This window comes from Symphalangus syndactylus, chromosome 8, assembly GCF_028878055.3.
Source record: "Symphalangus syndactylus isolate Jambi chromosome 8, NHGRI_mSymSyn1-v2.1_pri, whole genome shotgun sequence".
In the NCBI taxonomy this organism is placed as follows: domain Eukaryota; kingdom Metazoa; phylum Chordata; class Mammalia; order Primates; family Hylobatidae; genus Symphalangus; species Symphalangus syndactylus.
Genome location: NC_072430.2, coordinates 128,984,433 through 129,056,521, shown reverse-complemented (window position 1 = coordinate 129,056,521; position 72,089 = coordinate 128,984,433). Strand labels below are relative to the sequence as shown.

The 72,089-nt window shown below is 42.4% G+C and overlaps 1 protein-coding gene across 2 annotated transcripts; it reads left to right on the top strand.

The window, feature by feature from the left end:
• The first annotated feature begins 27,162 nt into the window (after nt 1–27,162).
• Nucleotides 27,163–50,848, top strand: FAM124B (family with sequence similarity 124 member B). 2 transcript variants are annotated; one of them, XM_055290794.2, is made up of 2 exons: nt 27,163–28,225; nt 49,337–50,848. In XM_055290794.2, the coding sequence occupies exons 1-2, from the start codon at nt 27,494–27,496 to the stop codon at nt 49,970–49,972; spliced, it is 1,368 nt and encodes a 455-aa protein (XP_055146769.1). In that variant the 5' UTR covers nt 27,163–27,493; the 3' UTR covers nt 49,973–50,848. The 2 variants fall into 2 exon arrangements, with proteins under 2 accessions (XP_055146769.1, XP_055146770.1); XM_055290795.2 differs by lacking the exon at nt 49,337–50,848 and adding an exon at nt 28,758–29,348.
• The last annotated feature ends 21,241 nt before the right edge of the window (nt 50,849–72,089 follow it).

Sequence of the window (72,089 nt, the reverse complement as noted above, 5' to 3'; positions counted from 1 at the left end):
AAACTCAAGCAGAAGCCAAAGGGCAAGAGGCCAGTCTCAGGGCACAGACCAGGGAGGAGAAGGGTGCAGAGTGATCGGGAAGAACAGGTGGAAGCCTCCAGCACAGTCAGGGCAAGGTAGTGGGGCGAGAGAAGTGGGGCAAAAAGGCCATGCTGGGGCCAGGGTCAGGCAAACTTAGCTGCACCTCTGGCTGTGAACTGGAATGAGACACTAGGAGCCCCCCAGGAGATCCAGCCCAGGGCATCACCGTGGCACTACAAAGCACTTTAGGCATCTTTGCCCAGTTCCAGGGCCCAGAGGACTGACAGTGACTAATGCCACACTTGGCACATCAAGAGCTTCCTCTCCCAAAACCTCAACCTGCCCTACACGGTATTTCATGACACTTGTTAAGGAAATTCTGTCAGATTTTTCCAGGGCATTCCCAGCAGTCTAGGACATGTCAACAATGTGAAACTGGGCTTTGACCTGGAGACCACTTAGAAGGGCTCCATCTGCTTTCTCCAGGGTAAAAGGGAAGTGTGTATGTGCCTGTGTGTGTTTTGTGTGTGTGTGTGGGGGGGGGGGGTATGTGTATGTGCCTGTTTGTGCTGTGTGTATGTGTGTGTGAGAGTGTGACTATGTATAGGCATTGTGTATAAAGAGAGAGAATGGGGCTGGGTGCCGTGGCTCACGCCTGTAATCCCAGCACTTTGGGAGGAGATCACGAGGTCAGGAGATCAAGATCATCCTGGTTATCACAGTGAAACCCTGTCTCTACTAAAAAAAATACAAAATTTAACCGGGCACAGTGGCGGGCGCCTGTAGTCCCAGCTACTCGGGAGGCTGAGGCAGGAGAACCCGGGAGGCGGAGCTTGCAGTGAGCTGAGGTCGCGCCACTGCACTCCAGCCTGGGCAACACAGTGAGACTCCATCTCAAAAAAAAAAAAAAAAAGAGAGAGAGTGAATGAATGAATACCTGAATGAATGTGCTGGAAGTGAGATAGGATAAAACAGCCATCAGAGCCGGACTGCACTCCTACGCAAAGTGCCCACACAGCAAGCTTCTTATCAGCACCTAATTCCTCCCCAGATCCTTACATTATGACTTGGTCTTAGATAGCTGGCTGAGAGCAGGACAGTTTGATCAACTCGCTACAGAATTAGAGCAAAATTAGAGTGTGGAGATAGGTGGCTAGGTTCCCAAATTCACCATAGATCCTGATGATAGTGACCAGTGGTGATCTTTGTGTAATCTTTTATATGGTGCCTTTGGGTGGTTTTAGTATGCTTCCTGCCTCCTAAGAACACCCAAAAGAGTATTGTTTTCAAATTCTGATTTGGGTAGCTCTGAAATCCCATTCATTCATTTGTAAAAATTAATATGAGGAAAAAGCATTTATTCAGGTCTTACAATGAACAGGAAGCTAAGTTAGATGAAAGTGGAAAATGATCATACAGACATTCTCTGGGGGAATGGGATCTGTGGGGAATAGTTTTCATTTGCTGACCACCAGCTGTGGCTTTGCTGGCCCTGCACAGATCACACATGACACATGTCACCTAAGTCCCCAGATTGGTTCTAGGATGGTCAATCTCGTTCTCACTTCCTTAAGTTTTCCTTGGCCATCAAGAGGCTCAACAGAAATGACTGTGTTAGTTCTTCCGCCTTGAACATGTTTCCACATTTTCCGGCTTTTGGTTTCTCCTTTTATTCCATGTCATCATTATTTCAATTTATAACTTTTATAGTAAGGATGTTGCAAATCTGTTTGGAAGGAGGTAGAGGATAAATTATTATAAGAGAATAGAATGGAGAATGTAAGATGTAAATAACACATCGGTTTTTTTTTTCTCTCCAAGTCAGACTTAGTTGCTGTGACATTACCTGTCAAATAGCCATAAAACTAAAACACCAGAAAGTAGTTATTAAAGACCATTGCAGTAAGTGGTGGTCCAGGGTTTATCTGGCTTACTAATTGTATTAGTCTCTCCAGGCTGCCATAACAAATTACAACAGAGTGGGTGGCTGAAACAACAGAAATGTATTTTCTTACACACAGTTCTGAAGGCTGGAAGTCCAACATCAGGGTGCCAGCATGGTGGGACTCAGGTGAGACTCTCTTCCTGGCTTGCAGAGGGCTGCCTTCTTGCTGTATGCTTATATGATAAACAGAGTGACAGAGAGCTCTCTGTTTTTTCTTTTTATAAGGACATGAATCCTACTAGATCAGGGGCTCACCCTTATGACCTTTATATTGATCTTTTCTCACACTGCTATAAAGAACTACCTGAGACTGGATAAATTATGAAGAAAAGAGGTTTAGTTGATTCACGGTTCTGCAGGCTGTACAGAAAGCATGGCTGGGAGGCCTCAGGAAACTTACAGTCATGGCGTAAGGCAAAGGGGAAGCAAGCATGTGTTACCATGGCAGAGCAGGAAAGAGAGAAAGAGAAGGGGGAAGTACTATATACTTTTAAACCATGAGATCGTGTGAGAACTCACTATCACGAGAACAGCAAGGGGGAGATCCACCCCTGTGATCCAGTCGCCTCCCACCAGGCCCCTCCTCCAACACATAGGGATTACAATTTGAGGTGAGATTTGGGTAGGGACACAAAACCAAACCATATCAACCTCATTTAACCATAATTACTTCCTTAGAGGCCCCATCTCCAAATACAACCACATTGAGGATCAGGGCTCCAACATACGATTTTGATGGGGAGGGGAGACATGGACTCCCCTGGTCCACAGGACTAACCAAAATGATTTGAATGCTAGATCCCATAAAGCATGGGTTATGCTTTGGCGCTGGTCTTTAGCACCATCACAACTGTATGTCTCTGTTCTGCATTCAGATTTTATTCCTGAATTCCTTCATGAGATGCGTTTTGTTTATTTTCTGAGTACCCCACTAGAATGGGGAGAAAACAAGGATTTTTGTTTTTGTGTCTCCAGAACCATGCCTGGCACATAATAGGACCCAATAACTAGTCACTGAATGAAAACATAAAATTATGGTATTGATTTGTAAGTTAGAAAAAAGAATTAAATGCAATTACAGATATTTTGAAAAGGGACAAAAATTCTGAATTCTCTGAAGAGTGAGAAGTTTCTCTAGGCCATCCATCCAACAAAAGGTTTTTCAGGTCCATAGTAAGGAGCCACTCACACCACCCTCATGCCTTCTCACTGTGTATTCGGTTTCAAGCTAAAGCACCCATCACAAAGTCCATGCTGTCAGACAGAAGAGTCAAAGGGCACTCTATGAAATATAAAATATATTTTTCTTGTTTTTGATATATTAGATACTTTCTCACAATGGTGATATTTGAAACCAATGTATTAGTCTGTTTTCATGCTGCTGATAAAGACACACCCAAGACTGGGCAATTTACAAAAGAGGTTTAATGGACTTACAGTTCCATGTGGCTGGGGAGGCCTCACAATCATGGTGGAAGGCAAGGAGGAGCAAGTCATATTGTACATGGATGGGAGCAGGCAAAGAGAGAGAGAGAGAGAGAGAGCTTGTGCAGGGAAACTCCTGTTTTTAAAACCATCAGTTCTCATGAGACTTATTCACTATCACAAGAACAGCATGGGAAAGACCTGCCCCCCCCATTCAGTTACTTCCCACAGGGTCTCTCCCACAACACGTGGGAATTCAAGATGAGATTTGGGTGGGGACAAAGCCAAACCATATCACCCAACATGCTAGCAATTGTTTCCATAGCAACTGAAATATTTGATTAATCAATAAGCTGTTTTGCCATTATCATTTAGGAATTATAGTATACCCACCACAGCCTGCATTTAATAGTTTCCAAAAACTCTCAAAAGTATTTAATAAACAACTGTTATTTTGGCATATGATAATTCTAGGAAATTTGTACTTTCTTCCCCCAAACATCAAAATTTCCATTTGTTCAGCAATGTCATTAAATATGAAAAAAAAAAAAAAAAAATGAAAAAATAAAATGAGGAATATTACTCTTAAGATTATGACTTTTTTTCATAAAAATACATATTTTTATGAAGAAAATGTGATTAAATTAAATTAATTAATTTATTTTTGAGATGGAGTCTCACTCTGTCACCCATGCTGGAGTGCAGTGGTGCAATCTTGGCTCACTGCAACCTCCCCCTCCTGGGTTCAAGTGATTCTCCTGCCTCAGCCTCCTGAGTAGCTGGAACTACAGGTGCATGCCACCATGCCCGGGTAATTTTTTGTGTGTTTTTAGTAAAGATGGGGTTTTGCCATGCTGGCCAGGCTGGTCTTGAACTCCTGATCTCAGGTGATCCGCCTGCCTCGGCCTTCCAAAGTGCTGGGATTTCAGGCATGAGCCACCATACCTGGCCAAAAATGTGATTTTAATAATTGTGTTCTTTTTTCCTTTTATTTTTAGTTGGCACATAATAATTGTACATATTTATGTGATAGAGTAATATTTCAGTACATATATACAATGTGTAATGATCAAATAAAGATAATTAGCATATGCATCACCTCTAACATTTATCATTTGTGTTGTGGGCATTCAAATTCTTGTCTTTTAGCTTTTTGAAAATATATAGTAAATTATTGTTAATCATATTCACCCTACAGTGCTACAGAACACTAGAACATATTTTTCCCATCAGGCTGTAACTTTGCATCCATTAACCAACCTCTTTCTACCCTCCCATTCCTCCATCCTTCTCAGTCTCAAATAACCACAATTCTACTCTTTACTTCTATGAGTTCAATTTTTTTCAGCTCCCACATAGTGAGAACATGTGGTATTTATCTTTCTGTGCCTGACTTATTTCACTTAACATAATATCCTCCAGGTTTATTGATATTGCTGAAGATGACAGGATTTTTTCTTTTTTATCGCGGACTAGTATTCTGTTGTGTATATATACCACGTTCTCTTTACCCACTCATCTGTTGATGGACATTTAGGTTGATTCCATCTTTTGACAATTGTGAATAGAGCTGCAAAAACATGGGGGTGTGGATTTATCTTTTATATACTGATTTCCTTTCCTTTGGATAAATACCCAGTAGTGGGATTGCTGGATAGTACGGTAGTTCTATTCTTAGTTTTTTTTTTTTTTTTTTTTTTTGGAGAAATCTCCATACTGTTTTCCATAATGGCTGTACTAATTTACATTCCCACCAACAGTGTATAAGAGTTCCCTTTTCTCCATATCCTTTCCAGGATTTGTTATTTTTTGTCTTTTTGATGATAGCCAGTCTAACTGGGGTAAGATGATATCTCATTGTGGTTTTGATTTGCATTTCTTTGATGATTAGTGATGTTGAGCATTGTTTTATATACCTGTTGGCCATTGGTCTTCCTTCTTTTGAGAAACGTCTGTTCAGATCCTTTGCCCACTTAAAAATAGGATTATTTGTGTTTTTTGCTGCTGAGTTGAGTTCCTTGTATATTCTGAATGTTAGTTACTTGTCAGACGAATAGTTTGCACAACTTTTCTCCCATCCAGCAGGTTGTCTCTTTACTCTGTTGATTCTCGTCTTTGTTGTGCAGAATATTTTTAGTTTGATATAGTCCTATTTGTTTATTTTTGTTTTTGTTGCCTGTGCTTTTGAAGTCTGACCCATAAAATCTTTGCCTAAGCCAATGTCCTAAAGTGTTTTCTTCTAGTAGTTTTACAGTTTTGGGTTTTACACTTAAGTCTTTAATCCATGTTGAGTCCATTTTTAAATATGATGGGAGATAGGGATCTAATTTCATTCTTCTGCCTATGAATATCCAGTTTCCTAGCACCTTTTATTGAAGAGACTGCCCTTTCCCCAGTGTTTGTTCTTGATGCTTTTGTTGAAAATCATTTGGCTGTAAATATGTGGACTTATTCTTGAGTTCTCTATTCTGTTCCGTTGGTCTCTGTATCTGTTTTTATACCAATACCATACTGCGTTGCTTACTACAGCTTTGTATTATTAATATATTTTGAAGTCAGATAGTGTGATGTCTTCAGCTTTGTCTTTTTGCTCAGTATTGTTTTGACTCTTCATGGTCTTTTCTAGTTTCATAGAAATCTTAGGGTTTTTTTCTATTTCTGTGAAAAATGTCATTGGAATTTTGATAGGAATTGTATTGAATGTTTAGATTGCTTTAGTTATTATGGTCATTTTAATAATATTAATTCTTCTGATTTATGGATCAGAAGAATTAATGCTGGAATTAATGCATGGAATGTCTCTCCATTTTTTGTATGTCCTCCTCAATAAGATATTAAGACTTTAAAAAACACTGTTAGAGGTGGCTGGTGTCAGTATTGAGAAGAAAATATGAAATATTTTAAATTAACATCTTTTGTTTTGTTTTGAGATAGAGTCTTGCTCTGTCACTCAGGCTGGAGTGCAGTGGCGTGATCATGGCTCACTGCAGCCTCGACCTCCTGGGCTCAAGTGATCCTTTCACCTCAGCCTCCCAAGTTCCCAAGTAGCTGGGGACCACAAATGTGTGGCACCATGCCCAGCTAATTTTTGGGGGGTGGGGGGGATGGAGTCTTGCTCTGTCACTCAGGCTGGAGTACAGTGGCATGATCTTGGCTCACTGCAACCTCCACCTCCCAGGTTCAAGTGATTCTCATGCCTCAGCCTCTTGAGTAGCTGGGATTACAAGCATGCACCACCACACCTGACTAATTTTTGTATTTTTAGTAGAGATGGGTTTTCACCATGTTGGCAAGGCTGGTCTCAAACTCCTAGCCTCAAGTGATCCATCCACCTCGGCCTCCTGAAGTGCTGGGATTATAGGTATGAGCCACTATGCCCAGCCCCAGCTAATTTTTAAAAATATTTTTTGTAGAGATGGAGTCTCGTTGTACTGCCCAGGCTGGTCTCAAACTCCTAGGCTCAAGGAATCCTCCCACTTGGGCCTCCCGAAGTGCTGGTGTGACAGGCATTAGCTACTGTGCCTGGCCTGATATCCTTTTTGTACAGTCAAATCAATATCAGAAGAGAGGAAAATGTCTAATCTGACTACATTCACTTCATTATTTTAATACAGGTGGAAGTTGGGAGTAACTGTTGAACCAATTAACCAAGGGCTTTCTTTGTCTCCCTAGTGCAATTGGTCATGATTAGCAAATATTTACTGAATGGAAGTGAATTCATTGAGCATTCCTCATGTGCACAGAACCATGCCAGGCATTGTCAAGAATAGAGCAGGATTATAAGGCAGGATCTCTGCAGCTTGAGGTTGATAGTCTCTCTAAGGAGATTATTGATGCAATGACAAGCAAATGATAGGCCAGAAAAGCATGTGCTATTTACGGTATTCAGTTGCTCAGCACTTTACTCTGGCTCATCTCCTCTCTTTATACTTACCCCATTGGTGACCTTGCACAAGGCCTTTTATTGGCTTTGAATAGTGTCTTTATGCTGTTGACTCTCAAATGTGTATCTTCCATCCAATGTTCTTTCATCTGCATCTCAAATTTATACGTTCAAGACACCCTCCACCAAACCTTCTCCTTGACGAAGTAGCATCCTCCCAGTAAACATCACCACCCACCTGGCTGTTTAAGCTGTTCAAGCCAGAAACCTGTGAGTATTTTCATTTCTTCCCTTCTCTCATCTCTCACGTCAAGTTTACCCCAAGCCTTGTGGGCCCCACCTCTTCTACCTCCCAATAATTCCATTTATTTTCACCATCTCTGCTGCCTCAATGCTGGATTGAACCACTATTGGTCCTCACTGCATTAAAGTAGCAGCCTCTTAACTGGTCTTCTGACACAACCCATTCTCCTCTTAGCAGTTGATGTCAAAAACATAAATCAGATTATATCACTCATTTAGAATCCTTTGCTAGAATCCATACAAGGGATAAAATTGCATAAAACGATATACGTGTATACAAATGAATGAATGCATGTAAACATTGATAAAAGCTGAATGAGACCTGTATCTAGTTAATAGTATTGCACCAATGCCAATCTCCTGATTTTGATATTGTAATATATATATATATATATATATATATATATATATATATATATATGTAAGATGACACCACTGGGGGAAGCTGGATGAAGGGTACACAGAAATCTGTGTACTAACTTGGCAACTTCCTGTGAATCTATATTTAGTTAAAAACAAAATGTTTTTTAAACACTTACAATCATCCATTGGCTTCTGCTGCAGCAAATCCAACCCTTTACCACAGCCTGCAGAAGCCATTCCCTGCTGTGACTCCTGCCAACCTCCTTTGTAACCCCACCCACCCCATATCATTCTCCTACCAGTTACCCTGCCTCAGCTACACTGTATTCCTAGCAGTTCCCAAAACACAGCAAATGCCTTTCTGTCCCAGGACATTTGTGTATGCTGCCCCAGCTGCCTAGAATGCTATTCCTATGGCTGGTTCTTCCTCATCTTTCAGAGAAGTCTTTATCGACATCTCATGTATACCGGAGCCCCACTAGGTTCTTTTCCTTAACAGAGCTGTTGTGAGTTGTAATGAGTACTAGCTTAGTAGTATTCATTGATACTTATATTCTAGTGAGAGCAAGAGAAAACGCAGAGATCATATCTGCTTTATTTGTTAATGTATACCTGTTCACTAGTATAGTGCTTGGCCTATAATCAGTGTTCAATATGTAATTATTGATAAAAAGAAAGAAAGAAAAATGAATATGCTTTAGGGTCCCAGAAAATAGGGATATCAGTTTTGAAGGGAGCTTTCAAAAAGTTGCTTGCAAGAGCTTGCTAAAATTCAAATTAACACATGGTATTGTGTTTGGTAAAATGTTGCTGGTGTGTGTGTGTGTGTGTGTGTGTGTGTATACACATGTACAGTTAAGATTCTGCCTTTGAAATGTAAATGTATATCATGGATATGTACAGTTCTATTTTATGTTTTATTTGCTTTGAAATTTTTCAATCTATTATAAAACAAATGCACAAACTACTGCAAAATCTAAACATTTTGTTTTCACCAATGAACTTTGAACTCATTTGGACTCATTTTACCTGACATTTTTGTGCAGGATAAAGGAAGGAGTTACTGCACTTAGGCTATTTTATTTTTTTATTTTTAAATTTTTTGTAGAGATGGGGTCTCACTTTTTGCTCAGGCTGGATTCGAACTCCTAGGCTCAAGCGATCCTCCTGCCTCAGCTGCCTGAGTAGCTGGAACTACAGGTGCACCTTACCATGCCCAGCTTAGACAACTTTATTTTTTAAAAAATTTATTGTTTTATTTTTATAGAAGTTCTAAATGTACATTTCAGATAATTTGGAAAATACAAAAAGATAAAAATGAAAAACATCATAGTTATTCCATAATTCAGAGATTCACGTTTTTTTCCTAACTGTTCTTCCTATAAAGATTTCTTTAGCAAAATTAGAAATATGCTATGCATGAAATATTATATCCTTACTTTTTTTTTTTTTTCTTTTTGAGACAGAGTCTAGCTCTGTTGCCCAGGCTGGAGTGCAAGTGGTGCGAACTTGGCTCACTGCAAGCTCCACCTCCCGGGTTCATGCCATTCTCCTGCCTCAGCCTCCCGTAGCTGGAATTACACCACGCCCAGCTAATTTTTTGTATTTTTAGTAGAGACGGGGTTTCACCATGTTAGCCAAGATGGTTTTGATCTCCTGACCTCATGATCCACCTGCCTCGGCCTCCCAAAGTGCTGGGATTATAGGCGTGAGCCACCGCACCTGGCCTATATCCTTACTTTTAAAATTTAACATTAACATAAGCAGTTTTACATCAGTCGGTAGCATTAGAAAGCAGCTTCTAAAATGATAATGTTGGCTGGGAGAAGTGGCTCACATTGGTAATCCCAGCACTTCGGAAAGCTGAGGCGGGCAGATCACTTGAGGTCAGGAGTTTGAGACCAGCCTGGCCAACATGGCAAAATCTTGTCTCTACTAAAAATAAAAAATTAGCTGGGTGTGGTGGCGCACTCCAGTAATCCCAGCTACTTGGGAGGCTGAGGCAGGAGAATCCCTTGAACCCAGGAGGGGGAGGTTACAGTGAGCAGAGATTGCGCCACTGTACTCCAACCTGGGCGACAGAGTGAGAATCTCTTTCCTGCACCCTCCCTACACACACACACACACAAAATGCCACAATTTATTTCACTATTCTCCTAGTGTATGGCTGCATTCTAACTTATTATTATCCTATTTGAAATTTAGGCATTTTTTTTTCTACTTTTACAGATTCTCAATGTGACAATATTATCCTAAGCTTCCTGCACGTTTATTTCCTTATTTTTTCTGGAGAGAAATGTTAGTATTTGTTTCTGGTTTCCTGAGCTTTAAGCTGGAGAGAAAAGTGGAGGCAGTAGGTTAACTTAAATTTCCAGAGCATTCCTTTGCATCAGTGCAAAGTTAAAATTTTTGAATAGATACCTGTATTTTGCTGGTCCCATGGTGCCGGAGGAATTCAGGGCATGATTAAAAGAGATGAAAGGAAACAGTGTCAAGACCTAGAAAATCTAGTGTGTTGAGCCTGAAAACAGGATTTCAAGCTTAGCGAATTCCACATTTCATGGCTGCACATCCTTCAGATTTAGGCCACTGGGTAAGCATCTATGGAAGATATCATTGACATTTAAGAGAGAGAGATATATATACATATATATATATGTGTGTGTGGATATATATATATATATATATATATTTTTTTTTTTTTTTTTGAGACAGAGTTTTGCTCTTGTTGCCCAGGCTGGAGTGCAATGGCGCGATCTTGGCTCATTGCGACCTCTGCCTCCTGGGTTCAAGTGATTCTCCTGCCTCAGCCTCCCGACTAGCTGGGATTACAGGCATGCGCCACCACACCCAGCTAATTTTGTACTTTTAGTAGAGATGGGGTTTCTCCATGTTGGCCAGGCTGGTCTCAAACTCCCAACCTCAGGTGATCCGCCTGCCTCGGCCTCCCAAAGTGCTGGGATTATAGGGATAAGCCACTGTGCTCGGCATAAGACATATATTTTTCAACCTGAAAGCAAATGAACAATTAAAATTACATAGGCTGATAGGTTTTCTGGAAAAGTAGTCATTTTTATTTTTAATGAGGTAGATGATAACTACGATGGATCAAATAAGTATTTTTGGCTCTTCCATCTATGTCTTAAAGTATTTAATTTCAAAATTATGTTGACCAAACACAGGGAGGAATTTTTCAACGGTTTGATTGCGGTGAAATACAGTGCATTAATAACAAGGTAAACAATGTCAGAGCCAAGCGTGGTGGCTCATGCCTGTAATCCTAGCACTTTGGGAAGCTGAGGTGGGAAGAGTGCTTGAGCCCAGGAGTTCCAGACCAGACTGGGTAACATAGTGGGACCCCGTCTCTACAAAAGATTTCTTAAAAAATTAGCCTGGTGTGGTGGTGGACTTGAGGTCCCAGTTCTCGGGAGGCTGAGATGGGAGGATCACTTGAGCCTGAGAGGTCAAGGCTACAGTGAGCCATGATTGCACCACTGTACTCCAGCCTGGGTGACAGAGTGAGACCCTATCTCAAAAAAAACAAGCAAGCAAGCAAACAAACAGACAAACACCAATGTCCTGGGTGTGTGTGTGTGTGTGTGTTTATAGACAGAAAGCTTTAGTGTAGAATTATATATTCTGCAGATCATGGAATCCAATATATCCCTGTAGGTTGGAAGTTTCTTCTTAGACCTCTTAAGAGCCTGTGTGGTGACTGGGGACAAATCAGTAACTTCAGAACAACAAAGCCTGGCATAAATATTCCTATCTTCAAAGCTGCAGTTCCAGTAGAGTTAAATTCCTTTAACACTGTATTTCCTGTTGTTCAGGAGCCTGCATTGATCACGGAGATAGGAATCTCACAGTGCTTGTGTCATGCTTTCCTTTGAAGGCATGCTTGGGTGTTAACTAATTACTAGGCAAATGGACTATTGTTTCCAAGATTTTTTTTAAAAGCATGTTTGTTGATATTATGATTAGGACATTTATAGAAATCTTTTAAAGACATTTTCTGAGTATCTCTCTGTAAAATCAGAGATAAAATTAATATAGATGGTAGAGTGGAGAGCAGTGGTGTTAGCTCGTTTGACAAGAATGTGGTGCTAATGAGGGCACCATTCCCTGAAGCCCAGAAAAACAATTCCATCCATGCCAAGTGTATAATTCTCCCAACCTTTACCAGCTTTCTCAAAACTTGAGGCTGTTTGTCATGAGAGGAGCAGGGTCAAGAGGAGAAAATGGTGCAGCCCAAACTTACCATCCCCCTGGCTCTCCTCCTGGCGATGAGTTGTCATCATGACCGTTTTTGAGTATGATGACTTTCTTTTTAGTTAACAGAGAGTTGAAAATATGCCTCATAAATTAACCCTGGCTTTACCTTGCAAATGCCAGGTATCAGCTGTCAAAGCTAATACTTCAGGTTAACACAAAGAGGACAAAGTCTGTGCTCACAGAGGGAGGACCTGCAAGGTGTTGAGTGCCTGCAGGAAGCCCTGGGGGTGGCAGTTGCAAAGCCGCCTCTTGTCCAATAGTCAGTGGCTTGCTTTGGCCATGGCTCTCACTGCATCATTGCAAGCAGTCAGAAAATGTTCATTGATGAGATCAGGAACAATGATGCCTGCCCTGTCAAAACCACATTGACTGTCTCTCTCTACCTTCCAGCCCACCCAGAGGAGAATCCATAGCTGGCGTAACCTACGAGTGGAGAAAAGGAAGCTAAGAAAGGATTTGCTGGTCATGTCTTTAACACTTTGAAAAGTATATTGTCTAATTTATTGGGAGAACCTAACTGTGGCTTTTTTTTTCCTCCATGCTTTCTCCCATCATGTTTACTATTACTGCTTTATTGCTTGAAACTATCCCACAGCCAAAACCAAGTGTCATTGGAGACATTTTTTTCATTTTCATTTTCTTTTTTTTTTTTTTTTTTTTTGAGACGGAGTCATGCTCTGTCACCTGGGATGGAGTGCAGTGGTGCAATCTCGTCTCACTGCAACCTTCACCTCCCAGGTTCAAGTGATTCTCCTGCCTCAGCCTCCCAAGTAGCTGGGACTACAGGTGTGCACCACCACACATGGCTAATTTTTGTATTTTTAGTAGAGATGAACTTTCACCATATTGGCCAGGCTGGTCTTGAACTCCTCACCTTGTGATCCATCCGCCGCAGCCTCCCAAATTGCTGGGATTACAGGCGTGAGCCACCGCGCCCGTCTGGAGGCATTTTAAAAATTAAAAACAATGCTATAAAAATATACATTTATGAAATTAGTAGTCTCTACTTTCAAATGATCCTAATACCCAAATGTAAAGTGTTTCATTTCTTTTAAGAAATATAGCTTCCATGGTACTGGAGAGTTTTACCGTTTACTATAAGAGTAAATGGACATGGTAAGCCAATTCAAGGGATGTCAAATAATGGCTGCTCTTTTCCTTAATGAAATCTCAAGGTCTGTTTGCTTTGGATGGCCAATGAGCATAGCAGATTCTAATTAGCTAATTTATTTAATCTACTATTTTTCTTAAAGTTATCATAGACATCATGGTATTTCTCCCATAAGTACTAACTATGCATCACTGAAAAGTAAGAACATTTTCCTACCCACCTGCAATACCATTATCACATCTAACAAAATTAGTAGTAATTCCTCAGTAGCATTTAATACTCATTTTTTTTCAAGTTTCTCCAATTGTCCCTAAATGTCATTTACAGTTGGCTTATTTGAACAAGATCCAGTCAAGGTCCACATATTGTGTTTGGTTATTATAGCTCTTAAGTCTCTTTTAACCTAGACTACGCCCTTCCCTCTCTCTCCACGTCATTGACTTAACAAGGAAATCTGGCTAGCTATTCTGTAACACTTAGCCTTATTTTATTAACTGTTAACCATGAAGGCAACAATGGGCACACTAGTCTTGCCATCTCAATAAAAGTTAGTATCTTTATTACATAATTGATCACTTAAACCTAGGGTTTATTGAAACCCAAACTCAAGAGCAGAGAAAACGTAAAACAAAATAAAAACCCTGGCCGGGCACAGTGGTTCACATGTGTAATCCCAGCAGTTTGGGAGGCCGAGGCAGGCGTATCACCTGAGGTCAGGAGTTTGAGACCAGCATGGCTAACATGGCGAAAACCCATTTCTACTAAAAATACAAAAATTAGCCAGGTGTGGTGGCACGTGCCTGTAGTGTTGGCTACTTGAGAGGCTGAGGTAGGAGAATTGCTCGAACCTGGGAGGCGGAGGTTGCAGTGAGCTGAGATTACATCACTGCACTCCAGCCTGGGTGACAGAGGGAGACTCTGTCTCAAAATAAAATAAACAAAGCCCTGACCTTGACTTGAGTATAGTTCTACATGTAGTTGTTCTATAGCAAACTCCCTTTGATTATTCCATGAATCTGAGTCAATGGGCACTTTTCACTGATTCGGTGCCCAGTTCCTTTGAATGCCCACCGTGATTTCCTTCTACCTGTTCTTCATTCTCAGTTCACTTTTCAGACAGCCAGCAATCTTTACACCCTGGTTGCTTTTAGGTATGCAATTCCCTCCCAGCTCTGTAAGTTATCTCCCTGGTAAGAAGAGTGTATTAAGTGGGAAGATGTTTCCTGAATTTACCTTTCAGTGGGTTATATCTGGTCTGTTTTTTTTACCGTATTCTCATATGGAAAAGAAAGCCCCCATGACAGAATGACAAATTAGTACTAGTATTCTCTCCAATAACTTTAAATTTTCTAGGGCGCATGCACTGGGGATGTGGGGCAAGCGTTCTTCATTCATAATGACAGAAAATTGCCCTTTAAAAAATGTGGCCAGGTGTGGTGGCTCATGCCTGTAATCCCAGCAATTTGGGAGGCTGAGGTGGGAGGATAGCCAGAGTTCAGGAGTTTGAGACCAGTCTGGGCAAAAAAGCAAGACCCTATTTCTATAAAAACTAAAACTAAAAAAAAAATTAGCTGAGCATGGTAGCACCTGCCTGTAGTCCTAGCTACTTTGGAGGCAGAGGCGGGAGGATGGCTTGAGTCCAAGAAATCAAAGCTGCAGTGAGTTATGATTACGCCAATGCACTCAGCCTGGGCAACAGAGCGGGACTCTGTCTTTCTCACTGTATATATGACTCCTACATGAAATATTTAGAAAATGATACCCACTGGTTAACTAGTATGGGTTAAGTATTATTATTATATTTTTACATCTGTAGACTAAAGTGCTTCCATTAGACTGCTTTCTAGTTGCAGTTAAAACCATATTAAACTTGGGTGTGCTGAGGCAATCTATTTTCTTTAGTCTTATACTCTCAATCTAAAAGGTCAGGAAATTGGACTAGACTTGTTTTTTTGTTTGTTTGTTTGTTGTGTTATTTTTGCAGGGGGTGGGAGGTTTGTTTTTTTTTTGAGACAGGGTCTTACTCTCTTGCCCAGGTTGGAGTGCAGTGGCACGATCTCAGCTCACTGCAACCTTCGCCTCCTGGGTTCAAGCTATCCCCCCACCTCGGCCTCCTGAGTAGCTGGGATTACAGTTGCATGCCACCATGCCTGGCTAATTTTTGTAATTTTTAGAGACAGGGTTTCACCATGTTGCCCAGGATGGTCTCAACTCCTGAGCTTAAGTGATCCGCCTACCTTGGCCTCCCAAAGTGCTAGGATTACAGGTATGTGTCACTGCGCCTGGCCCTGGACTAGACTTCTAAGGTGCCATATAGCTGTTGAGCTTGATGACTTAAGACATTAATAGCAACTACAATTTTTTCATTTTTTCTCTTCCCTCCTCCCATTAGTAGCCTCTTCTGACAGGCTCTTGCCTTTCCGTGTGTAGAGAGCCTCCGTAATGGTTAAGGAGCCATGAGTCAAGAAGTCCCTGCCTGTTCTTGGCCAGGTGCGGTGGCTCATGCCTATATTCCCAGCATTTTGGGAGGCTGAAGTGGGTGAATCACCTGAGGTCAGGAGTTTGAGACCAGCCTAGCCAACACAGTGAAACCCCATCTCTACGAAAAATACAAAAATTAGCCAGGCATGGTGGTGTACACCAGTAATCCCAGCTGCTGGGGAGGCTGAGGCAGGAGAATCACTTGAACCCAGGAGGCAGAGGTTGTAGTGAGCTGAGATCACGCCACTGAACTCCAACCTGGGTGACAGAGGGAGACTCCATCCTTCCCACGCCCCCGCACCAAAAAAAGTCCCTGTTCTTAATCTTCAAGTAGGACTTTGCTGAACAGATAATTTCTATCCTATAGGCTTTAGATTTCCCTTATATAGAAACCACTCAGCTTTCTACTTAAGAACAGTAAATTCAAATGCATTTATGTTAAAATGTGTGTTCTCATAAAGTCGCTTAGAACTGCTTGGATTAAAAATATGGAGCAAGCACATAGAGTAGTACCGAATGAAATCACTGAAATTCAGTACACACATTGCCTACGCTAAAGAAAGGAAAGCATTATCGGGCACAGATCCTGTGCCAGGGACATGCAAGCTCATTATCTCACTAATCGCCATGAGCTGGCTGGCCTGTTTTGGGAATGAGCAAAGCCACTTGGCCTTGTGCATAACACAGTGAGGATTCCAGCTTGGGTCCTCTTCCCACCCAGACCAGTTCTCTTCCCACTGTTCAAACTCAGCTTTTAAAGTTGTGTATTTGAGCAATATTATTGTTTATATTTAGACTGTGTGTAATTCAAGAGCTGCCCCTATTTTTCTCATGTATTATGCCACAGAATAGATACCACAGATAACTTTAGAAAGCTTTTCAAAATGATTCATATTTGGAGGAAAACTCAGCCACAAGATATTTGTACCAGGCAGCCATAGAAACCACAGTCTCAGTTTGTGTCTTATAAAAATTCTTTCATGAAGCTGAATAGACCAAAATTCCTGTTTCAGGCTTTAAAAATGGATTGGTTATTAATGTGAATGGTTATTTCCTCCTCTTCTATTTTTGCTGTCTGGTCGGCATAGCCGTGGCCTTTTCAAGCAGCTGGGATATAAATATAAAGTGGGAATGGAGGCCCATTAGGAGTAGAAGAAGAACAGCTGACGGAGCACAGCAAAGCCCCGGGCTCTGCAGGGCCAACCGACCCGTCCAGGCACGCTAGTTTCGGTCGGATTGACTAGTCAGCTTTACGTGGAACAGGCTTTAATGATTTACCGGTTGGCATAAGAAGCCTTGTTTCTTGCCATGAGACTGTCCATCTCTATTTGTAATCTACATGGTAATTAAAGTCAGACTTTTTGACGGAGCATTATCTTTGGCAAATAGTGAGGTGTTGTATTAGCCCCTTTCTAGCTTATTTTTAAAGGTGCACCTTAAGTGTTTAAAATTTGTTTATGGTTTGAAGTCAGTTGGCGTCATCCTTACCAATTTATAGATGTGTCACTTCATAAATGCAAGTCCTTAATTTAGAAAGGCACTTGTCTAAAAGCAAAGTGAACATTTATAACAACATTTGTAATTTCTCTTGCAAACCCTCAGAAAGATTTTTGTTTTTGTTATTTTGTTTTGTTTGTTTCAGGAGGGATCATTTCTTAAACTTCTCATGAAGGAAGATTGCTATTGCTGATTAATGATGGTTGACTTATGACTCAAATTGTGGACAAAGAGCTAACATTTTTCTGTTGGGGACTAGAGGTCATGTAATGCATCAAGTAGAAAATTCACCATATATATTCAGCTTCCACCTTACGGTTGCACACATTTGTGAAGTGCCCACTAGGTGCCAGGCATTGTGCCAATGGTTGGTTGTACAGATGTGAGCTTAGCCCTCCAGGAGCACACAGCTATTTTTCCCAGTTCAATGAATCCCATTTTTTTGGTAAAATTTTAAAAAAGGATATATTTTTTAATATATATTCATTCATTTTTCTACTACAATAATTAGAGATTCTTTTGGCATTACATAGCTAGATGTCATATGATGAAAACTTCTATTCTCCTGTTTTTCCACTTGTTTCTCAGTTTTCTCATCTGTAAAATGGGCATAATGATAGTACTTACCTCATAAGGTTGTGGTGAGGATTAAATTAGTTAGTATGTATCAGTGTTTAAAACAATACCTGGTACAAAGTTAAGTGTTCAATAAGTATTAGCAACTATTCTTATTGTCTGTCCAATAATTATCTGGATTTGCTGCTTCTCTGAGTTACTGGGAGCATTCTGAATCACATGGCATTTTTCCAGAGGCTCCTCCAACAAAAGCCTTCTTGCCAACACCCTAGCCAAACTTGTTCTTGAAGAAATTCCTATCTTAGCACATGGTACCATCAGTTACATAAACCAGCCCTTCATTCTACCAGGCTCCCACCTGCCGTGGGGCCTTTGCATAGGCCGATTTTGGCCCACTTCTCCCAGTTAACTCCTGCTCCTCTTCAAAGATCACAGCTCAAGCTTCTTCTGCTAAGGTGGTTTCTGACCTCCATGAATAGGTCAAATCCTGTGTAACTTGTCTAGCATTTAATATAGGTGCCATGTTACTTTAAGGATAGTTGAAGTATTTGATTAATATCTGACTTTCCCACCAGAATATAAGCACCACGAGAACCAGGGCTGTATCAATTTTTATTAATCATGATATCTGCTGCATCTAGCCCAGTTCCTGAACTACATAGTAGTTGTTAAGAAACATTAGAACTGAGATTCGAAGGCTATAGTTCATGTGTTATTCAAATTGGCTCATGTATTATTTATTATTTAATTACACATCTAATACATGGTGTTTATTAGATGTGTAATTTATCTGTGATAATAATGCAGAAATATAGGAAGTAAGAAATGAACTTGCTTTTGGACCCTATGATTTTATCTCCCAGAGGTATTCACTATTGATATACTATGAATACAAATTTGGGTGATATTCTTCCAGGCTTTTTTTCTATGTTTACCAATCATACACACATGTACATATGCACATATATAGTTCTTATAGGAAAAAGATCATATCCTATATGTGCTTTTGTTTCATTTAACACTGTGATGAAGCCATCTTTTGAGGTGTGTGCATAACAAAGAGGTCTAAAAGATCATACAATGAGTATTTCTGTACTTACTACCCAGCTTAATAAAGAAGTATTATCAATGCGCTTATCTTATTCCCCTACACACACCTGAGGCAACCCTCAACTTGAATTTGCTGTTTCTCATCCCCAGGATTTTCTCTTTTCTTTGATTACTGAGGTTTATATCTATAATCACTGGAGAGTTTTTTCATATTTCCAAATTTTATATCAATGGTATAATTCTGTATGCACTCTCTGCAACTTACTTATTTCACTCAACATTATGTTTGCAAGTTTCATTCAAACTAAAATGGGGAGCACTTATTTTCCTTAACATAAATATGTTACTATAAGTATGTAATAAAATTGATGATCTATTCTTCTACTGGTGTACATTAAATTTTTAATTTTTTAATTTTAATTTTTTTTTGAGACAGGATCTTGCTCTGTGGCCCAGGCTTCAGTGCAGTGGCATGATCATAACTCAATGCAGCCTTGACCTCCTGGGCCTGGGCTCAGGTGATTCTCCCACCTCAGTCTCCCAGGTAGCTGGGACTACAGGCACGCACCACCACGCCCGGCTAATTTTTTGTATTTTTTTTTTTTTTGGAGAGGCAGGGTTTTGCCATGTTGTCCAGGCTGGTTTCAAACTCCTGGGCTTAAGTGAGCCTCTTGCCCTGACCTCCCAAAGTGCTGGGATTACAGATGTGAGCCACTGTGCCTTGTCTAGTATGCCTTTAGAGAGTCCTCTCTCCTCACCCCTGCCTCCTTGGTTTTTATTTTTTTGGTGTTTCAATCAATGAAGCTACAAAAAGTCTTGAATCTGTCTTATTTTGTGCGTTTTCAGAGAATTTCTCCAGAGATTATACCTGGGAGGGCAAGCGCTGAGGTACAGTTTATGTAAATCTTCAACCTTATTAGCTGTTGCCAGATCTAGTTCTGTTGAGGCTGAGAACACATCACTCCAAAATATGACTTAGGAGACCAGAATATGCCACCCCAAAATATACTTCTTTGGCATATTTTGAGCTGGTTATTCTGAGAAACTGCAGACACAGGAGTAGCTCTGAAAAGCTGTCCTATGGAAGAAATTTACATCTATTAAGGAAGTCTCTCTAGGTAAAAGTATCTTTATCAGGAAGAGGGCTGCTCGGAGACAGCTTTTTTCACCTGGGAGACTTTTAATTAATTTATTTATTTGAAAAATGGATACATGATAATTGTATGTATTTATGGGGTACACATGATATTTTGATACATGCATAAAATGTGTAATGATCAAATCAGGGTAATTGGGATAGCCATCACCTCAAACATTTATCATTTCTTTGTATTGAGAACATTCCAAATATTCTCTTCTAGCTATTTTGAAATTTACAATAAGTTATTGTTAACCATAGGGCATAGCAAGACAACCTTTATTCACCAGACATTTCCTCCTCTCACCCTCCCATAACTTGTGTCTTCACCACTACCCAGATGCACCAAGCTTCTGTTCCTTTCTGTAGCTCACAATGCTATAGAAGCTTTAATTATCTGAAAGTCTCATACTCTTCTTTGAGCCTCATATTTTGTGGGACTTCCATGTACGTGTACATAATTAAATATAGTTTTTCTTCTGTTAATCTGTCTCATGTCAATTTAACTTGTAGCCTAGCCAAAGAACCTATAAGGGTAGAGGGAAGTCATTTTTCATTCCCCTACATCTCCAAAGTTTGTTCTTTCTTTTGTTTTGTTTGTTTGTTTGTTTGTTTTTAGAGATGGGGTCTAATTCTGTTGCCCAGATTGAAGTGCAGTGGTGCAATCATGGCTCCCTGCAGCGTCAACCTCCTGGGCTCAAGTGATCCTCACACCTCAGTCTCCCAAGTAGCTAGGACCACAGGTGTGTTCCACCATATCTGGCTAATTTAAAATTTAAAAAAATTTCTTTTGAAGAGACAGGGGTCTCATCATGTTGCCCAGGCTGTTCTCCAGTTCTTGGGCTCAAGCAATCCTCCCGCTTTGGCCTCTCAACTTGCTGAGATCATAGGCAGGAGCCACCGTGCCCAGCCTCTTTCAGTGGTTTTGTTGTTGTTTTTTTGAGATGGAGTCTTGCTCTGTTGCCCAGGCTGGAGTGCAGTGCTGTGATCTCGGCTCACTGCAACCTCCGCCTTCTGGGTTCAAGCAATTCTCCTTTCTCAGTCTCCTGAGTAGCTGGGATTACAGGCACCCACCACCTTGCCCAGCTAATTTTTGCATTTTTAGTAGAGATGGGGTTTCGCCATGTTGGTCAGGCTGGTCTCAAACTCCTGACCACAGGTGATCCGCCCACCTTGGCCTCCCAAAGTGCTGGGACTACAGGCGTGAGCCACTGCACCTTGCTGCTTTTGTTTTTGTTGTTGTTTTTACAGCTGCATAGTATTTCATTAAAATAATGTACACTACTTTATTCCCTATGGCACTTACTGGATTTTATTTGAGGAGTTAAAACAATGTGAAATGTAAAATCTTTCACACCGGGATGTCTACAGTAGTAGAGCACTTGGGAGCTTGGGGTATTTAGCTCCTTTGGTCCTCTGTTGAGAAAGTCAGGTTACTTATCACCATTGCTACTTGTTATCTTCAACAAATGATGAAACCAAACCTGAGAATTTAGGAATCTCAGGTCCTCGCTGGCTGAGCAGCAGAACCAGGTGGAACGGCCAGCCCTCTGACTCACGGCATGTTCCACGTGACTTCTCTGCCTTAGCTGAGAACTATAACTGACCAGAGCACGGGAAACAAAGTCACAGCAGAAGACCACAACAAAGAGTGAGGAGGAAACATGCCTTCTTTGTGTGCACCTGTGAAAACACAGGGTATCAGCTCACAGGCTGAGACTGGGCTGCATTGTCCTGGAAAAGGGGGAAACAGATGGCAATTTAAGAGGAACCTGATAGCATTGTTTGGGGCTGGGCAGGAGGTGTCCTCTGGGAAACTAGGAGAGAAGCTTTCAGCTAAGAGCCACAGCAGCATGAAAAAGGCGCTTACTGTGGCCACTTCCTCCTTCCCCACCTCTGCCCTAGAAGGAGCCCATGGGAGTGCACAGTCCTCCATTGTTTGTCTGGTGCTGTTTCTGCCAAAACTCCCAGGAGAAGCCTGGAGCCCTGACCCAAGGGCCTTTGGGATATATGTGTTGGTGGGGGGGGTTGGGGGTGGGGGAAGGGCTGAGCACAAGGATGGCACTGGCTTAGGAGTGCCCATCATAGGAAAGCACACATTAACCAGAAGTGATATGATTTAGCTATGTCCCCACCCAAATCTCATCTTGAATTGTAACTCCCGTAGTCCCCACGTGTCCTGGAAGACACTCAGTGGCAGGTAATTTAATCACAGGGGTGGGTTTTTCCCATGCTGTTCTCTTGATAGTGAATAAGTCTCACGAGATCCGACGGTTTCATGAAGGGCAGTTCCTCTGCACATGCTCTATTGCCTGCCACCATGTAAGACAGGACTTTGCTCCTCCTTCACCTTCCACCATGATTGTGAGGCCTCCCCAGCCATGTGGAACTGGGAGTCAATTAAACCTCTTCGTCTTTATAAATTACCCATCTTAGGTATGTCTTCATAGCAGCATAAAAATGTACTAATACAAGAGGCATCTAGAGCATGGGACAGGAATAATGTTAGGGCTCTGAGAATAATCCCTACTCTTTGGAGCTTGGTTTTCCTTTTTATGTGTCCTGAGCCTAAATGGCTCTTACCTGAATAGCTACATGGTATTGTCCCCTTAGGAGTGGTGAGGGAGCATGGTTTAAAACCCAGAAATCCAGGCTCTGCCAATAACCAATTGTGTGGTGCTGGGAAAGTCCCTCAGCCTCCCTGGGATTCTGATCCCTTAAGAGATGCCAAGATTCCTTCACTCATGACAGATCCATTTAGTCCTGTTCTGTAGGTTCAGGGTTAGAGGCTTCAGTTAGGAGTTAAAAAAATAAGCACCACGTGGTCCCATCTCCACACCTTTTCTCCAAGTAGTGCCCCAGGTTCTAGAATGCCTCGCCTCTAGTTAGCAAGTGAATATCACACAAAGAACCAGAGTTAAGGTTGTTTGGGAACAAGGAAAACAGAGGCTTGAATGGCTCTGAGGTTCGCTTGGTGACAGCTGCTTCTTTGGGTTTGCCTAATTGAGAAGGGGGAATGAGTCACAAATGTTAGCCTGAAACACTAAATGATGCTGTCTGCCCAGCCAAGGCCACGTTCTGAAGTCCTCATAACACACTCCACTCTCCATTTTGCCCTAGGTGCCAGTTAAACATTGCTTGTCTCTTAAACTGGGTACTCCTGGAATCCTATCCTGTTCCTTCTTCCGTCCTTGTTGTGTCTTCTCATTCTGGGTAGTCACATCCTTTCCCATGGCTGCCTGAAGACCAGCGGTTCCCCAATTCCTATTCTCTGGTTTACTGCTCCCTTGAAAGCTGTAGTGAAAAGGCCACTGGACATCTCAACTCTGGCCATCTCACTGGCATCCACGCACAACACAACCACCCTGCACTCCTCATCCTCACTCCCAGCTGCCTTCCTTTCCAGTATTCCTTACTTGGTGACTGACAGCCTCACCCAAACATCTGCAAGTACCACCCTGGAATGCCTCCTGGACTAGCCACCGCAGTTTTCTGCCTGCATCCAACCAGCCAACAAACCTGTCCTTTGACTTTGCATAGTTTGCTGGGCCCGTGGCTTCCTCAAAGCATCACTTCCCTTTTCATGCTGACTTTTAGGTAGTTCTGGTCAGATCCCCATAAAGTGGCCTGCAGGGCCCTTCCTGATCAGGCCCCTGGCTTCCTTCCACCCACCTCTTTGTTTAACCTCCACTCCAGCCACCTTGAACTGCTTGCAGTTGCACCAGTGTGTGACAGTCCTGGCCCCCTCGTCTAACTCAGTGTCTCCCCATGGGGTCTCCATACATCCTGCAGTGCCCTTTATCATGGCACTGACTGCATCATTTAGGGTGCCCCTCCAAAGTGGGGGATGGTGATGATTCTATCTTCTGCTCCTGGTGCAACGCCTGGCTCTCGACATGTGAGATAAACATATTTTATAAATTAAAGATGGAAAGAAACTTTTTCTCAGAGTTTTCCTGGGTTGGGGGTGGGTGGGAATCTCGAGGTTATAATGCATCCCATTGTATTTTGTAGAAAGGACAAATGCCCGAGGATTTTCATGGGTTCCAACAGAGCCTCAGATTTTCTAGGTTTGCTTGAGCGACTCATCACCAGCCCCTTCATTTGCTGTGAGGAGTGGACCAACCATCTGCCATCCAGGAGCTGATGACTGCAGAAACCTGGGCATCATTGCCAAGTTTAAGAAAAATAAGATAGGGAATTGAAGTGACAGCTGTCTGGGTGCTGAGAGTCAAAGCTGATGATTTCCCTTCGTATTTTCGTCTGTGCCTTCAACAGAAGCACCATGCTAAAACAGTGTTGTGGTGCACAGCTGAGAATCTGGCATTTGTTGTGGGTGGAAGGCAGTGATCAAAGCTGGAGGCGGTTTAGGGAAGGTCAGTATTTCACGTTGTTCATGGGGAAGTAATCACAGAGACAGCCAGTCAGAAATGAGGCTGGTCCCCCTCTTCCCTGGCCTCCCGCCCCTGGATTTGTTGGCACTTCGGCTGCCAACAGATTAATGATATCTTTTCAATCCTGAAAGAAATGACAACCTCATGAGGAAAAAAGTGTGTTTTCACATTAGATGGAAGATAATATCAAGAAACAATATCTTTTCCTATGTAAGAGCTTTAACACTTACCTTGTACAAAATGTTGTGAGTTAATATTGTGGTTTCAGGGGAATAATTTTTCTCCTCAAATCTTTAGAGTTATTTCCAGAATTTCAAAGCCTATTTCAAAAACTATAGTTTTGTCTAAAGTACAATCAGCTCTGTGAATGGAAGGGTTGCGGAAGGGAGAGTGTTCACACTGAGAGATGAGAAAGTTATCTGCTTCCAATGCCAATGCATAACATGAATGCTGTTGAGTTTTCTTAAAAAAGCTTGAGATCTGTAATGCCAAAAAAAAAAACCTCTAATGATTTTTTGAAAAGTTGAAACAAGATGAATTTAATTACTGAGCTGCTCACAATAACTAGGAAACAATTCCTCTGTTATAAATTGTATTTATGTATTTTTCCCATGCAAAAAGTATAGGAATTATGAAACACAAATGATTAGAATTGTAGGTTAGATTTACATGGTGAATCTGAATAGAAATAACTCCTTTTCTTGGACAGTAATATTTTACTTTAAATTAGAGTATTATACTATTAGAGGAATCCAGATATATAAAGTAAAAGTTGTTATATTTTTATCACAAAAGTATTTTTTAATGTAAAAAATTGTCACACTGTTTTTCATTATAAGGATTCATAAATTGCCTCTTTTATTTTAATTTTTTACAGCCCTTTTTAAAGTACATCTTTTTTCTTTGAGACAGGGTCTTGCTCTGTTGTCCAGGCTGGGGTGCAGTGGCATGAACTTAGGTCCGCACAGCCTGGAACTCCTGGGCTCAAGCGATTGTCCTGCTTTGGCCTCCCAAAGTGTTGAAATTATAGTTGTGAGCCACTTCGCCTGGTCCAATTGCCTCTTTTAAGAAGAATCGTGTTTAGAAAAAGTGCTTGTTCATACCTGTTGAGGAGCACAGCTATCAGGAGAGCAAATGATTTTTTAAAAATATTTTTATTATTTATTTATTTATTTATTTTTATTATTTTTTATTTTCTGAGACGGAGTCTTGCTCTATCACCCAGGCTGGAGTGCAGTAGTGGGATCTGCAACCTCCACTTCCTGGATTCAAGTGATTCTTGTGCCTTAGCCTCCTGAGTAGCTGGAACTACATGCACGCTCCATTTTGCCTGGCTAATTTTTGTATTTTTAGTACAGATGGGGTTTTGTCATGTTGCCTAGGCTGGTCTCGAACTCCTGACCTCAGGTGATCCACCCGCCTCAGCCTCCCAAAGTGCTAGGATTACAGGCATGAGCCACTGTGCGTGGCCACAAATAATTTTTAAATCAGTATTTAGAACATATTTAGGGTGAGTGTTGTTTAGAGCTTGACAACATTCTCATTGAAGATTATTCCATTTAAGATTCAACAGCTCAAGAGTCTGCAAATCTAGATCCTTAACCAGAACTTGCTTTTGTATCTTTTCCTTACAAGAAGAAGAATACGCAGGCTGGGACTTCAAGGCCCCAGAGAGGCAGTGCAGCAAGTTCCTGGGTTCAAATCATCCCTCAGCTACTTCTTAGCTGTAAGACCTTGGGCAAGTTACCTAGCCTTTCTATGCCCCAGTTTCTTCATCAGTAATTTGGGGCTCATAGTCTCTTCTTCATAGGTTTGTTGCAAGATTAAATTAATTTACATTAAGGGCCAGGTGTGGTGACTCATGCCTGTAATCCCAGCACTTTGGGAGGCCAATGCGGGCAGATCACCTGAGGTCAGGAGTTCGAGACCAGTCTGGTCAACATGGCAAAACCCAGTCTCTACTAAAAACACAAAAAAATTAGCTGGGCGTGGTGGTGCACCTGTAGTCCCAGGTACTGGCGAGGCTGAGGCAGGGGAATCTCTTGAACCTGGGAGGTGGAGGTTGCAGTGAGCCAAGATCACGCCACTGCACTCCAGCCTGGGCGACAGAGCAAGACTTCATCTCCAAAACAAAGCAAAAAAAATTACTTTAAGAATTAGAACAGTTTATGACTGGTACATAGTAGATCCTCAACAGACACTAAAAATTATAATTACAATTGTTAATTATAATTATTTATATTATAATTATATGAGCAATTATTAGAAAGCTCTCACTCTTTCTAAAGAATTTGCGTGAATAAGGGAAGACTAATTTTCTCAGTGTCTTTTTAGTACACTCAGAATTTTCAGTACAGCAAATAATTTTCAGTGAAGTCAAAATTATTTAGATAAAGTCTTCTCTTCATGCCCTAGCAGAAAATGTTCAGAAACAAAATGAAACAAAGAGATAAAGGAAAAAAAAAAAACTGGCAAAGGGTCAAGTTTTGAGAATTGTTTTCAAGAAGTCATTGTATTCAGATTGGTGGAGCAGGCTACTGTAAACCATAAGTAGGAAATGAGAACCCGTTGTAGGTTGATAAGATGGATGTCTTTTCAACTAAACAGATTGCTATCAGCCTAACAGAGCCAACTCATGTTCCTTTTTGCCCGGTCATTTCCTTTACTAAGTGTCTGTAAGAGCCGCCCATTTGGGTGTTTCTCAGGATTATAGGTTTTTAGGTCATACAGAAACCCTGGGGAACGCCTGAAAAGGCTAAACACAAGCAGTTACATTATGCACAAGCTGGATGACGTGACCCCACTGCTGCTGTGTGGAGAGCGGAGGCTGCTGAACCCGAGCTGGTGTGAGCTTCTCTTGCGGCAAGTCCACGGGTGGCCAGGAGCACGTGTTAAGAGCTCTGCTCAGAAGTAGCCGCTGCAGCTAAAGGTTTTCGGGCGGGCTGAAGGCTGGGCCGCTCTTTCATTCATTTCAGAAACTTGAACAGTGGGCCTTCTACACACGCTGTCTTTGTCATCCTCAGGCAGTTCCTCCATGGATGAGACACAGGGGCCTCTGGCCATGACTGTCCATCTTCTTGCCAACTCTGGGCACGGCTCGCTTCTGCAGAGGACTCTGGACCAGCTCCTGGATTGCATTTGCCCAGAGGTCCGGCTCTTTCAGGTGTCTGAACGGGCCAGTCCTGTGAAATACTGTGAGAAGTCCCATTCCAAGCGGTCCCGGTTTCCAGGGATGTCCGTGTTGCTCTTCCTGCAGGAAAGCCCGGGAGAGGATCGGCTATTTCGCGTCCTGGACTCTCTCCAGCATTCGCCATGGCAGTGCTACCCCACCCAGGACACTCGGGGAAGGCTGTGTCCCTATCTTTTTGCCAATCAGGAGTTCTACAGCCTGGACAGCCAGATGCCCATCTGGGGGGTGAGGCAGGTGCACTGTGGCTCCGAGATCCTGAGGGTGACGCTGTACTGCAGTTTTGATAACTATGAAGATGCCATCAGACTCTACGAGATGATCCTGCAGAGAGAAGCGACCTTGCAAAAGAGCAATTTTTGTTTCTTCGTGCTGTATGCCTCCAAGAGCTTTGCTCTGCAGCTCTCCCTGAAGCAGCTGCCCCCAGGAATGTCAGTAGACCCCAAAGAGTCTTCGGTGCTGCAGTTTAAGGTTCAAGAGATCGGCCAATTAGTGCCTCTGCTACCCAATCCATGCATTCCCATCAGCAGCACCAGGTGGCAGACTCAGGACTATGATGGCAACAAGATTCTGCTTCAGGTATTTCTGTTTTGTCTCAGATCTTGTAGAGGCTTATGGAGCTGTGTAATTTTACATCGGAATGAGCCTAAGCTAGTGGTTCTCAGACTTGGTTGCACATTAGCGTCCCTTAGGGCCTTTCATAAATTCCCACCCCGGCCCAGTTTGATCTGAATCTCTGGGAGCATCCAGGCCTAGGTAACTTTTTTACAGCTTCTTGGATGACTCTAATCTGTAACAGGGTCGAGAATCACTGATCTCATAAAATCTCATCTGACAGATAAGAAAGTTCAGATTCCATGAATTTGCAGCTGACACAAGTACTTTATAGTAGAATCAGACAGGATTCTACTTATAAAGATCAGAATCTTTATAAAGAATCAGCCTCCTTTCTCAGGCTTGCCGTTTAAATGCCCATCAACTATACCCCTATCCTTTGTTTACTCTTTGGGCTCAGGAATGTCACAAGCTCTTCTCATCTGACCTAAGGAAGTTGAAGTCATACTTGTGTTTAGAGATGGTTTTTATAATTTTTAATTTTTTTACTTTTTAGAGATGGGAGTCTTCCTCTGTTGCCCAGACTGGAGTGCGGTGGTGCCATCATAGCTCCCTGAGGTCTTCAACTTCTGGGTTCAAGTGATCCTCCTACCTTAGCCTCCTGATTAGCTGGGACTACAGGCACATGCCGCCATGTCTGGCTATTTTATTTTATTTCTAGAGACGGGGTCTCACTATGTTGGCTGAGCTTGTTTAGGGATGTTAAGTTTGCAGTGCTATTGACTTAGTTTTTATTTTTTATTATTATACTTTAAGTTCTGGGGTACATGTGCACAAAATGCAGGTTTGTTACATGTGCCATGTTGGTTTGCTGCACCCATCAACTCGTATTGATTTAATTTTTAAGCATCTTGCATCACTGTCAAATTTTACCACATACCAAGTTAGATAGAATGCTTTCTTAAAAAAAATCTTGAAATTAAAGCCTTCCTTTGTAAACATCCTCGAAAACCTAACATAGCATGTGTGTATTTAGTCATGATAGCTGCCGTGTATTGCCTTTCATGGTATGTGAGCCTGGACACTTAGTAGCTGTATGACTGTGGGCCTCAGTTTCTTCATTAGCACAATAAAGGCACCAGAGAATTAGCATCTTCCTCTCTCATACTTATTTACAGGAAATGACCTGACACTTATAAAGTACATAATTAAGATAGTGCCAAGAACCCAATTTTAGCTATTATTGTTCATATTATGCCCTATACTAAAGATTCTCTTAAATTGATAATCTTATTTAATACTTATAACAACCTATGAAGTTACTATTTTTCCCATTTTGGAGATAAGAAAACTGAGCTTTCCAGGGGGTCAGTTATTTGCCCAAGATAGGAAGTATCTATCTACCCTCAAAGTTCATGTGGTCAGCCGCTGCAGTCCAGTGTATGTGTGTAAATGTGCAAGCAGGGGGATGAATGTGATGTTCACAGCAAAATATCTTGTGGCTTCTGTCCTTAAGAAATGGTCAGAAGCTCCTTAAGGCCTATTGGATAAAGTAATAAGAGACTACAAGATGAGATGTCTTTCCATTTGGTTGATTTTGTTGTCATCACTTTGACTTTTTAATAAAATATGAATCATATTGATTCTATATTAAACGATTTCTAAATTATTCACCTTCTTGTTCACATAAGGTAGAGAGGCACTGTTTCTGTTAGTTGCCTATTATAAAACCCCATAATTTCCAAGGCATCTAAAATTTCTTTCAGTTTTAGCGACTCTCTAGTACTTAAAATCAACCTCATGGTCAAACAAAAATGTAATGTGTGTGTGCAGCAAGGGACATGATATTAATCATTCCTGTCTTTAAGGCTGACTGACATTTTTGCTATGGAACCACAGTTTAAACAACTTAGTTACTTTGGAAAGTTGAGTCACATTTGGGGAGTGTAGAAGGGTTTTTTGGATAAAGAGAAACTGTATGATACAACTGTATGAAGAGAGCCCTCTTCCTCTCTGGATTGTCCCAGGAGCCTGGCCACTTCTCAGGTGTGAATGGGGCATCAGCCCCTCACTCTTTTGTTTTTGAGACAGAGTCTCACTCTGTTGCTCAGGCTGGAGTGCAATGGTGTGATCTCAGCTCACTGCAACCTCTGCCTCCCGGGTTCAAGCAATTCTTGTGCCTCAGCTTTCCCAAGTGGCTGAGACTACAGGTGCCTGCCAACATGCCCAGCTAATTTTTGTATTTTTAGTAGAGATGGGGTTTCACTATGTTGCCCAGGCTGGTCTCAAACATCTGGCCTCAAGTGACCACCTGCTTCAGCCTCCCAAAGTGCTGGGATTATAGGCATCAGCTACCACACCCAGCTGCCTCTCACTCTTTTTTTTTTTTTTTTTTTTTGAGACGGAGTCTTGCTCTGTCCCCCAGGCTGGAGTGCAGTGGCGTGATCTCGGCTCACTGCAAGCTCCGCCTCCCGGGTTCATGCCATTCTCCTGCCTCAGCCTCCCGAGTAGCTGGGACTATAGGCGCCCGCCAACACGCCCGGCTAATTTTTTGTATTTTTTAGTAGAGACGGGGTTTCACCGTGTTAGCCAGGATGGTCTCGATCTCCTGACCTCGTGATCTGACTGCCTCAGCCTCCCAAAGTGCTGGGATTACAGGCTTGAGCCACCATGCCCGGCCAGCTGCCTCTCACTCTTGATAGCTCCCTTGGACATCACCTTTGTCCTGACCTCCAAACCTCAGGGACTTCTGCTTCCTCACTCCAAAACACGCTTTGATCTCCTCTTGTTAAGTCAATGAGTCTAAGCTTTTGCAAACAGAGTGAGAGATCGCCTTCTGGAAAATTCTGCTTCTGGTGTCATATAATAAAAGTGCCTGAGGAAAGTGGGTAAAGGCTCAGCCATAATCCAAAGACAACACATTGTAGCTCCCAGATAGCTTTTCATTCTTCGAATGGAGTGAATTTTTCAGGATAGAAAATTATTGGGCGTGGTGGCTCAGGCCTGTAATCCCAGCACTTTGGGAGGCTGAGGCAGGTGGATCACTTGAGGCCAGGCGCTTGAGACCAGCCTGGCCAACATGGCAAATCCCCCTGTCTACTGAAAATACAAAAACTAGCTGGGCATGATGGTGTGCACCTGTAGTCCCAGCTACTTGGGAGGCTGAAGCAGGAGAATCGCTTGAACCAGGGAGGTGGAGGTTGCAGTGAGCCGAGATTCTGCCAGTGAACTCCAGCCTAGATGACAGAGCAAGACTCTGTGTACTAGTTTGTTTCACACTGCTGATAAAGACATGCCAGAGACTGGGAAATTTACAAAAGAAAGAGGTTTAATTAGACTCACAGTTCCACATGGCTTGGGAGGCCTCACAATTATGCAGAAGGCAAGGAGGAGCAGTCGCATCTTACATGGATGGTGGCAAACAAAGAGAGAGCTTGTGCAGAAAACTCTTGTTTTTAAAACCATCAGATATTGGGAGACTCATTTACTATGAGTGAATTCATTCACTATTCACTCATGCCTTAAATAGCACCCAAGTCACCTCTTGAATGCTTTGCTGCTTAGAAATTTCTTCTGCCAGATACCCTAAATCATCTCCCTCAAGTTCAAAGTTCCACAAATCTCTAGGGCAGGGGCAAAATGCTGCCAGTCTCTTTGCTAAAACATAGCAAGAGTCACCTTTGTTCCAGTTCCCAATAAGCTCCTCATCCCCATCTAAGACCACCTCAGCCTAGACCTTATTGTTCATATCACTATCAGCATTTTTGTCAAAGTCATTCAACAAATCTCCAGGAAGTTCCAAACTTTCCCACATCTTCCTAGCTTCTTCTGAGCCCTCCAAACTGTTCCAACTTCTGCCTGTTACCCAGTTCCAAAGTCACCTCCACATTTTCAGGTATCTGTTCAGCAATGCCCCACTCTACTGATACCAATTTACTGTATTAGTTTGTTTTCACGCTGCTGATAAAGACATACCCGAGGCTGGGGAATTTACAAAAGAAAGAGGTTTAATGAACTCATAGTTCCACGTGGCTGGGGAGGCCTCAAAATCGTGGTGGAAGGCAAGGAAGAGCAAGTCACATCTTACATGGATAGTGGTAGGCAGCAAAGAGAGGGCTTGTGCAGAGAACTCTCATCTTTAAAACCATCAGATCTCATGAGACTCATTCACTATCACGAGAACAGCACAGGAAAGATCCGCTCCCATAATTCAATCACCTGCCACTGGGTTCCTCCCACGACACATGGGAATTGTGGCAGTTACAATTCAAGATGAAACTGGGGTGAGGACACAGCCAAACCATATCACTCTGTTTCGAAAAGAAGAAAAGAGGAGAGGAGAGAAGAGAAGAGAAGAGCAGAGAAGAAAAGAAAAGAAAAGAAAATCCAGCCTAAACTTCCTTGGGTCCTGGGGAGAGCGGCTGGGTAGTGAGTCTGGCTTCTGTAAGTGAGTAGTCCAGGCCTTACACTGTGTGCTCAGGATCCAGATCCCAGCTCTGTTACTGCTGTCTTGGCCCTATCCTCAGCCGGGCATCTGCCAGGGTCGCCAGCTGGCTGCCAGCAGCTCTGAGGGCTGCATCCTTCATGTGGATTCCAAGTGCCTTGCACCACCATGGCCCAACAAAATGTCTGGATTTCAGTTAGACCAACTGGGATCAGATTCTCTTCTCTAAATCAATTATTACATGCAGGAAAGTGAGATTATATGGATCAGTTTAGCCCCGAGGCAAAGGCTCTGCCTTCTACCCCTAGATGCTGTGTGGTGTTCTGTGGGACTCTTAGGGAAGGTTGTGGGTCTCCAGAGAAGATCAGGGCGGAGGAGACAAATATAAAGTGGCCCCAAATGGTTGATGTTCAGCAAAAGTAAGAAAATGATACCTATTAAACGAAGAACCATAACCACAAACTAACCTCTCTGCAGACCATCCCTCCACATGGCCAGGATGGAGGCATGTGTGCAGAAGACCTGCATGTGAGGGGAGCTAGGCTGAGGGGGGGCGGTGAGAAAGCTTTCCTGAGGAGCAATGCGCAGATCTGCCTGAGCTGGATGGCCCAGGAGGAATTAGCCAGTTGGAGAAGGGAGCAAGAGTGTCTCAAACAGGTGACCGTGGGTGACGATGTTGGTGTGGTGCTGCTTAGCAGGCCATGCTCGGCAAACTTCCTGAGGTTTCATGTGGCTGGAGTGAAGGGAGGGGGAGTCAGGGGAAGAGGATGGGCAGGTGTCCTGAGGCTGGATCAGCGGGAACATGGTCAGCCATGGAATGTAAGTGCTGAGAGTGGGGAGACCTTTTGGGCTCACTCCCGTGAACACAGAACCTAAGGTCAGTGTCTGGCACATGGTAGGCAAAAACATCCTTCTATGAATGAACCCTGGCTAAGTAGCTTGTATTCTATCCTTGATGTAATGAGCAGTCACTGATGAGTCCTATGAATGGAACTGACATGGATTATTTGTGTTATGAGGGTCAAATGAGAGAATGTACATGGTGGTGCTTGGTAAAGTAGAAGCTCCTGGAGACCATGTAACTGCGGTGCAATTGTGATCTGTGCATGTGAGAGGCTGTCAGCTGTCTCTGCCAGCGAGCCCAGTGAGCAATGCGTTTTCCGCATGACCTCTTGCCATTACAGACCATCTGATGCCTCTCAGAGTCTAGAATGGATAGTTTTGATGACAGTGATATGAGCGTATCAAATAGATGCTCAGTAAATGAATGTACGAGTACATGAGAAGGCAAGTCCATGTTTATTCATTCCTCAGAACTTTGTTGAGTTCTTGCTCTGGGCCAGACATTGTTTTTCCTTTGGCAATTTTAATTCTGCTGTCTCAATTCTTAGTGGGTGCAAAATGATAGTGGGTTCAACCTTCCCTTTATTCGTTCAAACAGTCCCTCTGCTTTTCTCCCTGTGCTTTTGCCTCTGGTGGTAGTGACAGTGTCTTTGTGTTCTGGGGGAAGGTAGCATGGGTGAAGATGTCCGCCTCTTTTTTTAAACCTCCTGCAACTTAAACTGTGCCCTCAGTCGAATAAGCTATTTTGTCAAATCAACCACATGCAGTATCTCTAGTCAACTACTGCTGGCTTTCAGCTTTCCACAGCTGAGACCCGTGTCCAAAGTTGTATTTTTTGTACTTTTTATAGATTTTTTTTCAATTTTTTGCATTATGACTCTTCTCCCCTGAGTTACCTGCTGATGCATTCATCTCCTGCTGCCCGCCCCCGGCATGGGCAATCCAAGGGTAGAGGCCATGACTTTGGTGTCGGGCTCTGGCAGACTCTGAATTCTAGGTCACTGAGTTAGCATTGGTGATCTTCTCATACTGTTTGATGTACAGTAGGCAAACTTTATAAATTAAATGATAAACCTTCCTCAAAGCCACTTGAAACGCTCAGCAAGGTCTATATTTCATGGCCCCGTGGGAGATGTGACAGCCATGACCTTGTTAGCCTTCGGGTGGGTGCTCTGTGCGGGATCACACTGCCCTCGTGGTCTAATGAGGAGCTGGACCCTCCTGCAAGTGCCTGCAGTACCAGGCAGCCTGCAGGAAATGCACTGTAGAGCTGCAGCCACCCACCTTGTGTGTAGGGAAGGAGAAGGTGAAATTGACCGAGGATGTCAAGTAACATGGAGGAAGTGTGACTTGGGAGACTGACTGAATGGGCTATAGCGAAGTGTAAGACTGGAGAGTTCAAAGGAGCTTAGAGAATTTTTGGTCCACTGAAAATGGGTGCAGGAGGACACAAAATGGGATTTGAAGAAATCCACTTATTATGGTGTTTAGAGAAGGGGCAGACATGCTCATACCTATAATATATAATTTAGGACCATAATCCTGTTAGCATCAAATAGGACAGGTTGGAAGGGGGCTTGACTGACCACTTCAGAGGGGACTTCAGTTTTCCAGTCAAAGCCGGTGCAGTTTTGAAATAGGGAACTCGTAATGGAAATAGGAGGTTAAATTGCATGGGTAGACTTGACTGAATTTGTCAGTAATTGGACATGGAGGGTGAAGAAGAGGAAGGTGATGATGAGTCTGGACACATTGGGCTTGAAGTGCTTGCAGGTCTTTCAGATGAAGAGATTCCATGGTCAGGTGGTCTCTGAGGGCTGGAACTCAGGAGAGGGCATGGGCTAGGGGCATAGGTGGGGTTGGTGGCTGAAGCCCTGGGAAGGATCAACATTACCAAGGAAGAGAGTGTAGAGAGAGAAGAGGTAAAGACAGTGCCTAGAAAATGTGTGCACTTTTGGAGGAGAGGGAAGAAGAACCAGTGAGAGATGCTGAGAAGAAGCAACCACAAAGCCAGGAGGACGAGGAGATCGTGGTGTCATGGAAGTCAGTGTCGCTTGGTGGCTTTCAGTCCCTAAGATGTGGCTTCTCAGGTGTGCTAGAGCAGGTCCTTCAGGTTCTGTCCTGGTCTCCTCACTGGGCCCCCAGTTGCTTGTGTGTTGCCATTGCCCCTGGAGAGATCAGCACCTGCTGCAGGCCCTGTGTCCTCCACCAGTAACTGCTGCTGCCACCACTCCGGGCTTATAGAACTATCCCCAAATACTGCTGAGACCAAGCTGCAATTTCAACGAGATCTTTCTGAAGAGTTGAGGATAAAGAGGTGGGGAAAAACCCCCCAAAGAATTCTAGGCCAGAAGAATAACTTACAAGCACCTCTAGATGTCGCTATTCTCAGAGCTCCCAGGCAAGCTATGGCCTTGAGGTCCCTCCCAGGTCTCCTCCAAGTCTTCTGTACCCCCTTCTCCTGGAGGTGCTCCAGGCCAAACTCACACAGTGAAGGAGGATGGTTTTCTCCCTTCCTCTCTGAGGTCCACCTTCTAGGTCTTCTTTCCTTGATAAGAGTGACTGCTTCCCAAGTTGACTAAATGGGAAGGGTCACACACATCTCGCCTCCTACCCCCATTGTTTGATGTTCTGTAGGAAAACTTTATAAATTACAAGATAAAACCTCCCTGGAAGCTAGGGAGGTTTTAGAATAGGGTGGTGTCCTATTCTTGCGACCTGGGCAGGACAGATAAGTAACAAAACAAGAGTATAACGTCAGTACAATCTGGGGTGTGCCATCTCGACAACACATGTTGGTTGCCAGCCATCCATTCTGAAGGCTTTTCCCGACTTAATTATATGGATGAGCTGAAACTCATGCCTGTGTAGCCTTCTTGCAGTCCTGGGGCCTCACCTCTGGATCCTCTGCAATCAGCACCTGAGCTAGAATCCACATAACTCTCCAAGACAGCCATGTGGGAGAAAGTCATGTGATTTTGAAAGATTTGGTTTCACACATATGCTCTCAATGGAGACCCATTTCTCAACTGAGACCCATTTCTCTAGACGAATGCACTGTCCTCCAGGACTTTCTGTGATGATGAAAATATTCTATATCTGTGCTATTCAATATGGTGGCCATTCGCCACATGTGGCGACTGAGCATTAGAAATATGGCTGGAGAGACTGATGAACAGAATTATTAATTTTATTATATTTTAACAATTTAAATGGCCTTATGTGGTTGGTGACTACTGTATTGGACTACCCTGGCCTAGGTCATTTTCTAAGGTCTCCTGCATCTTGAAGCTTCTGTAACTATACTGTGTATAGCCTCGTTGGTGACAAAACTTCATCTCTTATCTCACCTGTTTTTTTGGTTGTTTGTTTGTTTGTTTTGAGACAGAGTCTTGGTCTGTTGCCCAGACTGAAGTGCAGTAGTGTGATCTTGGCTCATTGCAACCTCCCTCTCCCAGGCTCAAGCTATCCTCCTGCCTCAGTCTCCGGAGTAGCTGGGACTACAGATGTGCACCATCATGCCCGGCTAATTTTTGTATTTTTTGTAGAGACCGGGTTTTGCCATGTTGCCCAGGCTGGTCTCAAACTCCTGAGCTTCAGTGATCTGCCAGCCTCAGCATCCTAAAGTGCTGGGATTACAGGCATGAGCCACCATGCCTGGCCTGTCTCATCTTTTTTCTTTGCTTTTTTAGAGAGAGGGTCTGATCCTGTCACCCAGGTTGGAGCATTAGCGGCATGATCATAGCTCACTGCAGCTTTAAACTCTTGGGTTCTAGTGATCTTCTCATTTCAGCCTCCTGAGTAGCTGAAACTCTAGGTGTGCATTACCATGCCTGGATAATTTTTTAATGTTTTGTAGAGATGGGAGTCTTGCTATGTTGCCCGGGCTGAACTTGAACTCCTGGCCTCAAGCAATCTTCCTGCCTTGGCCTCAAAGTACTGTGAAAACAGGCATGTGAGCCACTGTGCCAGGCCCAAATCCTCATCTCTTAAGGGTAGAATTCAGTTCAATTTTTACAAACAATCAAAAGATATTTAGCATTAATTGTATTGAGTATGGTACATAGTTGAAGAGATTTTAATATTATATTTTAAGATTACAACATATGTTACCTCCCTATACTGAGACTATACTGACTCTGAAAGTCAGATTGCTAAAAAAAGTTCCAAAAATATTTGACACAATTATCAATATTTTAAATGCCTGTGTATAGCTTTTCATAATCTACCTAAGGACAACAGATAATCTAATAATATGATATTATATATAACATTTAATGAACATTTATATGCCAGCCACTGTGTTGTGTTGTTTCATTATAAATATCTGCACTTTAAAGATAGGAAATCGAGGTTTAGAAAGTTTAAACAACTTGCCTACAGTCACCCAGGAAGCAAGGATAAAGTCAGCTTTCAAACTCAGGTCTCTCTGTCTCCAAAGTTCAAGCTTTTAACACACAATTTTTGTTTTCTTTTAAAAAGAATATTTGTTAATATATAGTGTTTTGATTTCCATTACAATTTTAAAGAATATAGTACACAGAATTGATCGTTTAAAACAAGATAATTCAGCCTGTTTTAGATAATCTACTTCTTTTATTTCTAACACTATAGCGAAACTTGATACTTTTTCCTCTTACCAAGTTTAATGACAGTTTATCTGATGACACTTTCCGTTTCATATCTTAGCAAGATTTTAATAAGAATAACCTACCGGATAAGGTTGCAAACAGAGTTTTTTAAAATTGCAAGATTACCAACAAATGTTTCTTTTTTTTTTTTTTTTGAGACAAAGTCTTGCTCTTGTCACCTGGGCTGGAGTGCAGTGTTGTGATCTCCGCTCATTGCAACCTCCGCCTCCCGGGTTCAAGCTATTCTCCTGCCCCAGCCTCCCCAGTAGCTGGGACTACAGGTGCACGGCACCATGCCCAGCTAATTTTTGTATTTTTAGTAGAGGTGGAATTTCACCATCTTGGCCAGGCTGATCTGGAACTCCTGACCTCGTGATCCACCCACCTCGGCCTCCCAAAGTGCTGGGATGACAGGCGTGAGCCACCGCGTCCGGCCAAGTGTTTCTTTTTCGTGAGAGGCTCTTTTCCAGCTTCTAATTAAAAATAAGTTGTTGGCCAGACGCGGTGGCTCACGCCTGTAATCCCAGCACTTTGGGAGGCCGAGGTGGGTGGATCACGAGGTCAGGATATCGCAACCATCCTGGCTAACACGGTGAAACCCCGTCTCTACCAAAAAAATACAAAAAAATTAGCCGGGCGTGGTGGCGGGCGCCTGTAGTCCCAGCTACTCGGGAGGCTGAGGCAGGAGAATGGTGTGAACCCGGGAGGTGGAGCTTGCAGTGAGCCGAGATCACATCACTGCACTCCAGCCTGGGTGACTGAGCGAGACTCTGTCTTTAAAAAAAAAAAAAAAAAAAAAATTAAGTTTGTTGACACGTATTGGGGGAATCTTTCCTCCAACTGATTTAATTGGTTAACGTCCGAGCGGTGTATGTTCACGCCCGCTGGTGGGCTGGTGGGATTCCTTCCTGTGAGGTTTCTCCTCTCTGTGGGCCTTTCTCTCCCATTTGTTTGCTCACTCGATGAGCTCACGGCATTTTCAGTCTCTCTTCTCTGTTACCAGAGGCCCTCGTCATCTCCTTCAAACTCAAACAAGCAGATTTTCCTTGGCTCGGTGGCTCTGGTGTCTTGCCTTCTTTCTATGTCTGGCTTCTCAGCTGAGCTGTCTGTTTTTGCCGCCTTCCTCTACAAACTGATGGTGCTTCTCCACCTGCCATTCTGCACCCTGAGTCTTCCTCTAGCAGTTGATGAATCTGCTCTCTGGAGGGCCAGCTGTGCTTGAGGACAAGACATCAGCAGCATTGGTACATGTGGGCCACTCCTGCCTCCTTGAAATCCTCTCCTCTGTGGGCTGCCATAACCCAGTTCTTTTAATTAAGGGGTTCATTCTCTCTGACTATTCCTTTTTTGTCTGTCTGTCTGTGTGTGTGTGTGTGTGTGTATGTGTTTTCAAAGACTCAACTGTTTTTTCCTCTCTCTAAATCATGTTTTCTCAACCTTGGCACCGTTGACATATTCTGGATGAGATAATTATTTGTTGTGAGGGGTGTCCTGTGCATTGCAGAATGTTTACTGGCAGCCCTGATCTCTCTCAGTTGGATGTCAGTAACACTGGCCCACTCACCCCCGAGTTGTGACAACCAAAAATATTTCTAGACTTTGCCAAATGGCTCTTGGGAGACAAAAATCACCCCAAATGAGGACCACTGCCATGCACCAAAGATTTCCCCACTGAGGTTACGAAATAAAAATCACCTTGTGGGGTTGGTTATCACTTTGTTCAACTTAATCCTGTACTTGAATTTCCTCTGTCTCTTGAGGTTTTAGCCTCTTTCCTACTCCCTATAAGACCATTTAAACATAATGTCTCATCCCCATCCCAGACTCAATCCAGGCAAAACCAAGTCATCATCTGCAGCCCTCCTCTCCCTGCCCCCGACTTCTCCAGCTCCGTTCATTCTTCTCCCAGTTGCCCAGGTTTTGAAACATCAGTTGTTTTTAAAGCCTCCTTTTTTCTCAGAACCCTCACATTCAATCAGTCCCCAGCTGTTCTAATTTTCCTTGGGAATCATTTCTGCTTCCTGCCTTCCTGCTTTAAGCCCACATTGCTTCAAATGCACATTATTATTACGGCATTATAATGCCTTTGCCCTGGCTCCAGGCATTCTGTTTCATCTTGCACAGCGCTATCAAAATACATTTTTAAATGACTGCCAAATTTATGTTCCTTCTCAGTTCAATAACAAAAGGTGAGAAAATCAAATTAAAATACCCCTGCCTGGCTTTAAAGGCCTTCACATCAGACCCCTACTAGAATTTCTCTTTGCAGGCCAGTTGTGGTGGCTCACGCCTGTAATCCCAGCACTTTGGGAGGCGGAGGCAGGCGGATCACTTGAGGCCAGCAGTTTGAGACCAGCCTGGCCAACATGGTGAAACCCCGTCTCTACTAAAAATATAAAAATTAGCTGGATGTGGTGGCGCCTGCCTGTAATCCCAGCTACACGGGAGGCTGAGGCAGAGAATTGGTTGAGCCTGGGAGGTGGAGGCTGCAGTAAGCTGAGATCATGCCACGGCACTCCATCCTGGGCAACAGAGCAAGACTCCATCTCAAAAAATAATAATAAAAAAAAGAATCTCCCTTTGCTGCTTCACTTCTTCACCATCCCAGCCTTCTTACCCTCCTCTTCCCTCCAGAGCTCTGGGCTCACTCCCACACCTTTGCTTTCCATATTTAATGTATTGTGGTAAAATACGCAAGACAAAAACGATTTTCACCTTTAAAAAAAAAATTAGGAAGCCTTCTTTCTTTTAAAAAAAATTGTGGTAAAATACACATAACAATACATTTACCATCTTAACTATTTTTCGAGGGTATGATTCAGTGGCATTAAGCACATTCACAGTGTTGGGCGACCATCACCACTATCCATTTCCAGAACTTTCTCGTCATCCCAAACAGAAACTGTTCCCGTTAAATCAAACTCACCGTTCTCCCCTGCCCTTGGTAACCTCGATTCTACTTTCTGTCTCTATGAATTTGCCTATTCTTGGTACCTCACATAAATGAAATCATACAATATTTGTCTCTTTGTGTTTGACTTCACTTACCATGATGTTTGCAAGGTTAATCAGTGCTGTAGCATTTATTACAATTTCATTTACTTTTATGGCTGAATACTATTCCATGGTATGTACATCTGTATCCATGCATTGCCTGAGCTACTCCTTATCCAAGGATGCCATTCATTTAATCTTCAATTATCCAATTTTAAGGCTCTGATCAAATTCCACTTCCTCTTTGAAACCTCTCATGAAGCGCAAGGGCACGTTAATTCCCATTTCTAACTAGAACATTTCATACATAAATCTTTGTAACATGTAACTGATTATATATTTTCCCATTCTTGTATTTTACAATGTGGGACTTTATGACTCTCCTCCTCTTTTCAGTATTTTATTACACATGTTTATTTCCAGTAGAGTACTTGGCAGATAGCTGGTTCTGAAATACTTGTTGATTGACTATTTGTTTTCAGGAAATAAGTTTATCTCTTTAAAGAAGGTATATACAGAAACTGGTTTGGCATAAGCAAGCGTGTGTTTCATTTTGTTTTGTCAACAGATATTTAGCTGTGTTCATTTCCATTTTCTTTATTAGCCATTTCAAATAAAAGAACATAATGTCTCTGCAAGTAAGTAATTTATTTTCTTCATGGAGCCTTCATTTCTTGAGGGCTCCATGTTCTCATTTCTGAGTCTCTCAGCTGTTCACTCTCAGGCTCTGTTAACTCCCTCTTAGTTTCCCTCATTCCCCTCCCATTCTCCAGCTCCACTCCAACATACCCCACCCCCAACACACACACACACTCCCACTTCTACACCCTCGCTCAATACTTTATGTTGCTGTGAAAGAGGCATTGCTCAGGAGGGTCCTGCTATTATAGGAGAGCATGTTGCCATTGGTGGTTTTGGCCAATTGATGAAGATAAGTACCTTTCAAAGGATCAGTTAATTGCAAAAGTCTGGTTTCAGCCCTTAAGTGAGCCTGGCACTGTTTAGAGGTTTCTTATTATCTACCTAAATTGTTTCCATGCAGTCATTATTTTCCCCCAGTGTTGAAGAAATCCTCTCTTGCTATCTTCTTGGAATCACTTACAGAGAAACATTATTTTCCCTTCATGATACGAGTCTGCCCCTTAACAGCTTAATCATTTTTCAATGATGTATTTTCACTTGTTTTTCAAGAGTTTAGAGTTACAAATGAGTGACCATCTTCCTGTTAATCACATAATGCTGATGTTCCTTGAACTTGAAGAACCTAGCTCTCAATCTGTAACATTTTACAAATATTTCTTAGAAAGATGATCTCTAAATGGTCAGAATTCCTACAAATGCATTTCAATTTGTTTTTTGGCAAGAGCTTAATTCTCCCTGAAGGGATTCATCTCAATCACTCAGCATTATGTTTCTGCTGGAAATTCTTCATTCCAATGCCAAACATCTGCATTTCTATGTTAATAACGTTACACTCACTTTTGCCCTATGATTTAAGGATCTTAGACTTCTCTTTAAAAAAAGTGGACATTCCCCTCTCTTAAGAAGATTGCACAAATGTCTAGCCATAGTAATAAAAATCATTATGAATTTTCTTAAGACTTTATGTCCACCTAATGTAAAATAATTTGGGGCCTAGTTTATAGATGGTACATTCTCATTCATTTCTATGTGCAAAAATTCATACTTTGTTAAGCATTAAGCTTTATTTATTTATTTATATAACAGATATTTAGTGATTACTTATTGAATGTTAGGCACTGTGCTAGGCACTGGACATACGATAGCAAAGAAGGTGTATATAACCCTGCTATTCCAGATTGCAAACTCTATGGGAAGAGACAGAGGAGTAAATAGCCAAGTACAAAATGGTGTGGTGAGTACTCAGATACGAGAAGTTCAGACTGTGCTGTGAGAGCTAGTAATAATACTACTGATGATGATAGTAAGAAATGCATGCATGGCACAACTATCATTTAATCTTCACAGCAACTCTATGATGTTGGCACTTATTTATCTTCTTTTCCATATAAGGAAACTGAGGGACAGAAATATTAAGTAAGTGGTCTAAAATCCTACTGCTAATAAATGGCAGAGTTGATATTTAGTGACACCTAAATCAGATTAGTGATATTGAGAAGGCTTCGTTCTTGATGCTGTGTAAGCTTGGAGCTAAAAATGAGAGGAAGTTTTAGGGAAAAGGGCTAGAGGAGGCACATCCCACATAGAGGAAATAATATATATGAACCCTGGCATAGGAAAGGGCAAATCATGTTCAATTTCAGCATGTGGAGGCTGAAAGGGAGAAAGTGGTGAATTACCAGCATGGTGTAAGAAGAGGCAGACAGTAAAGGGTGAAGCAGGCCACATCCAAGGGCTTAGATTTTATCTTAAGAAGAGTAGGGCATCATTGAAGCAGGACGAGGGTGTGATCCAATCCTCTGGTAAGGGAGTGGAGAATGGATTTGTGGGAGGTGACAGCATCTGTGGGGACTTCCATTGGATGGCTATTTCTGTAATTCAGACAAGAGGTGATGACGGCCTGCTCCAGGGTGAGTGACAGTGGGAGCAGAGAGAGTGGAATGTCAGCGATCTATAAGAGGAAGTGTCCATGGGGATGGGTGGCTGGTTGTACCCAGGGTATGGAGAAGGGTGACTGATGCTTTTCCTTGGGTCATGTGGGAGCTAATGATGCCATCTTCTAAGATAGGGAAAAGAGAAAGCAGAACAGACTTGGTGTGAGATGGGAGATGAGTTCATGGTGCAGATTATTTGGGGCATGTTGTGTTTGAGGGATTGGTGGCTGGAAGGCAGTCGGATAGATAAGTATGAAGCTTAAGAGGCGATGAAGCTTAAGGGACAGATCTGAGGTGTAGTTACACTTTTGGGAGCCTTCATCATTTAGATGATAACTGAAGGCCTAGATGCCCATGAGATTGCCCTGGGGCAGGTACAGTGAGAAGAAAAGAGGACCCAGGCCAGCTCTGAAGAATGCCAACATTAAATGAACCAACAAGGGAAGAGGCTCCCTCAATGGAAATGGAGAACGGGTGGAGGGAAAGGCAGGAGAAAATCCAGTGGAATTTGTTGGCCAAGAAGCTGAAGAAAAAGACTTCAGGATAGAGTACAGACTGCAAGGTCAAATTCTACCAAGAGCTCAAGAAAAATGAATGACAAGCGGGCTGATTGTAGATGACCTTGGCAAGAACAATTTCAGTGGAGTGGTAGGAGGGAATTACCAGCATGGTGTAAGAAGAGGCAGACAGTAAAGGGTGAGGCAGGCCACATCCAAGGGCTTAGATTTTATCTTGTCAGTGGCATGGGTAGAGAAAATAAGGGGAGATTTGTAGAAAAACGTGACTGTGCACAAATTTTATATAGAGGTTTGACAGTGAAGGGGGAGGAGAGAGAAACTTGCAGGGAAAGAGAAGGTGGACATAATGTGTTTTTCAAGACAGGAGATTTGAACAAGTTTAATTGCTGTTGGAAAGGAATAGGCAGAGAGAGAGAAAGAGAAGGAGAGGGAGAGAGATTAAACATCCAAGATAAGAAAGTGGGAAAAATGAATAATTGATAGGTCAGGGTCACCAAGAAGGCGGGAGGTGATGGGAATCTTGGCCCAGGGACCGGTCACTTTCACCCAGAGACAATGGTGAAGCTGCAGGTAAGTTTCACGGTGGCAGTGAGAGTGTTGCTAACTGGTGACAGCGTCCGCTTCCTTGGTAATCTAGATGGCCAGACCACCTGATGAGAGAGAGTGGGGGCGATGGTGCTGCTGAAGGTTTCAGGACAGTTTTGAAGGTTTGAACAGCTGCTGGGTGAATGGAGAGAGGTGACTAAGGAAGCAGGCGGACTGGCAGGTAGCCTGGGAGAGGCTGGAAACCACGCCATCATGGGGCACCCATTTCACAGACCCATGCATTTCTGTGGCATCCTGAGCACATGTTCAGAAAATGTGGGCAGGTAGATGGATGAAAGGTGAGGAGATTTTGTGGAAGTCTGTGACAGAATGGGAATAGCAAGGGGAGTTGGAGGTATTGGTGAAGAAGTGGTTGAAGTGATAGTCTTTGGACTCAAATTGGCTCTGAAAGGCAGTGTGGATGGGAGGGGCTGAGAGGGAGAAGCTGGGGATTGGGAGTGTTGATGTTGAAGAGCAGATGTGATGGGGAATCGAGTGCCAGAGCCTGTGGCCTCAGAATGCCCGGCTTAAATAGAATCTTTCAAAGATGGGACATTTGCAGGTGGAGAAGGCCCAGTGGAGGGGCTGTGGGACTGGGTGACAGAGGGGAGTGGAGGGGTGAGCTGGGCTGGCCCAAGAGGGCGCTTCCTGGCTGCCCTGAGATGTCTCGGCACTGGTTGGGGCTTCAGGACCAATTTCATTATGATCTGACATTGATTTAGGTGGCAAGGGGGAGATTACTCAGGCTTCTCTCTCTGTTCACAGTTGCTAGAGAATGAAATACAAGCCCCAGAGTCAAAGTTATTGATTTCTTTCTCCAGATTGGATAATCTAATATCACCCCTGAAGCATTTCTGAGTATGGAAATATCCATGCCAGTTTCCATTTCTGGAAGAAGAAGATGTCATTGGGTCAAATAAAAAGGTACATTATGATACAAGGGTACAGTGTCAAATGATTCTCCAAGAGGCAGTGATGGCAGTTGGCCCTTTGAAGGACTGAGGGAGTTTGTTCTCCAGGGGAAGGGAAACCCCAGCTGACATTTCGGAGATAGTATTTTTTCCTCCTGATTTTGAAAGGATAAGCAAATAGTTTTCATTGGAAAGTGAGAATTTGGGGGTGATTTGAGGTTGGGGTGGGGAGAAGGCTTTACTTTTTATTTTACACATTTGTACAATCAAATTATTTTTATGGTGATAAATTACTACTTTTATAATAAGACTTTTTTAAAAAAACAAACAGATGAAAAGGAAAGAAAGGAAACCAAGGGCAGGAGGAAGGAAGGAGAGAAGGAAGAAAGGGAGGGAGGGCGGGGGTGTGGAATTAGAGCAAAGGGAAATGTAGAGAGAGAGAGGAAAATGAAATTAGGCAAAGAATTTATCAGAAATGTGGAGGAGGAGGTCGGCTGCATGTGATAAGAAACAGACTCACAGCGATCACAAGTTAACTGACTACTTGAAGCCTAGCTTTTCTGGGTCCATGGCAGTAGTTCCCCAACTTTGTTGCACATTAGAATTACCTGGGGAGATTTATCAATTCTGATAGCCAGGTGTACTCTGACCTGATGAAATCCGGAAGTCATGGGCTGGGAGCAGGCATCATTGTTTTTTAATGATCCCAGGACGTTCCCTTGTGCAGCAAAGTTTGGGAACAGAAATTTCTCCTATGGGTTTGCATAAGGACAGGTCCTGCGGTGCAGTGAGCATCCCTTCAACAGTGTCACCCCTAGAGAGAGTTTCTGTTGCTGGTGGAAGCTCTCTTCACACTCTGGGGCACCGCACTCAGCTGTGGTTCAGTGCAAGCACATGTGGGATGGGGGTTTCAGGTGTGTGTGTGGGTCTCTAGTGAACTGGCTTGGCCCAGGGGTAGAATTTAGATATTCTAGAATAGCGGTTTTCAAGCTGGTTCTGTAAAGCCCTGGGGAACTAGAGAGGGGGTCCAGTAGACAGAGGCTACCCTGTGTACTTCAACCAGGGCTGCTCTAATTAGATTGCTTCATATTTTGGGCTTCCAGGTAAGAAATTGTTTGGAAAAAAACTTCTTAAGATAGAGAGATGGCTCACTCCTATAATCCCAGCATTTTGGGAGGCCAAGGCGGGGGGATCACCTGAGGTCGGGAGTTTGAGACCAGCCTGACCATTATGGAGAAACCTAGTCTCTACTGAAAATACAGAATTAGCTGGGCGTGGTGGTGCATGTCTGTAATCCTAGCTACTAGGGAGGCCGAGGCAGGAGAATCACTTGAACCTGGGAGGCGGAGTTTGCAGTGAGCTGAGATTGCGGCACTGCACTGCAGACTGGGCAACAAGGGCGAAACTCCGTCTCAAAAAAAAAAAGAGAGAGAGAATCATTGATCTAGAATAGGACTTGGTCAACTGTGGCCCGGGAACTAAAAATAGTTTTCTATTTTTATATGGTTGGAAAAAAATTCATGACACATAAAAAAAATGAGGTTCAAATTTCAGTGTTCATACATAGAGTTTTACTGAACACAACCATTCATTTATACATTGTCTATGGCTGCTCTGCGGCAGAGTTGGGTAGTTGGGATAAAGACCATATGGCCGGCAAACCCTCAGATATTTACTGTCTGGCTCCTCACTGAAAATATTTGCCAACTTCTATTCTAAAACAATCAATGGAAGTCCTTGTTTTTTTGTGTGTTTGTTTTTGCAGCTTGGTAATAGGCACCTCACCATTTCTATCAGAAAATTGAGATGTATTGTGCGTCATCTATACAAACAAATATGCTCTGTGTGTGTGTGTGTGTGTGTGTGTGTGTGTGTATGAGAGAATTTACTCATTTCTAGACCTGTTTTCTCACTGCCCCCATTTCTGCCTTCTTGCCTTGTAAGATAAATATGTATCATTATTTTTTCTCCCTTGAAATAGACTTTATTTTTTACAGCAGTGGTAGGTTCACAGCAGAATTAAGAAGAAAGAACAGAGAGTTCCCATATACCACCTTCCCCCCGAAAAGAGCCTCCATTCCTGTCAGCATCCCTTATCAGAGTGGAACACGTGTTACAACTGATGAACCTGCAATGACACATCACTGTCATCCAAAGCCCACAGGGTACATTAGGGTTCATTCTCGATGTCGTACATTCTGTGGGTGTGGACAAATGTATAAGGATGTGCATCCACCATTACAGTATCATGCAGAGTAGTTTCACTGCCCTAAAGTCCTCCGTGCTCCACTTATTCATCCCTCCCTCCCCCCAACCCCTGGCAACCACTGATCTTTTTACTGTCTTCATAGTTTTGCCTTTTCCAAAGTGTCATATAGTTGGCATCATATAGTCTCTCGCTGTCACCCAGGCTGGAGTGCAGTGGTGCAGTCATAACTCAATTTAACCTCGAACTCCTAGGCTCGAGGGAATCCTCCCTCTTCTGCCTTCTGAATAGCTGGGACTATAAGTATGCACCACACGTCTGGCTAATGCTTTTATTTTTTGTAAAGATGGGGTCTTGCTAGTTGCCCAAACTGGTCTTGAATTCCTGGCCTCAAGTAATCTTCCCACCTCAGCTTCCCAAAGGGCTAGGATTACAGGCATCAGCCCAGATAGGCTTCTTTCAGTTAGTAGTATTTATTTCAAGTTCTTCCGTACCATTCTTCTTGATATTTGATTTAGGGCTGGGCCAGGTAGGGATGGATCCTGGATACCAATTTCCAAGGGCTGTTATCGAAATGGAAAAAATTGCCTTTTTCCAGAAACCTTCTTGGGAAGAGTGTTGTGCATGGAATAGGATGCAAGGCTCCCAAGGGTCGAAATCTTAAAGGGGGGTCAGTGAACTCCATTCTGTGGAGGGAGAGTGCAGTCAACTGCAGGGTGAGGGTTTTGCTGAGTGGGGTCTGTAAGTTTGTAACCAGAGTGGAATTGCTAAGGATTAAAACACCTAAACTTCCATATAAGCCACGCCCCCTTTTTGTTTTCTCACACAATACCAGGCCTCTAATCTAAATAAATGGTGCCCTAAGAATTTAAAGAATATTGCTGCCAAGTTATTAGCCTGCCTGGAGTGGTCACATGTCTTAGAATGGCCCAAGATACATATTTTTATTAGCATGATCTAAAAGAAGGATCACCAGCTTTGGAAGATTGAATTCTTACTTCAATCCTTATCTTAACTTTAACCACATGGTTTGGTGGCTTTTTAAATTTCTTTTTTTGCATGGTTGCTAATAAATACATCATTTACAACCTCCAGTGAGGTCACCGAATGACATCTGTGAATGTCTGCATTGTTTGAACAACTTGCTCTACCACAAGTGTGTTGTTGTCAATTGGCCATTTGATTCCCAAAGTCTTACCCTTGTCAAAAATTTAATTTAGGGAGTCCCAGAGAGAGGTATTTGGAGCTGGGTCTGATTAGATATCTCATAACTATATTGTACTTATCACTTCTATTCAATTCAACCAAATTTACTGAAAGTCTGCTATGGGCATGGCATGGCAGAGGGTGAATGAGGCATAGTCAGCTCTTGGCACTTAGTTAATGGAAATTATGTTTCATATATTCCTCCTTTCCTTTTCCCATAGGTCCAGCTGAATCCAGAACTTGGTGTTAAGAATGGCACCTCGGGAGCTGGCATGCTTCCCCTGGGCTCCAGGCTGACTTCTGTCTCTGCAAAGAGGACCTTAGAACCCAGGAGCCAGAGGAACCAGGGAAAGAGGTCCCAGGGGCATTCTCTGGAGCTTTCTGAGCCCAATGGGAGCCCCACAACAGACAGGTGTGCTGGCACTTCGTGGAAAAGCTGTGGCCGGTCATTCCAGGTCAGCAGCCCAGCTATGGGTGCCCACCTGCACCTGTCTTCTCATCACCTTGAATCCGAGGCCAGAATGAAGGTCCTCAACCGGGAAAACAGCTTTCAGAAGCTTGAGGCCGAGACGAATGTTGACACAGGGTTGACCATCATAAATTCTGAACCCAGGCAGACTTATTTTGGCGGATTTCCAAGGGATTTGCAGACCAGCCAGCCACCATTCTGCTTGCCAGCCTCTTCCTTGGGGGTGGCTACCTCCAAAAACAACAGTGTCCTTAAGGAAAGAGTCTCTCCTTTGCCACTTGCTGGCCAGAGGGACCTTGGTACCAGGAAGACAATTTCAAAATGTCTCTTTCGTCTGCAAGTTCAGGGTGAAGAAAAAGAAGAAGATGAAGAAGAATTCTTTATATAGCATAAAGTAAATGTGGTTTTCTAAAACACAAGATCAGATAAAATGTTCTAGAAATGGAGTACTGACCCAGAATCAGCCTGTTAGTTGTTCATCTGAGAGGGGCTGAATGCTCCCCATGTGCAATGTGTATTGATTTTATTTCAAATGTTCGAAGTCTAAAGGTGCTGGGAATGATTGTTTATTTGCCATCACAGTCATAAGAGAACACAGCCAACACACAGGGAAAAAAACTGAATGTTTTTGTTCCCTGGAGATGCACTCACCCAGCTGTATGTGTTGAATCCAGCACCTATCAGGATAATTGCATTGTATGCAAATGAATCAGTATGTTATACAACACTAATTAGTGTCTTTAATTTGTTGTTAATTTTTACTTAGGTTGCATAGCTCATCCCCCTGGACAATATGGACTGCTATTTATTCTTGAATGCTTTTTAAATTTCATGTGACCTCTTTTGGTAACTAGGCCTTGTTCACATACCCTCCTTGCGATTTTTGCCTTTAAAGTTGTTTGTATCTGGAATGAGTGAAAATGCAAAGTGTTTTGAAAATTATAAGGAGTTAATTTTGTTTTCCTGTTTAATGAGCCAAAATACTAGAAGCCAGAAAATCAGGTTAAACATGGATGCTAGGCTCTAGGGCTTTCCTGCTCATCTGCTTCTCATTTGTTTCTGCACTATGTCAAAGAGGACAGTGGTTCTTGTTACAAACCAAAGAGGAATGTTGAGCACAGTGGGAAAATTGGACTGGTTGATCTGGTCACTGGAGTAGGACTTAGGTTCTTCTGGCCACATTTTGACCCCCAGATTCCTTTACAAAATGCACTCATTCATTCATTTATAGATGTTGATTCAATAAACATTTTTTGAATACCTATATTTGAATAAGACATTGTGTATATGGTACATATACATTCTGGGGCCATGAAACCCAAAAATTGTTTATGGTTTCACCGCTATGATAAATTCATTCTATCAACTTTTAAAAAGATACTGAATTCCAAATATATTCCTCCAAAAGCTTTTTCCACAGTTGAGGCCCACACTGGCCACGTAATGGTATGATAAGCATTTGCAATCTGCAGGTGGAGACTGGGCATATTATGAATTGCAATTATAATTGCAATGGACAAATTCTCGTTGCCCATATGCTGAATTTTTTGGTTATGTCTGTACACACATTTTTTAAAAACCCGAGGCCTGTGTTTCAGTTCATTTATAAGGTTATTCAATTCCGCGAACTTCACTCTCAGAACAGATGTTACATAAGAGTGTAAATGTTGATTTAGCTGGATCTTTTGGAGACTTGGAGACTTACTACACCTAACTGGACACAGAGATGAGTTTAGCCCTAAAGTCAAATCTTGCAAAAGTGAGTCTAGGCTGATTTTGGTTGCTCTTCTCGGCAAAAGGGATAGAAACGGAGGAGAGTTGTAAATGGACAAAGACAAGACTCCTCAATTGATATTTTTTGTCCTTAAAACATCAACATATTCTCATTCCCATTTTCTCTCTCTCTCTCCCCTAGACTACAATTTGATTTTAGAAAATGGGATGAAGAGCTTTGTATGGCTTTCTATAATAAGAGTTAAAACAAAAAAGGAAGTTGAACTACTGAACTTTGAATAAGCACAGCAGGAAGAAGTTTTGAAATTTCCTTCCCACTTTTTTTTGATGTTACCTAAATTTTCTTAATATAATACATGGGTAAGAATATAAGTACCTGAAAATTAGAAAGAATATTGAGAAATGTGAATTAGTCACCTTACAAAATTGACTTGTAAAATAATATACCCTTAAAATGTCATCTATTCTATCCTACTTGTATTATGCGGGGTTCCCTAGAGGAACAGAACTAGTAGGATAGATAGACGTATATATGAAAGGGAGTTTATTAAGGAGAATTGACTCACACAATCACAAGGTGAAGTCCCACAATAGGCTGTCTGCAAGCTGAGGAGCAAGAAAGCCAGTCCAAGTCCCAAAACCTCAAAAGTAAGGAAGCCAACAGAGCAGCCTTTGGTCTATGGCCGAAGGCCCTAGAACCCCTGGCGAATCACTGGTGTAAGTCCAAGAGTCCAAAGCTGAAGAACCTGGAGTCTGATGTTCAAGGGCAGGAAACATCCAGCGTGGGAGAATGATGAAGACCAGAAGACTCAGCCAGTCTAGTCCTTCCACATTCTTCTGCCTGCTCTATTTTAACCACGCTGGCAGCTGATTAGATGGTGCCCACCCAGATTGGGGGTGAGTCAGCCTCTCCCAGTCCACTGACTCAAATGTTAATTTCCTTTGGCAACAGCTTCACAGACACACCGAGGAACAATACTTTGCATCCTTCAATCCAATCAAGGTGACCCTCAGTATTAACCATCACACTACTCAACACAGGAATTCAATTTACGACATGATGGGATGGAAATACTAGTGGACTGGGTGGGGGAGGCCTAGATTTTGGTTTCACTTTTTAAATTTACTATTGATGTGACCTTGAACATGTCAGGCTCCTTTGTCCTCTGTTGCTTTATCAACTGTAACAAAAGATTGTTAGGGGAATCAAGATGATGTATATGAAAGCATCTGGATTTCATGAAGCATTATAAATGTGAGTTTTTATGATTATTGTATTATATTGTATATTATATAATATAGTGTATTATTAATACCATTGGCCCTTCAGACCCACAGTTTAAAAATGTCATGAGAACAAAGGACTTTTTTTGAAACAAGTGTTAGTGAAATCAATGAGGCAATAAAAAATAAATCCACCTTTCTAAGATTTGTACTACATGTGCCATTTACTTTATGTTTCTATAGCTAAGAGGAAAATTATTTATAACAAATAATCAAATACATCCCAAAGTTCAGTAGAGATTATATACAACAGGGATAAACTATGAACTAGCTCAATGCAATTTATCAAATTAATTAGACTTAATTAATTATATGGTATTCCCTAAAATGTATAATGTGTCACCTTTTAAATCTGAAAGTCTTCTGATGATCAGAATACTTTATTTTTCTATAAATAAAATCCACATCTATTGTGGGTTCAGTCCTAGACTGCTGCAATAAAGCAGATATTGCAATAAAGCAAGTCCCAGGAATTTTTTGGTTTCCCAGTGCATATAAAATTATGTTTACAATATGCAGTAGCCTATTAAGTGTGCAATAGCATTATGTCTGAAAGAAACCAATGTACATACTTTAATTAAAAAATATTTCATTTCTAAATGCTAATGATCATCTGAGCCTTCAAGGAGTCATAATCTTTTTGCTGGTGAGGGTCTTGCCTTGATGTTAATGGCTTCTGACTGATCAGGGTGGTGGTTGCTGAAGACTGGGGTGGCTGTGGCAATTTCTTAAAATAAGACAACAGTGAAGTTTGCTACATCAATCAGGACTCTTCCTTTCACGAAAGATTTCTCTGTAGCATGTGAGGCTGTTTGGTAGCCTTTTGCCCACAGTAGAACTTCTCTCAAAATTGAAGTCAATCCTCTTAAACCCTGTTGTTGCTTCATCAACTAAGTTTATGGAATATTCTAAAGCCTTTGTTGTCATTTCAACAATGTTCACAGCATCTTCATCAAGAATAATTTCCATCTAAAGAAACCACTTTCTTTGCTCATCCACAAAAAGCAACTCCTCATCTGTTCAAGTCTTATTATGACACTGAAGCAATTCAGTCACATCTTCAGGCTCCACTTCTAATTCTAGTTCTCTTGCTATTCTTCTGCTAATTGTCAATGCTCTTGGTCACTCAAGAGCTCTGATGGAGATGTACAAGGAGATGACTGTTGTTTTCATGCTGCTCACATAACATCCATTCTAGCCCATGGTTCAAAGAGTCAGTTCTACTTTCAAGTCTGCAGTTACTTCCTTCACTGAAGTCTTGAACCCCTCAAAGTCAATCATGAGGGCTGGAATCAGTTTCTTCCAAACTCCTGTTCAAGTTGCTATTTTGACTTCCTCTCATGAATCACAAACGTTCTTAATGGCATCTGGCATAGTGAATCCCTTCCAGAAGGTTTTCAATTTACTTTGCTCAAATCTTTCAGAGAAATAACTGTCTATGGCAGCTATAGCCTTACAAATTAGATTTTTAAAATCCTAAGACTTGAAAGTAGAAATGACTCCTTGATCCATGGGCTAGAATGGATGTTGTGTTAACAAGCATGAAAACAACGTTTATCTCTTTGTACATCTCCGTCAGGGCTCTTGAGTGACCAAGTGCATTGTCAATTAACAGTAATATTTTGAAAGGAACTTTTTTTTTCTGAGCAATAGGTCTCAACAGTGGGCTTAAAATATTCAGTAAACAGTGGATATTGCAGTAAAACTGCAAACAGATGTGCTGTCATCCAGGCTTTCTTTTTCCATTTATAGAGCACAGACTGTAGATTCAGCATACTTCTTCAGGATCCTAGGATTTGCGGAATGGTATATGGGCATTTGTTTCAACTTTAAGTCACCAGCTGCACTGGCTCCTAACAAGGCAGTCAACCTGTCCTTTGAAGCTTTGAAGCCAAGCATTGACTTTTCCTCTGTGTAAGTCCTAGATGGCATCTTCCTCCAATGAAAGGTTGTTTCATGTACATTGAAAATATTTTGTTTAGTGTGGCCCCTTTATTAACAATCTTAGCTGGATCTCACAGACAACTTGCTGCAGATTGTATATCAGCTCTTGCTGCTTCACCTTGTACTTTTGTGTTATGGAGATGGCTTCCTTCTTTCAGACTCACAAGCCAACCACTGTTAGCTTCAAACTTGCCTTCTGCAGCTTCCTCACCTCTCTCAGCCTCCACAGAACTGGAGAGAGTTAGGGCCTTGTTCTGGATTAGGCTTTGTCTTAAAGTGATATTGTGGCTGGCTTGATCTTTTACTCAGACCATTCAAACTTTCTCCACATAGCAATACGGCTGTCTTGCTTTCTTATCATTCATGTGTTCACAGGAGTCACACTTTTTATTTTCTTTAAGAACTTTTTTTTTTTTGCATTCACAACTTGGCTGTGTGGTGCAAGAAACCTCACTTATTTCAGCTTTTGACATGTCATCTTCACTAAGCTGCACCATTTCTAGCTTTTTATTTATTTATTTATTTATTTATGTACTTATTTGTCTTTGCGACAGAGTCTCTCACTCTGTCACCCAGGCTGGAGTGCTCACTGCGGGCTCCGCCTCCTGGGTTCAAGCAATTCTCCTGCCTCAGCCTTCTGAGTAGCTGGGATTACAGGTGCTTACCACCATGCCTGGCTAATTTTTGTATTTTTTTTTTTTTTTTTAGTAGAAACAGGGTTTTGCCACGTTGGCTAGGCTGGTCTCAAATTCCTGACCTCAGGTGATCCGCCCACCTCAGCCTCCCAAATTGCTGGGATTACAGGCATGAGCCACTACGCCCAGCTTCTAGCTTTTAATTTAAGTGAGAGAGGTGCAACACTTTCTTTCACTTGAACACTTAGGAGCCACTGTAGGGTTATTAATTGGCCTAATTTCAACATTGTTGTGTCTCAAGGAGTAGGAAGGGCTGAGGAGAGGGAGAGAGATGGGAATGGCCGTTCAGTGGAGCAGTTATAACACATATGACATTGATGGATATGGGCGCTATTTGTGGTGCCCCCAAATAATTACAATAGTAACATCAAAGATCAAGGATCACAGATCACCATAACAGATATAATACTAATGAAAAAGTTTAAACTATTGTGATGATTACTGAAATGTGACCCAGAGACATGAGGTGAGCCCATGCTGTTGGAAAAATGGTGCCAATAGACTCACTCGGCGCAGGGTTGCCACAAACCTTCAATTTGTAAAATAAAAAAAAGAAAACCCAAAATCTGCAGAAAAACAATGAAGCAAACACAATAAAACAAGGTATGCCTGTATAGGCATATTAAAAATCAGTTGCATTGCAGTTGTTTGGTTATTTTTAACCCTATTAATAATATTTCACACTTTTTGCAGGTATTATTTGTTCATTGCTAAACGTTAACAGAGATGGTAACATTTGGAAGCTTGCAAACATATTAGTCTGTTAGTGGAAGTAGAGCAAGGGATGTGAGATTTGAGGGTGGAGCAGGAGACGATAGGAAGAGATGGACATACTTGGTTTTCAAAGGCAGGTGAAGCTGGAGCCTCAGCAGCAGCTGCCATGTGCCTTCTGCTTGAAGGGAACTTTGTAAGCCAGCCTTGGTCTTTCCATTGCCCTTCAACAACCTGCTCGGTCACTCCAGTTATGCATGGAAGGGGTGCTGGTGGAAAGGCTTCTTCCTTCCCTCCCAGAGAAAGATGGAGAAAGGGGAAGGGAAACATAAAACGGAAGAATGGAGCCACAAGCACGCACTGCATTTTCTGTTGATTAAAAGCTCCTCAATTACATTCCCATGTTACAAAATGTATTCAGAAGTTCCTGAACAACTCACTACCGTGTGACTTCCTAGCATCTTCTCTAAGCCATCATGGATTGGTCTTTACCTTTCGCTCTGTTCCTTTCTCTTCCCTTTCCTTCCCTTTTTATTTCTTTTCTCTTCTCTCCCTCTGTTTCTCCCTTCTTTTTGTGCTTCAATTTGATCCTCTATTTGTTGCTCTGTTTTAAAATACTTTTTCTTTGCTGCATCTCCCAGGATTCCCTCAAGGGGCTGAGACGCAGCTGCAACTTCTAAATGGGCCTCCTTGCCTAAGCTCAGAGAATGAGAAAGAAGAGATCTCTGGGGAAATTCTCCCTGGTTTCCAGTTCATTTCAGGATTCCGCTCTGGGTCAATGAAACCCATGTCACTTAGAAACAAACTGATCTCTGCATCCACAGCTCCCTCGTTTTGGGCCTACTAAATCCTTACCCAAGGTTTGAGATGTTTCTTAAACATTTCTCACAATTCACAATGTTTAAAATTCGCTGTAGCAAGTAAGAGGAAAAGGTGCTTATGGCCCCCAGGCCACATAATTAGCATGTATGTTATTAAAAACATGATTTCATCAAAATTTATTTTCTAATATAATTATTTAAAAAGTCTTGGTATTCCAGAGAACCTAGCTGGGTTATTGGAGACACAAGGTCTCTCTTATTGGAAGAAGAAATGTATTATTTTCACAAATCCCGGTTCTGCCACAGATGTTTCTGAGGTGAGTCTTTTGAGAAAAACAATTTTTTTTTCTTTTGTACTTTATTACTTTTTACCTTTAATTTGTATAATTCCATATTCAAAATTTAATAAAAGAAGTATTCATTGTCTATTTCTTTTTTGGACATTATTATTTTTATTTGTTTTTAGACATTTACTTCTGAATATTATCATAATTAGTTTCATTGATTATAGCTCAAAATAATTTTGTCATATATAAAATTTCTTCCGTATGTCAAAATGCAACTTAGGCCTTTCTTTTTGTCAAGCAAAAAGCTGCTCTTAACTGAGCTTATTTCTTTTTTTTAACTTTTAAGTTCGGGGATACATGTGCAGGTTTGTTTTATAGGTAAATTTGTGTCATGGGAGTTGGTTGTATGATTATTTCGTCACACTAGATATTAAGCCTGGTACCCATTAGTTATTTTTCCTGATCCTCTCCCTCCTCCCACACTTCACCCTCTGATATGCCTCAGTGTCTGTTGTTCCCTCTATGTGTCCATGTGTTCTTATCATTTAGCTCTCATTTATAAGTGAGAACATGCAGTATTTGGTTTTCTCTTCCTGCATTAGTTTGCTAAGAATAATGACCTTCAGCTCCATGCATATCACTACAAAGGAAAAGATCTCATTCTTTTATATGGCTGCATAGTATTCCATGGTGTATGTGTATCAGATTTTCTTTATACAGTCTATCATTGATGGGCGTTTAGGATGAGTCCATGTCTTTGCTATTGAGAACAGTGCTGCAATGAAACTATGTGTGTGTGTGTGTCTTTGTAATAGAACGATTTATATTCTTTTGAGCATATACCTTGTAATGGGATTGCTGGGTCAAATGGTATTTCTTTCTCTAGGTCTTTGAGGACTTTCCACACCATCTTCCACAGTGGTTGAATTAATCTACACTCCCACTAATGGTGTATAAGCATTCTTTTTTCTCCACAACCTCACCAGCATCTATTATTTTTTAACTTTTTAACGATAGCCATTCTGACTTGTGTGAGATGGTATCTCATCACAGTTTTGATTTGCGTTTCTCTAATTCTCAGTGATGTCGAGCTTTTTTTCATATGATTGTTGGCCGCATGTATGTTTTCTTTTGAAAAGTGTCTGTTTATGTTGAGGACAATAATTCTAAGGAGAGACAATAATACTGAATTAGAGTTGTTACTGATGACAGAGCCGTCTGGCACTTCCCACATGCGAGGCACTCTCTTGAACGTTTTGGTCTTCACAAAAGTCCTGTGGGGTAGGTGCTATGATGATCCGAACTTTACAGTTGAGAAAATTGAGGCACAGAGAGGTCTAGAGCCTAATCCTGGACTGCACAATGAGTCATGGGCACAGTTAGGATTGGAAGCCAGGCTGTCAGGCTAGAGTCTGTGTCTCTGACCACTAGCCCACAGCCTGGCTTCAATCTATTAGGAAGAGGGGTGCAAGAAGAGTGACCTGAGCTTCACACGGTCCACGCTGCCTCTACAGCATGCACACACACAACTGGCACCACCCTGGTTTCCTTTCTGCTCCTCAAGCATGCCCCACTTGTTCCATCTGCCTGGAGCTTTCTGTCCAGATCTGTCTGGTGGACTCCTTCCTGTCATGGAGTTTCAGTTTAAAATCCCTGCTGCAGGGGCTTGACCAGCTAACACCTTATTAAAGCAACCCTGGCACCCAAGCCCTAGCCCAATGTCAGGACCAGAGTAGCTGCTTTTACAAATAGTTTGTTCAACAAATGCACAGCAAGGAATAGGAATGTGGAAGAGGCTTCCATTCTCTGGAAGCCACAAAGTAAGATATAGTCTTAGTGAGTTTGGGCTGTGTATTAGACTGTTTTCACGCTGCTAGTAAAGGCATACCTGAGACTGGATAATTTATAGAGAAAAGAAGTTTAATGGACTTACAGTTCCACATGGTTGGGAAGGTCTCATAATCATAACGGAAGGTGAATGAGGAACAAAATCACATCTTACATGGTGGCAGGCAAGATAGCTTGTGCAGGGGAACTCCCCTTTATAAAATCATCAGATATCGTGACACTTATTCAATATTGTGCAAACAGCAGGGGAAAGACCCACCCCCATGATTCAATCACCTCCCACCAGGACCCTCCCACATGGGAATTTTAGGAGCCATAATTCAAGGTGAGATTTGCATAGGGACACAGCCAAACCATATCAGGCTGCTATCACGGAAAACCATAGACTGGGCAGCAATTTATTTCTTGTGGTTCTGGAGGCTGGACATCTGCATTTAGGCTGCCAGTATGGTCCAGTTCTGGTGGGGACTTTCTTCTTGGCCTGCAAATGGCCACATTCTCACTGTGTCTTCATGTGGTGGAGGGAGACAGACAGAGTCAGTTCCCTGGTGCCTCTTCTATTAAAGGCACTACTTCCATTATGAGGACTCCACACTCATGACCCAATCACCTCCCAAAGGTCCCACCTCCAAATATCATCATATTGGGGATTAGGCTTCAACATATGAATTCTGGGGCGGGGCGGGGGGTAACATTCAGACCATAGCAGACATGAACTATATCATTCATGTTTGTATCCCAAGTTCTGGGCCCACTCCAGAGAGCCCTTTCTGTTTTTCTCAGGTATGTACTTTTCCTAGTTTGCCTGTTGGCTGCAGAGCTATTACAGCAGCAGTAGCTTCTTCCTCATCTCATCCTTATTAGCATACAAGCATCACTGCAAGTGTCTTTCATGGTTTGTGCTGTTGTGCTCTATCTGAAACTCACCCCCAAGGTTTGGGCCTCCTCTGTTTGTCCCGCAGGCACGTCCTATGAGCCAGATCCCAGAGCTCGTTCAGGCTTCACAGGGCTCCACCAGCCAGAATCACTGCAGGAGCCCTGGGTGCAGCTCAAATGAGGGGATCTGGGGATGTGGGGGCTTCTAAGGAGCAGCTTTTCTTTTCGGTCAAGTAATGCTCAAGGGTCACAGCAGAAATGATGCTGTCACTCTCATTATATAGGGCTGTTTGAGATCCTCCGGGCAATGACGGTGGTTGATTCAAGCTAAGACCCATTAAAAGTCACGGTTCATTTATGTCCTCTCATGGGATTGCAGTTGCATTTGGGAATCTTGTCTTGCTTTGTGCAATGATCTAATTCACAGAATTAAGCAGGACTGGGTTTCAGCAGGACTTTTTATGGGATGTGTATCTATTTACCTTGCTTTTCACCCTATCAAAAGTCTGTCACTAGAGGGCACTGTTGTAACACTATGTAAATTACTGTGGCCAAATCAAATCCTTTTTTCCCCCTCCGCTTCACCCCAAGAGAAGACATGGTAGATATTTAAAAGTTAATTAATGCTTAGAAAGTTCCCCCATAGAAGTCTTGGTGGGAGGCAGAGCTCACCTGAAAGATGTCCCATCCCCATCTCCCCTGACTTGGGCTCACGACTTACAATTGGACAATCAGTTAGTCTCACCTGGAGTTTTGACGCTCACACTCAAGAATGCGGCAGATTTCTTTTGAGTGGGGAGAGGACATGGTCAGCATTGCTCTGGTCAAAGGAAGAAGTGATGTCCAGTCTTTGACCGTGGGGGCAGCGGAGCCTTTGGACCCACCTGGTTCTGTGGCCTGATTTTGGTTGTGATTCCGCCACAGTTCTCGTGTGTTTTCTGAGCCCAGTTCTCCAGCCTTCTGATAAATTCATTGTCAGCCTGAATCAGCCAGAATCAGTTCTGCTCTTACAGCAAATAACGGAGGCTGATACAGGTGCAAAACTGATTGGGTTAAGGCCAAGTACAAAATTGGGGCACAATGATAAGAAGTTGATGTTCCGGATGTTCTGTTGGCTTTGATTCTTTTACTCTTTTCCTTTTGGTTTGCTCCTTTCTCCTCTTCCACAGCTTTGACAGTAAGGGGCCCGGTTCCTACTCCTTTAGCAGGCTAAGAAGGAAGCAGTAGGGGACACAAAGATGGAGGCAGGTTCCCTTTAGAGAAGTAGGTCCTACTGTTAACTATTGTCCAGGCTACACAAAACAAATCCTGCAGGCCACATGTGGTCTGGCCTAGGTTACCAGGACAGAGCCTCAAATTAGTGTAGGGTCCTTTCATTTGTAAGCAAGAGTGACTGAGAATGGATTACTTAGACAAAAAGAGAGAGAAGGAAAGTTATTGGTCATGTAGCTAAAAAGACTGTCGTCAGGGGATCACAGCCCCAGAGCCACATCCCACCAGCTCGGCCCTGGAGTGGGAAGACTTTGTCTTTTCAGAGAGCTCCATGAGAAAATCCCCAGGGAGAACTCTGATTGGCCTGACCCGAGTCACACACCCATTCCTGGGCCAATCGGGTGCTCTGTGTGGCAGGGCTCTCTGATTGGTGGGGCCGTGGCTCTGGGTCCATTTGTTGGAATAAGGGATGGGGGGACCGGAGGGAGGGAGCCAGCCCCACAGGGCTACAGGGAAGGACCCTGCGCAGGAAAGGGACAGAAGTGAGAGGAGACAGCAAAATCAGGCATCCATTTCTGGCCAAAACTGTACCTGGCAATAAGAGAGGAAGACCCATTGCATGTCCCCTGTGAGGGGGTCTGTATTAGTCCATATCACACTACAATAAAGAAATGCTTGAGACTGGGTAATTTATAAACAAAGGAAGTTTAATTGACTCACAGTTCCACATGGCTGGGGAGGCCTCATGAAACTTACAATCATGGCGGAAGGCGAAGGGGAAGCAAGGACCTTCTCTACATGGTGGCAGGAGAGAGAAGTGCAGACAGGGGAAATGCTAGACCCTTATGAAACCATCAGCTCTTGTGAGAACTCACTCACTATCAGGAGAACAGCTTGGGGGGACCCACCGCCATGATCCAATCACCTCCCACTGGGTCCCCCCTTCCACCCATGGGGATTATAGGGATTACAATTTGAGATGAGATTTGGATGGGGACACAGCCAAGCCATATCAGGGTCCTGGGATGTGGGCTTTGCTTATCTTTCAATGCCTTTTGACCTTGTGAGATCCCCCAGCATACAGTGACCCTCAATCTGTTTTGTTTCCTTTAGAACCTGTATTAGTTTTCTTAGGGCTGTTGTAACAAATGACTATGTACTTCATGGCTTAAAACAGCATAAAGTTACAGTTATTCTGTCATAGTTCTGGATGCCAGAAGTCCAAAATTAAGGTGCTGTCAGGCCCACTTGCCTTCATGGGACCCAAGGAGAGTCTTCCCTGTCTCTTCCAACTTCTGGAGGCTTCAGGCCTTTCCTAGCTTCAGTCTCTGCCCCTGTCTTCACATCACCTTCTTTTCTTTGTGTCTTCTCTATGTCTCTTATAAGGACACTTGTCATTTGGTTTAGGGCTCACTCAGATAATCCAGGATGAACTCATCTCAAGATCCTTAATTTAATAACATCTGCAAAAACTCTTTTTCCAAATAAGATCACATTCACAGGTTCTGGGGGTTAGGGTGTGGACATAACCTTTTGGGGGGCTACCATCAACTTACAACAGAGCACTTATATAATCTTTTCTGGTTCAGTCATTAATTTGTATTACGTGTCACCCTCTCTTTGCCCACTCCACTGCTTGCTCTCTTTCTCTCTCTCCCCACCCAACTCTCCTCTCTCTTTCACTCCATCAGAGCTAGGATCTGTCTGTCATCTCCATAACTGTATCCATAGGACATAAAACAGTGCCTGAACCAGGGAAAGAAAGAATGGAAGATTGGATTTCCTTGGACTGTGGCCCCTTAGCACTTTATCCATAAATTTGTTGCTGCTCTTAACCTATTGTGTCAGTGTTGGGTATGTATGTACATATGTGTAGATCCCTGGTTTTAATATGACTTCCCTGAGGCCTGTTTTTCATAATTCCAGGCAATCATTTCTGCCCCATAATTCAGAGCAATAAAATTATGTGCCAAGTATTATGCTACATGCTGACTTTGTTATTAATAATAGATAAAGACAAGTATAAATACAGCCCACGCATTGCATAGATTTGGTTTTATTTGGATTCCAGCTGTAAATAATTTTGGCTTCCTCCCATTCCTCCCAATATTTTTCTCATATCAAATTACAGGGTAAGCTACCAAGGCTTGAACCACGTGTGGCCAGAGCCTTTAAGTATGCTTTTACTCTAACTCTTCTTTTTCAAGTCAATCCCTTTGCCAAATTTTTAATTTTCTTAAATTGGCCCAGAACAATTGAGGCATGAAAAGAAGCCTTCAATGGGCAGTAAAGTGGTTCTAATAGATTGAAAAGTAAGAGACTAAAACTTGTTTTTGACTGCCATCCATCTAGTTGTTTAAAAAATCATAATTACCATGTTCTACCACCTGAGCCGCTGCCTCATCAGTCTGAAACACCTACTGGGAAGAAGTATTAATGGAGTAATTTCTAGTGAGACACTTCACAGTCACAAAGATAATTAAACGACAGCACCGATGCCCCACCACTTTGAGGGTTTGTGTGTGTCCACCCTGTGTACATGGAGTGTTTCCAGCCAGCTTCCCATGAAGTCTGTCTTGATTGCCTGCTACCAAGCAGCCACACAGTGCTGGGCACCGAGGAAATATTGGCCTGGTTTGCAACCACAGGGATTTAAATGGATTCTTGGAGCTTTCTGCAAGAGAACAGTTCTCCCATGTTTGAAGAAAGTAGGAGGTGTACTCCAGAGAAACAGGTTTCAATTACATCGCACATTGCTATGCTAAATGAGCAAGCTTTAAAAGGGCGCTGCAGACGCCACAAAAATGTTTCCCAAGTGCAAAAGTGTAAAAACATAAGCATCTTTTTGTAAATGTTGCCCTAAAAAAGCCTGCCACAGGAATGAAAACCTAAGGAATGAAAGCCAGATTGGGATCAGATCCTCGAGATATATAATTAGTGAGCATATCACCTCCTTCGATGGTTACTCATCTGTTTTGACCACACCGACGTGGGCCAGAGTTTGCTTTCAGTCACACCCATGAAAGTCTGGGCGAGTCTGAATTTGATGCCTAATTTGACTTTGTGAATATTTGCAGCTTGCATATAAAGAAGAGATAGTCCAGGGAGACAGCCAAAGTCAGCGTCATAAGGAAAATTTTTCCCTTTTGCTGTGAGCATCATTTAAGAAAAAGGCAAAAGTATATCAGTGTCCTGGGCAGGTTTGATTAAGTCTAAAAAGTGCACTCTTTATCAGCACTTGAATTTAATATGGTAGGGCACCATTCAGTTATGCTACACACCAGCACATCTCTATATCGTGGTAACATTAAGATTCTAAGTTCCTGTGCCTGTGTTAGGTTTTGTTGGGTTACTTCTGCAGAAAGCCTACAGAAGTGGATGGAAATAGAAAGGTACGTGATGAAATAAACTTACATTCTCTATCCTTTCAGCTGTCATGTGAGGCTGTGACCAGTTTTCTTGCCCCGAGTGGCGTGAAAAGGAGGGTATCCAGGAAGAGGAGATGAAGGCCATGTTTTAAATGTATTAAGAAAGAAGTGCTAGAGCCTCAGTTTTCACACAAAAGCAAAGGCTTTCCTTTTTCATTTGATAGCTCTGTAGTTTCTTTTTCTTTTTCTTGAGATGGAGTCACTCTCTGTCGCCCAGGCTGGAGTGCAGTGGCGCGATCTCTGCTCACTGCAAGCTCCGCCTCCCGGGTTCACGCCATTCTCCTGCCTCAGCCTCCCGAATAGCTGGGACTTCAGGCTCCTGCCACCATGCCCGGCTAATTTTTTGTATTTTTAGTAGAGATGGGGTTTCACCGTGTTAGCCAGGATGGTGTCGATCTGCTGACCTTGTGATCCGCCCACCTCGGCCTCTCAAAGTGCAGGTGTGAGCCACCGCGCCCGGCCGATAGCTCTGCAGTTTTCTGTTTAGTTACCCCTGAGTCAGAGTTGCACAAAGACCCAGTGAGGTCACCTGCTGTCGGATGGATGACTTGGGAGCTGGGAGTGACTGCATGGTACAAGTCTGTTCCAGGACAAACACTGAAGGAAAAAAGGAGTATGTTTCTCCGGATGGTGATTTTGTGATGCAGAGGAGGGAAGAAGGAAGGCTTGAGCCTGATGGGAGAGAAATCAGATCACGGGAGCAGGATGGGGAAAAAGGAATCGGTCCAAGATCTCACTCCCAGCTGACAAACGGCCAAGGCAACAGGACCTTTCGTTTAGTGTGACAGGAGCTGAACCAAGGTCCCTGGCAATCAGTGAGGGGTTGCCACAGGGAGAATTGGAGGGTTCTGGGCATCTTAAGCACCGGGGTTGGAAAACACAGAGGAGAGCCAGCACCCATTGGCTGTGGGCCTGGAACCAAGGTAAGAAAAATAAAAAGACAAAATGAGCCTGGGTTGTGTGTGTCTGTGTCTATCTTTGGGTTGTGCAATTCTTTGGCAGAATAATAATAATCATGATGGGCACTCAATGGGGGAAACAAGATTTTTTAAAGTGTACAATTCAGAGTCTAAGATTTTTACATTTATTAACTCATTTAATTCTTACAACCCTACAAGGGAGTTACTATTATAATATTCCTCATTGGTTAAATGAGGAAACTGAAGCAAAAAGAGTATAAATTGTTGCCAACTAGTAAGTGGAGCCCAGGCTGTCTGACTCACTGATTCCTGCCTCTTCATGACGTTGCCACATGTGGCCAGCTGAGCACCGGCACCAAAGAATACCTAGTTCCTCATCCCCAGATCTGTGAATGTTACTTTACATGGCAGAAGAGATTTTGCAGATGTGATCAAGTTAAAGGTATTGAGATGGGGAGATTATTCTGGATTATCCTGTAGTGTAAATGAATTTATAGAGGGAGGCAGAGGGAGATTTGACTACCGAAGAGGAAGAGGGTGGTGGGATGTGAGGATGGAATCATGAACCAAGGAATGCAGGTGGCTTCTAGAAGGCAGAAAAGCCAAGGAAACACATTCTTCCCTAGAGCCTCTAGGAGGAGCTAGGCTGGCCAACATCCTGATTTTTGCCTTGTTGGATACATGTTGGACTCTGGCCTCCAGAACTGTAAGATAATAAATTGATGTTGTTTTAAGTCACTCAATTTGTAGTAATTTTTTATAGCAGCTGTGGGAAACTCATACACTGTAATTCTCAAATCTTTTCACAAAAACACATGGAGACGATGTTCCCAGGGTGAATGTATGTTCATGGGCATACCCACATGTTGACACCCTCGACTCCCAACCAATTACATAGTGTGTAGTGTTTGTGGATAAACGTATGTGTGTATTTGGTGAGGGCAAGGCATGATAAACATGTGTTGTAAGTATGTGATTCAGTAGTATAAAAGATCTGAAAATTCATTTTTAAGAGAATGTGAATATTAATCTAATACATCATTTTAAACCTCATTATTTTGACTCCACAAAAAATACTAACAAATATACCTATTTGTACCTACCATACCTAATGCCATGGTTTGAATATGGTTTGTTCCCAACAAAGCTCATGTTAAGGCCTGGTCTCAATGTGGCAGTGTTGGAAGGTGGTGCCTTTAAGTGGGAGTTGGGTCATTAAGATGGATTAATGTCTTTCTCATGAGACTGGGTTAGTTCTCATGGGAATACATTAGTTCCTTCAAGAGTGAGTTGTCATAAAATGAGTTTGCTTCTTGTGTTTTTCCCTATTTTCACATACCCAGTTCCTCTTTCATTTCTCCGCCATCTTTTGATATAGCATGAGGCCCTCACCAGAAGCCATCAGATGCTATCTCCCATTCATGAACTTCTCAGGCTGCAGAACCATGAGCTAAATAAACCTCTTTTCTTTATAAATGACCTAGTCTCAGGTATTCTGTTATAGCAACACAAAATGGACTAAGACAAGGTAGCATTGAAGAATAAACCCATGTAAACCTTACTTGATTTTTTGTAGTAATATACATTATTATTTACTTTATTAGTTTGATTTGGTGATAATTAACTTCCACTGACACCCACAGAAATGTTCTCAGCATTATTTTTCATTCCAAAAAATGTAAAAATGTAAATGTAGCTGGTCTACTCTACTTTTTTATATTTCCATGTCTTTCTTTCTTCTTCCTTTCTTTCCTTTCTTTCTTTCTTTCTTTTCTTTTCTTTCTTTCTCTCTCTCTCTTTCTTCCTTCCCTCCCTCCCTTCCTTCCTTCCCACCTTTCCTCCTTTCCTCCTCCTTCTCCTCCTTCTTCTCCTCCTCCTCCTCCTTCTTCTCCTCCTCCTCCTTTCTTTCTCTTCTCTTTCTTTCTTTCTTTTTTCTCTTTCTTTCTTTCTTTCTTTCTTTCTCTTTCTTTCTTTCTTTCTTTCTTTCTTTCTCTTTCTTTCTTTCTTTCTTCTTTCTTTCTTCTTTCTCCCTCTCTCTGTCTCTCTTTCTTTCTTCTTTCTTTCTCTCCTTCCTTCCTTCCTTTCATTTTTGAAACAGGGCCTCACTTTATGAGCCAGGATGGTATGCAGTGGTGCAATCTCTGGGCTCAATTGATCCTCCTGCCTCAGTCCCCTGAGTAGCTGGGACTATAGGTGTGGACCACCATGCCTGGCTAATTTTTGTATTAGTAGAGATGTGGTTTTGCCATGTTGGCCAGGCTGGTCTCAAACTCCTGGACTCAAGCAATCCACCCACCTTGGCCACCCAAAGTGCTGGGATTATAGGTGTGAGCCACTGCAACTGGCCTCTTGTCCTTTTCTTAATAAAGATGTATCCACAGTTAGAAGGATGAGGAAAAGGGACAGAAAAACAAAATTCACAATTCTGTACATCAATCCCAGGTCACCATTAGAGATTGGGGTCCAGGGATGTTTTCATTCTGCCAGCATAAACTGTATCCTTTAGTTCTAATTCAGAACTAAGATGATCAGAATGCAAGTGATGGGAAGTGGGGTTATGATTGGAATAACCTGGAATCTTAATTGATAAAAACTGTAAACTTTGGTTCTATATTATTAATTGTAAAACACTGGCATTTTGTCAAACAGCCATGGACACAGACATCCAGTGTTCACTGGGATAGACAAGAAGGTACATTTCTCTTTTGCACATGCAACCAGGGTCCTATCATATTGTACAGGTTGGGTGTGCACACTTGAGGAACTACCTTCACTGTTTTTGCATTTTTGGATTCATGTCTGTTAAGATAATTTTTTAGAGGGGGCAGTTGAAAGTTTCAAAGAAAGTTTTCCTTTTTCCAATTTACACAAGGATGCCATATAGGCTAACAAGAGGCCATGAGGGCGTTTGCACAGACACGGTGGGAAAGGGCCAGTGGCAGAAAGCAATGGCCTTATCAAGGCCATTTTTACCTGGAAAAGGTGAAGACAGCAACTGAGAAAAGGCAAGAAAGACACCCGTCATTGCATATGAGCCTCACAAGTCCCAGTCTTAGTGGGACTACCTAGAATTCCTGTTAAAAATCACTGCAGTCATTTTTATGTAAGATGACTCATGTACATCACAGGGACGTGCTGATGCCTAATTGATATTAGTGTTAAGTGGATTCTTGTTTGTGTAATACTTTATTGATCATAAAAATTATCTTTAAGTGGAAAAACAATAATCCACAGAAGCAGTCAAACTGTATAATAGAAGGATGAAAAATTTCTAAATACTTTTGCTAATTTTCATTCCTAGTTAAACTTTATGCCAAGCAAACTTGCAGCCTACTAGATTGTCACGAGGCCAAGTTAGTTGGCAACAAAATGTAAGTTGCCCACATATATAATTGAGCTCTCCAACTATAACAAGTTCTCGTGATTCATTTCACTCTTAAAAGGAACTGTGTGCAGTAAAGACTCATAATTTGTTCTATTGGAGGCTAAAAAGCTTGTCAGGTGGCAATGATTTACTTGAATTAAGAATGTACTAGTTTAAAAAAATGATTTTTAAGTCTTTATAAATCTCCAAATTAACACTGAATAAAGAAATGTAGAACATATAAAAGGAAATAAAAATGTTGAATTCTTTTCTTTTTCTTGTTTTTTTTTTTTTTTTTTTTTTTTTTTTGAGACAGAGTTTTGCTCTTGTTGCCCGGGCTGGAGTGCAATGGAATGGCACCATCTCGGCTCACTGCGTCCCCTGCCTCCCAGGTTCAAGGGATTCTCTTACCTCAGCCTCCCAAAGTAGCTGGGATTACAGGCATGCACCACCATGCCTGGCTAATTTTTGTATTTTTAGTAGAGACAGTGTTTCACCATGTTGGCTAGGCTGGTCTTGAACTCCTGACCTGAAGTGATCTGCCCTCCTCGGCCTCCCAAAGTGCTGGGATTACAGGTGTGAGCTACTGTGCCCAGCCTAAGTATGTTGGATTCTATCCACAATGGAAATCTCTTCCCAGAATTAATCTCTCCTTTTCCTACCCTTCCATATTCCCTTGTATCTCTGTAATGGCAATGATCACAGTTTGTCTTATCATCCATGCTATGTTGCACGTGCATCTGATTCCTCTAAGGAGTAATGAGGGGTGATGAAGACTAAAGATTATTTTAAAAGTTCTTATATTCTCTAAATTACACAGTAGAATGTTTAGTTCATAATAGATGTTACATAATAATTCTATGCATTATAGTTGGCAATCATATCTATGGGTATAAATTTATTCTAATCATGTTGAAAATATCAATATTTCAAAACTGTCTTGAACCTTATTAAAATGATGTTTTAAAATGTAGATTTTATTATTATTCAATTATGAATATTATTCGTACTTATATTATGATTCAATTATATATAATTTAATTATGATGAGGCCAACAGATCAGGAGACAATTGCTAGACTGCCATTTTAAAGATAGTTATTGCTCACAGCTCCTGGTGGAGGGGGCATGGCACACCATTCAGAGCCACATGGGGGAGCACCAGGGCAAGTCAGGAGGCAGAAGGGGTGAGGGGAATAGTGGGCAAGAACCTTTATCCTGGTTTCCCTGGATGGGTGGGCTAAGCAGGCTTAGGATTGGCTAGTTTGAATAATTCTAATGAGCTCTGGGGTGGAGGGACTGTGTCTGGTTGTCTGGTATTTGGCCCTGGGATGATTAGGGCAGGGGAATAGTGGCCTGAGTCTGAGGGCCCTATGAGAGATGCTAAAGGAGGTGGCTGGGTGTGGACTCTGGGGTGGTTGCTTGGCATCCGAAAGGTGCACTTGCAGGTGAGTCCTTTACTATCTCTAGAAATTGGCTGGCCTTATTCAGGCAGTCTCTCTAGAGTCAGCAAGGTCCTAGATGTCAAAGCATCAGAATAAAAAGACACACTTAATACAAGTGGGGAAACTGCTGCCCGACATATAGAACAATCAGAATAGGAATGGCTAACATGCCCAGAACATGTGTTTTGTGCCTGGCCTTGTGCCACGTGCTGTGCACCTGTGAACCCAGTTCATCCCACACGACCCTCAGAGTTGTGTTGTTTTAACTTGCCTAGCAGAATTCTACTGGTAAATTTCTAAACTGGAAATTTAGAAATTTCTAGAGAGTCTGTCTCTCAAGAACCAAAAGGAAACAGATCTTTTTTTTTTGAGACCAAGTCTTGTTCTGTCACCCAGGCTGGAGTGTAGTGGTGCGATCTTGGCTCACTGCAACCTCTGCCTCCTGGGTTCAAGCAATTCTCTTGCCTCAGCCTCCCAAGTAGCTGGGACTACAGGTGTGTGCCACCACGTCTGGCTAATTTTTTGTATTTTTAGTAGAGACGTGGTTTCACCACGTTGGCTAGGCTGGTCTCGAATTCCTGACCTCAGGTGATCTGCCTGCCTTGGCCTCCCAAAGTGCTGGGATTACAGGCGTGAGCCATTGTGCCCGGCCAGGAAACATTTTTAATGCAGGTGGCATGGGGCGGTTAAAAGAACATAGCATCATAGAGAGGATGAGCTTAGTGAGAAGGTGGGTGCAGAGTGGACTATGCATTCATCCAAATGGAGAGAAGAATGAAAGAATATGCTTCTAATGAATGAAATATATGTACACACAAAATTTCATTAAGCTAAAATAAGTGTATACTCTTAATGATACTCCATTCTGATATTTGTTCTCCATTTGTCCAAATGAACTCAAATTAATTGCCTTACATTAAAATGTACTTTTCATTTATTTATTTTTAATTTTTTAGATTTTTTTATTTTATTTTTTGAGACAGAGTCTTCCTCTGTCACCCAGGCTGGAGTACAGTAGCACAGTCTCGGCTCACTGCAACTTCCGCCTCCAAGGTTCAAGTGATTCTCCTGCCTCAGCATCCCGAGTAGCTGAGATTGCAGATATGCACCACTGCGCCTGACTAATTTATTTGTATTTTTAGTAGAGACGGGGTTTTGCCATATTGGCCAGGCTGGTCTCAAACACCTGACCTCATGATCCGCCCGCCTCGGCCTCCCAAAGTGTTATGATTACAGGCGTGAGCCACCGCGCCCTGCCAAAATGTACTTTTTTAAGAAAAATGGAAGTCGGCTTGGCATCGGCAGTGGGTGGGTTTTGCTGGTTTCCCCAGCCAAAAGTCTCAAAGTGTTTTGGCCACTTGCAGGTCAGAGAGGATATCCCTTCTGAGGGGTCAGAGTAGGGACAGGATGCGTGGAGGTGATGTGATGATGGGAGGTCCACTTTAAGCCAGGCCACCTGCATTTCTGTCATCGGGGGCACAAATATGGAGAAAACGAGGCTGGCACCCAGGCCACTCCAACTGGCCATAAAGAATCCCTACCATTTGTGGTAATTTGTCACAAGGAAGCCAATTTTAGACTATCTGCACCTCGGAAAATTCCAAGACTATGTCTTATTGGAGTTATATCCAAGCCAATATAGTCTGAGACCTTGCCAGGAACCCACTCAAGAGTCTATCTTGTTCTAGAAGACTAAAATATGTGTCGAGGTAACACCGCGAGGTCTATATCAGAACCAAGAATCTTTGGGCTTCCTGTAGTGTAGCATTCAGTAAATATTTACCCAATTAATTCCGTTTCATTGAAGAAATCTTGACCTGCACAGGCAAAAGGTGTCACACATCCGCAATGTACACTCTCACTGTTTTAATGAGTATTTGCAAGTTCCCAGGGCCTTGGGTGCATCTGTAGTAAATGAGCGGGGTACTATCGCCACC

Coding starts and splice junctions, on each gene's coding strand:
- FAM124B (XM_055290794.2), top strand. CDS start 27,494: ATGGATGAGACACAGGGGCCTCTGGCCATGACTGTCCATCTTCTTGCC. Junction 28,226..49,336: donor GCAACAAGATTCTGCTTCAG/GTATTTCTGTTT, acceptor CTTTTCCCATAG/GTCCAGCTGAATCCAGAACT.